The 58,803-nt window shown below is 37.7% G+C and overlaps 1 pseudogene; it reads right to left on the bottom strand.

The window, feature by feature from the left end:
* Nucleotides 1–3,536: 3,536 nt before the first annotated feature.
* LOC121498598 lies at nt 3,537–35,244 on the bottom strand (annotated as a pseudogene).
* Nucleotides 35,245–58,803: the final 23,559 nt, after the last annotated feature.

Below are 58,803 nucleotides of genomic sequence, written 5' to 3'. Positions count from 1 at the left end.
CAGTAAACTACTCAAACAATTATTGGTGTTAAACAACCGTGTCATTATGCTCATGGATTTTATAATCAGAAATTAGAACAAGGCTTAGTGAGGATACTTTTTCTTTTCAACATATGTGTAAAACCTTGTCTAAGAATACTCACTGATTGAAAGTAACTTGAGTGCTAGGGCTGCAGTCATTAGGAGGTGTCTTTGTTCATATATCTGGTGGCCAATGTTGGCTGTTGGTTACGGCCTTGTCTGGGGCTGCCACCTGGGCTTGACATGTAGTCTGGTTTTCAAAATACAGAAGTCTTGGGTAGTTGAACTTCTTACACGGCAGCTTTGGGTTCTCACAGCAAGTGTCCCAGTCGTCAAGATGGAAGCTTTATCACTTTTTATGACCTAGCTTTGGAAATTACGTGTCACTTTCACCATACTCTGTTTGGAGCAATCAGAAGTTCATCCAGATTTGAGAGGGAGGGACTTAGATGTCATTTCTTGATGGGAAATGTTAAGATCACATTGTAGAAGAGCAAGTAGGGTGGGAAGAATTGTTCTGGCAATTTGGAGAGAGTACAGGGAGAGCCCCTGGAATATACTTTCCTGAAATGGAATGTTGTGGACTAGAAAGAGACTAGTTAAACCCTAAGTGACTGAGAGTATATGAATTGGAAAGTTTAAATTTTCCAGTAACTCAGTAGCGTGTTATTCATTGACAAGATTAGATTTGTTTCCTTTTCCACATATTGTAGTATAATTTATTTTGTAATCCCACTATGCTAGCCTAATTGATTTGGGTTTAATTTTGAGATCAGTATATTCTCTACCAATGACATTTTAATAGCTAGCCTGTATCTCCAGTGCTTAATATCAATTTCGACTGTCCATGAACAAATATTTCTCTCTTGATCTATAGTCAGACAGTCTTTAGAGTCCCTCCAAATGATGATTGCCTATTTCTTAAAGTGCTCAAAAGCTCTTCATCTTAAACACTAGTCTATGATGTCTCTTCCAGTTCTGAACAAATTCCTCAGATTATTTTATTTTTTAATTATTTAGATTAAATAGCAGTTTTGTTAGTTTTTATTTTAAGGATTTTATTTATTTATTCATGAGAGATCCAGAGAGAGAGAGAGAGAGGCAGAGACACAGACAGAGGGAGAAGCTCCCAGTGGGTAGCCCGATGCGAGACTTGATCCCAGGACTCTGGGATCACGGTTTTAGCCAGAGGCAGATGCTTAACCACTAAGCCACCCATCCCTTTGTTAGCTTTTAAAAATTATATTTTTCCTTATTCTCATATCCCTTATATTCCCCGGGCCCCCAGTCCTAGGTCAATTTAGTATATACTATCTTGCGTATTTACTAAATTAGACTTTGTAATTGTACCCCAGTTTGTTTAAAAAATATATCCAGTCATGGCAACAGAAAACACACAGAATCATAAACATATTTATCCATATTGGAAAGATATATGGCTATTAGAGAGTGACCAAAATAGGGTATGATGCAAAGAAGTTTTTCCTTGTAAGGTTTTGGGATGGAGGGAGGAGTCAGTACTCAAAAGAGAATGCATCCACAATGCAGATAGGTGCACATTCTCTGAAAATTAGAGATGATTCTTACAACTGAAACCCTAGGAAAGGTGAGAGAGCCAAGAGTGCCCTAGGACAAAGATATTGCCTCCTTGGGCCAGTGTGGAAGGGAAGCAAAGAAGCTGTTTGCTTTCCAGTCATTTTGGTTGAACTGAGAGACATTCCAAAGATGGAGGATTTTGTTTTATTTTTTTCCCTGTTTAAAAAAAATTTTGAAGTATGGATTGACACACAGTGTTACATTAGTTTCAGGTGTGCAGCATAGTGATTGGACAACTCTACACATTAGGCTCTGCTCACCCCAAGTGAGCAGAGCCACAAGTGTACACCACAAGTGTAGCTACCATCTGTCACCACACAACGCTATTATAGTATGGTTGATTATATTCCCTATGCTGTACCTTTCATCTCCATGACTTACTCATTCCATAACTGGAAGTTTGTATCTCCTATTCCACTTTACCCATTTTTCTCATCCCTCCATAACTCTCCCCTATGGCAACCATCAATTTGTTCTTTGTATTTATGGGTCTCTTTCTCCTTTTATTCGTTCATTTGTTTTGTTTTGTTTTTAGATTCCATTTACAAGTGGAATCACGTGGTATTTGTCTTTCTTTGTCTGACTTATTTCTTATTTCACTTGGCATAATACCCTCTGGATCTATTCATGTTGTTGCAAATGGCAAGATTTCATTCATTTTATGGCTGGGTAATATTCCACTGTGTATATATATACCACATGTTTATGCATTAATCTGTGGATGGACATTTGGATCATTTCCATTTCTTGGCTATTGTAAATGCTGCAGTAAACATGGAGTGCATTTATCTTTTAAGGTTAGTGTTTTTGTTTTCTTTGAGTAAATATCCAGTAGTAGAATTACTGGACTATATGGTATTTCTATTTTAATTTCTTTTTTGTTTTGTTTTGTTTTGTTTTGTTTTTTTTTCTCTATTTTAATTTCTTGAAGAGCCTCCATACTGTTTTCACGGTGGCTGCACCAATTTATTTTCCCACCCACAGTGCATGAGGGGTCCTTTTTTCCCACATCCTTGCCAACACTTGTTATTTCTTGTCCTTTTTTGTTCTAGTTGTTCTGACAGGTGTAAAGTGATACCTCATTGTGGTTTTGATTTATACTTCCCTGATGGTTAGTGATGTTGAGCACAAAGATTGGGAATTTTATTTTTTTTTAAATATATTTATTTATTTATTCATGAGAGACACAGAGAGAGACAGAGGCAGAGACATAGGCAGAGGGAGAAGCCCGATGCAGGACTCGATCCAGGACTCGATCCAGGACTCTAGGACTCTAGGATCCCGCCCTGGGCCGGAGGCAGGTGCTAAGCTGCTGAGCCACCCAGGGATCCCCAAAGATTGAGAATTTTAAAAGGCATAAGCAACCTTAGTGCCTATATGTCATTTACTTGATGCTTGCCATTTTTAATTTTAATGTTAATGAATATTTATTCCTATAATCTTGTGGTAAATATAAATATATCCTAAAAAGTTGTGTCGTGTGTGTTTTAGTTGTTGTTACAATTTCTAGAGGAGGGCAGGAGTTCACAGGAGGTTATCTTGACATGCAGCTACAATTTCTTAATATACTTATTATATATATATGGTATCACTTACCATATTATGTTCCATGATGATGTAGTTGAAAGAGCTTTAGACTCTTTTTTTTTCTCAGTTCAAGTTTAATAGAAACAACAAAAGATCAAAAGTGCTACTACTGTACATATCAGTTGGCCTGCCCCATAGCACACCTCAGACCATTCTCTCCAGAGGAAGAAAGGCTGGCCTCCCCAACCCCTGCAGGAAAGGGCTGTCTTGTCCCATACCACATACCACATCTGCAGAGTCTAAAGTCTTGTTATAAGCATGACAATAGTACAAAAAAAGATTCTGTTTTCATGGATGCCCCACTACAGCCTGGCCCTAAAATGGCGAGGCGCTCACTTCCGCTTAGAGAAATATTCTTTGCTCTTCTGGACATTAGGCTTGATAGTATCACTGCCAGGCTTCCAGCCAGCTGGGCACACTTCCCCATGCTTGTCAGTAAACTGGAAGGCCTGAACCAGTTGCAGAGTCTCATCCACAGAGCGACCAACAGGAAGGTCATTTACAGTGATCTGCCGAAGGATACCTTTATCATCAATGATAAAGAGGCCCCTGAACGAGATGTTAAGACTCCATAGTCCTGAGCAATGGTACGCTTGGGGTCTGATACCAAGGGAATGTTCATGGGTCCCAGTCCTCCTTGTTTCTTGGGTGTGTTGATCCAAGCCAGGTGATAGAAATGAGAATCCACAGAAGCACCAATCACTTGACAGTTGAGTTGGACCAAGACTAGAATTTGGTCACAATTTTGCTATTATATAGGAATTCTTTTTCTTTTTTCTGGGTCTTAATGTCTTCATGTTAAATGATGAAAAGGTGTGTTAGATAAAATAATTTCAGAATTTCCTTATAGTGTTTTGAATGTATTGATCTCTCTAATTTTAAGAAAGTGATGAAGAATAATAAAGAATTTATAGTTTAATTTTGCAAAAAATGGTTTTCGTGTATAGCTGCTTTCTACTTGGTCACACACTGACATTTATGAAGGAATTGTATTAGGAGATTGTGAGTATTCCTTTCCTACATAACTTTATATAGATTTTGTAGAATCCTGATGAAATAACTGAAACATGTTTTAATTATAAAGGTGAAAAAAAATCCTGTACAATAACACAGCACGTCAAATAAATTTAGAAATACCATAAACGAATAAATGTGAAATTAAATTATCTTTGAACTTCAGGCAGATGAGCTAAATTTAATTTTATTGTATCATACAAATGCTTCATTTCTATTCATGTGGAAGAATAGAAAGATGAACTAGGGGAATAGTAGAATACTTTGGAGAAAAATAGTCAATTTAAGTACAAATAACTAAGAAAGTATTGATGGGTATGAAAAAGAAAATAAAACATTACCTCATTTTGGTAATTATTATGAAAGGTTATATATTTGTTTTGGGAAAAGACATCTAGATACTTCACCTTTTTTTTCAGATTGAGTGTTTTCTCTTAAATTGTGACAAATATTTTGTGAAATTTGATTACATTTGAGATTTTATTTAATATTAAATTGCATAAACTATTAGCTCAGCATAGTTGAAGCATATTATTTTGGAAACCACTAACACATAATAATCATTTTTATAGGTTGAAGTTTAGGTATGGATTTGTAATATTTTTCTTTTGCATAATAGAATTCCATTAGAGGTAGTTTATATACATTTTTGACCAGAAATTCCCCCCCCCCAAAATCATATGTAAAACTATAATTTATGATAGATTTAACAGTTGATTTGGATGTACTCATGAGCCCTGAGCCCAATTCCCATGTCCATTCAGTTCTTTTCCTTTTTTTCACCCAACAAGGCTCCTTATACACCCTGGAACCCTGAGCATCAGAAGAGCAGTTTGAAAATCAATACCTTATTATAAAGTAATTCTATATTAGTATATAAATGGCAATGCTAACTTTTTACAGCATGACCAATTTTAACATAGATAACATTATAATTGTATAATAGATTAGATAACAGATTTGATAGCATTCTAATATAATACATATATGCCAAATTGTTATTTCCTAACTAATAGATATTACATTCTATGTCTGGAGGAAAGTAGCATATGAAAGAAAGGTAGTTTAATTTAAAATGTTTTTACAGATTGCCTACAACTAGTTAAATGAAGTAGGGAGCTTATATATGAGAAATCAATGGTTATCTTCAAACAAATGAAATAATGTGTTGCTCCCAATTGTCCAAATTGGTTTATTAAAATTCTGGCTAGAATCATGTTTGAGAAAAATACAGCATTACTGATTTATCAAAATAGTAAGAAACATACTTTATTTTGGGTTACTTCTATTGCATTTTCTCACTTTTGAAATATTTAAAATGATTGGAGTGTCAGATCTGAATGTTTCTCTGGATGTTAATGAACTGTTCATATTTACTCAGTTGAGGTTAGCAGTGGCCAGAAATTTCTCCAACACATTTTATGGCATTTACGTAATGTGTTTGTCTTTGTAGAATGTTTGCCACTGAGCATCTTCCTGAGAAGCAGTCAGTAAATTCTTGACTGACAAGAGACAGAACTACTAGGCTAACAGATGTCTTTGTTGGCAGTCTCAGTATAGCAAAAGCAGATGGACTTGTTATTGTTTACATGCTTTCCTATCTTCCTCAGTTTTCTGTCACCCTTAGCCATAAACACGGTAGCATCTCCTTGGAGCATGTAATCTTAGATTCATCTTACCTTTTTCTCATCTCATATTCCAGTCAGCAAATCAAGAAGAGTTATCATGTCCCTAAGCCCATGGAACCATAACCATATTTTTCAAACCAAATTTCCATGCCCTTAAATCGGAACTGGATTATCCTGGTGGAGAGCTGGGAAAAGACCTGTTGGTTCTCAGATTAGCTTGTGCTTTTCTGGAAAGGGAGAAGCAGCACCACCAAATAACTAACAATAATCTTGTCCTTGGTAATGATACCACACTCGACATCCCTAATCTTTGAAAATTTGCAAGGTGGTTTGGTGTTATAGAAATTATCCAAACCCCTGGGAAGTTCTCATTTAGACACTTCTATTTGTAAAACAGTGGTGTAATCACAATGTGCTAGGAAATGCTAGAGAGGAACCAAGCATGGTCTTTCACTTTAATGACTTTATAAATAACTTGAGAGGCAGTATTATAGTGTGGTGAAGAACAGACTCTACAGTCAGACTCCCTGAGTTCACATCCCTCTTCTGTCATTTACAAAAATGTGCTGTCTTGGGCAAGTCACTTTACTATTCTATCCTTCAATTTCTGTATGTCTTAAATAAGGATTATGAAAACCACTACCTCATGTAGTTGTGAGAATTAAATGGGTTCATATGGATAAAATACTTTATGCGAAGCACAAAGTAAACACTTGTAGTGTTTACTATTATTAACTAGTTGGGAGGGCACTTCTTTGTCTCTTCTTGTGTCATTTTTCCATGCTGCATATATTTTGGGCTCATTGAGCTGAAATCCAAAAATAATGCAAAAAATGCCTCCCAGTATTTATTTGCACTGACTGATAGGGTCTTGTGTGTGTGTATTCGTGTGTTGCATTTGAAAGAGAAGGAGCTGAGAATGAAACCAATGGTATCGGTTTTCACTCAGGCCCACAGACTGGGTTTGAATGACCGTGTTTAAAGATGGACAGAACTAGTGCTCTGAAAGAGATCTGGGAGATGCAGCCAAGAGGGATGGTCAGAAGCTGAGATAACTCTCAAGTGAGACTTTGTGAAGAGCAAACAGTTACTTTGAAGTGTTGCAAAATAGCTTCTGAAGGCTGACTTTATTGATTTACCATCACTTACTCCACTTCACTCTAGACTAGTTGCCTAGTTCAAGTAAATCAATACCCTTTTAACACTGGACACTTAAACAAACAAAAGAAACCTATTTAGTAGGTGCATGCCCCAAATAGGAAAATCTAAGATTGAGTATATTTCTAGGACCTGCTGCTGGCTCCAGAGCTGATCCCCAGTAACAGGCTATTTTATCCTTGGGTATCGATTAGTTAGGGTAGCTCCAGTGTGGATGGCTTCCCCTGGATTTCCGTCTTCCCAGGCCTGGGAGAGTTGGAGAAGGGTGCATTCTGATGGATGGATAATACCAACCACAGCAACTGAGTTTGTTAGTGGAACTCAGACCTTTCGAGCTTCTTATTTCCTCCTACTTATTCCCAAGAACTTCTCTCAGGGCAGAATCAGATCTCACTGGTTCTTGCCTCCTAAGCCTGTCACAATAAGCCTCATTGGCTTATTTCTTTCTAGTACCCAGACAGAGAAGAGGGGCCTCACCTATTTTAACAAATCAGAATACAGTAGATGCTCATTATTCATAGTAGTTAGGTAGGTATTCTTGGGAACATTGAATTACTGAATACTGAATCATTGCCCCACATTAGGTGCCTGTGAGCCTCCAGTCACAATATTTTCATCAACCAGTCAGTATATAACCTTGTTTTATTTGTGTTTGTTTTTTAAAACTCTTATTTAATATATATTGTTGATTCATTAACTTTGAATTAACACCCAACAGCACTAAAACTCTTGCCAGAAGGAAGCTTATCCTTCCTATTTTCTTCATAAGACATTGCATAGCCTTCTTGTTCTCAGAAACACTAGACAACAATACTTCAGCTCTAGGCTTGGAGCATTTTCAACATTCATATTACCACTAAAAAAGCACGGAAATGTGGAGAAGGGCACTAAATGTACTGAGAAGGACTCCTGTTTATACTATGAGAAATAAAATAAGAAGGCAGAGTGTTGTCTTGTTTGAGTGCAGCTGGGAATGTACATGGGTGATAAATTTTTCACAACTCTTTGCATGTCCGTGTTTGTGAGTTTCCATGAAAGCACCATGGGTATTGATTTTGGGGTTATAACTAAGTTTTAGTGAGTAGGCAAATTCACAAATATGGAAGTCACAAACGCTAAGGATCAACTGTATCCTCCAGGCTGGGTCATATTGACTGATACCAAGGTATTTTTGATCCACAAAATTTTTTATTCAAAACATGCCTCCCACCTGAATCTTGAACATTAGGATGACTTTTTTTCCTATTTTTACCAAGGACAGAAAAAATATCTGCAGTAATTTCCATACACAGAACAAAACCTGCCTCATTTGGAAAAAAAAAATTAAATCCCAATTCCTAAACTTAAATTGTCTCCTCAAAAACTTAACAAATCTTATCATGTAGTATAACATAACTTTAGGAAAGAGGCTTTTCCCTTTTATCCGGCAGTGCCCTGGCCTAGTTGCCTCTTCAGGCAGTAGCCTTCGCTCCCATCTCAGTCGTCATGCGAGGTGGTAGTAGAGTTGGTCTGGGAGATTTCTCAAGGTGGTTCACAGGCAGGAACCATGGAGACATAAGGAAATTGAGTGGGTGTGTGGGATGACTTGTTTCTGGGCAATTGTGAGGACTCCTTGGGATGTCCCAAAATAACTGGGGACATTCTGGGGGTAATAGTTTTTGGTAATTAGGCTTGCGGAGAGTAATGCCATGATAATTTAAACTTTAAAAGGAAATGTTACCTTGCTTGGTATGCTTGTGAATTTATGATCGCTTGGAGGGGTTCGTGGGTGGCTTGGTTGGTCAAGTTATCCTTGATCTCATCTCAGGTGTTGATCTCAGGGTTGTGAGTTTAAGCCTCACATTGGGCTCCATGCTGGATGTGGAGCCTACTTAAAAAAAAAATACCATGGAAATCCATGTAATAGAACACTGATCATTTATTGAATACCTATTGTATGCCAAACACACTTAAAGATATTTTACATGTTTCTTTTATGTAAAAATGGAATTACTACTTCCATTTTATCAATGAGAAACCATAGGTTAGATAAATTAATAAATAGCTTAAGCTAGAAAGTTGGAAATTTAAAGTTAGATCTGGCTTCAAATTCCATACTCTTTCCAGTTTATTACATTTCCTCAATATTCACATCAAAGGGTGACCAAGCAGAGATTTTATTTTATTTTATTCTTTTTAAATTTTTATTTATTTATGATAGAGAGAGAGAGAGAGAGAGAGGCAGAGACACAGGCAGAGGGAGAAGCAGGCTCCATGCACCGGGAGCCCGACGTGGGATTCGATCCCGGGTCTCCAGGATCGCGCCCTGGGCCAAAGGCAGGCGCCAAACCGCTGCGCCACCCAGGGATCCCAAGCAGAGGTTTTAGAGTGCAAAGGATTTTTAGAAATTTGGTAAGACATGGAAGAAAAGATAAATGTACAATGATAATCTTCTGCAATTCTCTCTATTCCAAGGAAAATATTCTTTCTAGACTGCCACATGACAGTCATTAATATACATCAACCTTTAACAATAGTACACATAGGAGACTGATGTCACAAAAATGATAATATTGATCTTTTGAGAAAACTGGAGCACCTTTTTAATAAAGACTGACATTTAAAGAAAGAGATCTATCTTATAAATTTACTGAATTTATTTTGTGCCTCATTGAGCTTTAGAAAAATAATTCAAATTTTAATTAATCCAATATATGTATAAGGCTTAAAAATCAAGCAATTTAAAAGGTTATGACAAAATATACCACTCTTCTACCCCACTTCTCTCTGCCCTAGATTCGGTCCCTTAGAGGGAAACTGTATGTCCTTCTTTATATCAATCTTCTTTAGCTACTTCTGCTAGTTTTTAATTTACTGATTTTAGATACATACTGGCTTTTGTCACTATAGTTATGAATTTACTTTACTTACATGAATCTTCCTATTCCTCCTGCCTCTCAATGTAGTTTTATCACTCTTTGGTTTTCACAATCAATATTTATAGTATTTTGATGCTGAGCTACATATGCCTTATACCATGATTATGTTTCATGTCCTTTACAATGATTTGTTGACATCTTTATTTGCTGTCTCTATTCTTATGTCTCTTGGTTCCCCTGGAATTGTATCTTTTCATTCATTACTGTGAAATGCCCATGTTATTACCCTTTATATCAACTCTTGGATTGGAAGTGTGACTTACAGACCTTTACTGGAAGCTGTGAGTAAAAATTGGAGCTTTTCTCTGTCCTTAAGAAATGATTGACAGGACATGTTGCTTCTCTCTTTGCAGCAGTCCATTAGGCACCAGTGTACTTTTCTAGACTCTGGAATTTGGCATTCCTGTGGTATCTCATGGCCCATTTAAAGATTGAAAACATTTTTCCTAATCACTTTGAGTTAATTTGTTTCTTATAAAAAACCCAACACATTGCTAACCATGCTGTTTACAATAGGAGAATCCAGCCCATTTCTGTTTAGTGTAAAATCTGTTGTCCTCCTTTTTTTTCCATCTTATTTAAGATGACTGTTTCTTTAATTATACTGTTTCCTTTTTCTGTTTATTTTTGCAGACTTGTTGAAGTTACATTTAATTACCTCCTTTCTTCTTGTTCATTTAGGAATTCTGCGTGTTTTTATACCATAATTTTCATTTTATGTTTCTAATATGTATGTCTTTATTATTATATGAAAGCAGGATACTAATGATCATCTCCTCCATGCTTTATTTTATCACTGCTTTCTCTCCAATACGACGATATATCTAACGTGATTTTACTTTTTCTCTCCCTACAATATCTCTGTTGTGCTGAAAAAGTTTATGACTTTTAAGGCAGCTATTAAGTTTTCTTTTCAAAATATCTTTTAATTATATTACACATTCTCTTTATCCATTTAGATTTAATAATAATGTATTGAAAAGCTCGTGTCTTCCACCCTTTCCCTTCTTTTCATCTTTCTCTGTTTTAACCCATTTGCCTAATTTCTTCAAACATTTTCTTCAGATGTGGCATGTTGGTTATATATTGTCTGAATCCTCGTATATCTTTCACCCTGACAGGTAATTGATATACTAACTTTAGGATTCTCGCTGTTCTAATTTATCAATTGTTTGTAGATAATCTATTGTTTTTTAGCTTCCAGAGTTGTAGAGGAGGCGTCTGGTATTTGTCTGGTTCTTTTGCCTTCTGAAGTAACTTGTTCTTACCATGTGGCAACTTATAAAATTTTCTCTTTAGCCTTGTTTATTAGTTTCCTGTGGTTGCTGTAACAAATTATCCCAAACTATGTGGCTTAAACAACAGAAATTTATTCTGGACAGTTCGGAGGCCAGAAGCCTGAGATATGTATCACTGGGCTGAAATCAAGGTGTCAGCAGTCCCACAGTCCTTCTGGAGGCTCTAGAAGAGGCTTTCATTCCTTGCCTCTTTCAGATCCTAAATATGCTACAAAAATTTGCTCTAAATGTTTAGAGGATCTTCAGAATAGATGAGCAATAGAGAGCATTCAGAATGCATCTTGTTTTCCAGCTTCTGGTGACTGTTAGAATTTCTTGTCTGTGTCTATATCACTCTAATCTCAGTCCCTGTTCACTTCTGTACATAGTATATTATCTGTTTCTCTCTTATAAGGACCCTTACATTGACATTTAGGGACTACCCAAGTAATCCAGGATGATCTCACCATGTCAAGATCCTTAATCACATCTGTAGGAGTCCCCGATGTGGGACTCATTCCTGGGACTCTGGGATCATGCCCCAAGCCAAGGCAGTTGCTCAACCACTGAACCACCCAGGCATCCCATATTTATTTTATTTTAAAGAGAGAGAGAGATGGAGAAGGAGAGAGTAAGCTGGGGGGGGGGGGGGTAGTAGGCAGTGGCATAGAGGGAGAGGGAGAGAATTCCAAGCAGACTCTGTGCTGCGTGTGGAACCTGGTGGTTTGATCCCATGACCCTGAGATCATGACCTAAGCCAAAACCAAGAGTTGGATGTTAAAACCAACTGAGCAACCCAGGTGCCTCTCAAATCTTTCTTTAAATGAGGTGAATTTCCCTTTGTAATTTATATAATTTTTCCTTTGTTACTTTTTTCATCTGAAGTATCATGATTATTAGATATCCTAAATCATCATTCATTTTTCTTTTCCCTCATGATTGTACTGTCTTCATATTTTTTTCTCTCTTTTTTTAGATATATCATCCTCTGGATCTTCAAAGACACTAATTTGGTTTTCCTTCAATTAAATTATTTAATTTCTATTTAAAATATTTTCCAGAAATATTTTTCTTAATATAGTGAAACCACAGATGATATAATTATTGAGTTGCACTTGTCTGATCTAGTAGTTTTAATTTTCTACTTATTTTCTCTTTCCCCCTTTATGTATTGCCATTTATATGATTATATATGTATGTTTGTATTTGTTTTTGCTTTGCTTTAATTGTATTGTTGTTTTGTTATTTTTTATTTCATTGGCGCTTAGGTTAAGCTGCTGGGGTATCTTAGAGATGCCAGACTCTATCATGAGAATTGGGAAGTACACTCTGCTGTCCTGGGCTTGTTAATTCACTTTACTTTTTTTTTTTTTTTTTTTTTTTTAGAGATAGAATTAGAGGGGCAGAGGGAGAGGAGAGCAAATTTTAAGCAGGCTTCATGCTTGGTGTAGAGCCGACTTGGAGCTCACTCTCATGACCCTGAGATCATGACCTGAGTTTAAATTAAGAGTCAGACACCCACCCGACTGAGCCACTCAAGCGCCCTCACATTTATTAATTTTTTATTTTGTACTAAACATTCTTTTTTAAAAAGATTTTATTTATTCATGAGACACACACAGAGAGAGAGAGAGAGAGAGAGAGAGAGAGAGAGGCAGAGACACAGGCAGAGGGAGAAGCAGGCTCCATGCAGGGAGCCCGATGTGGTACTTGATTCCGGGTCTCCAGGATCATGCCCTGGGCTGAAGGTGGTGGTAAACCACTGAGCCACCCAGGCTGCCCTGTAATAAACACTCTAAGATGTTTTTGAAAGTATGAATTTTAAAATTTTTCCTTTAAGAAATATTGGGTTTTTAGCTGGCAGACAGATAATTTGCTAGTGGATCATCTATTTTTCAGAGCCTATTTTTATAGTTTTATCAACTATTTTAAAGTCTAGAGTACACCTTAGCTTGAGTGCCTACTCCAATGATATCACCTTTCTGTGAAGTGTCAGCAGAGTGTCTGAGTTCAGTAAGGTCTCTCCACTTTGGCTGGTCAGAATTTCTATTTTCGTTTTTTTTTTTTAAGTTTTTATTTATTTATGATAGGCACACAGTGAGAGAGAGAGAGGCAGAGACACAGAGGGAGAAGCAGGCTCCATGCACCGGGAGCCTGACGTGGGATTTGATCCCAGATCTCCAGGATCGCGCCCTGGGCCAAAGGCAGGCGATAAACCGCTGCACCACCCAGGGATCCCAGAATTTCTGTTTTCTAAGCAGTTTGCAACCACCAGAATATCCATTTTATTTTACAAATTCCTAGACGTGGGACACCTGGGTGGCTTAGTGGTTGGGTGCCTGCCTTTAGCCTAAGGCATGATCCTGGAGTCCCTGAGTCCTGGGATCGAGTCCCACGTTGGGCTCCCTGCATGGAGCCTGCTTTTCTCTCTGCCTATGTCTCTCTCTCTCTCTCTCTCTCTCGTGCCTCTCATGAATAAATAAATCTTAAAAAAAAAATTCTTAGACGTAGTTCTCTACTGGACTTTTTTGAGTCTTCCTGTATGCATGAACAGTTTAAAAATTTAGCAAAAGTGTTTAGATGCTTCCTATGTAAATTTGTGAGATCTTTTTCAGTGTAGCTTCCTTGTCTACAGTATCCAGTCCCATAAACTTCAGCCACTTCAGCACTTCCAAATTTTGATATCTATCTCCTCAGCTCAGTGATATTGCTGTGCTCTGCTTAACTTTATCCCCTATGTTATAGTCTAAAAATTTTCCTGGGCAGAAATTTATGGATATTATGGGGCTTAGCATATGTGTTTCCTCTTTCTCAGGGATCAGTTAAATGCTGCCTTTTTACTAAGGTTCAAAAACATTGTTTCATATATTTTGTCCAGTTTTACAGTCATTTACTACTGTAAGAAGAGTAGTGTGGGGGATCCCTGGGTGGCTCAGTGGTTTAGTGCCTGCCTTTGGCCCAGGGTGGGATCCTGGAGTCCTGGGATCGAGTTCCGCATCGGGCTCCCCACATGGAGCCTGCTTCTCCCTCCTCCTGTGTCTCTGCCTCTCTCTCTCTGTCTGTCATAAATAAATAAATAAATAAATCTTAAAAAAAAGGAAGAGTAGTGTGGTACCAGCTACTTTATTTTATTTGAAATAAGGAATTCCCCCACTGTGAACCTGATATCCTCACTTGAAAATTTCAAAGACATTTTAAATGCAACATGTCCAAAAAATTCTGTTTTTCCCTCCCTAAATCTCATCCAGTTATACAACTAGAAATGCAGAAGGTATCTTTTATACCTCCTTCTTTCTCAACTCCCACATCCAGTGAATCATCAGGAACCCTAATTATCTCTTGAATTTATGCTTCCTTCCATCTCTGCTGCTTACCTGGTAGACTAAGATACCATACTGAAATAGCCTCTCAACTAATCTATTTAACTCTTGCCTCCCTCTTCCCCAATCTGTCTTCTCATTGTAGATTTATCGATCTTGGGTAAAAGCAAGTCCGATTATGTTTGTTTCCTCCCCCTTCCTGGTTAGGAATCCTTCGGTGGATTCTGTAGGATATGAGTAAAACTCCTTAACGTGGCTTTATAGTCTCTGTATGATCTTTTCCTTACCTACCATTCCAGCTTTGTTGAGGATCTCATTTACCTTCTTTTCTTTTTTTTTTTTTTTAATTTATTTATGATAGTCACAGAGGGAGAGAGAGAGGCAGAGACACAGGCAGAGGGAGAAGCAGGCTCCATGCACCGGGAGCCTGATGTGGGATTCGATCCCGGGTCTCCAGGATCGCGCCCCGGGCCAAAGGCAGGCGCCAAACCGCTGCGCCACCCAGGGATCCCCATTTACCTTATTTTCTTCACTTTATTCTGTGAGGTTTTTTTCATGCTGTTTTCTTTCTAGGAATGATCTTCCTTTCTGCATTTAACCTTTTTTCACCCTTTAGACGTGAGTCCAATTCCTTCTTTTTTAGGGACAACTCCTTGATTTCATTGACTATGTCCAATTCTTCAATTAGTATGCTCAAGTAAATTCTTGTACACCAGCTGAATTTTCACATGTGTATGATTTCTTTGCATTTAATGTCTTTATCTTTTACTAGAATAAATGCCATGAAAACTTTTGTTGATAATTTTATTGCCCATACTTAGAAATAGAGGTGAATTAAAAGAGCAAAAAGAGATGAAATAAAGGTGATTAATACTGGTTGCTCGAATAAGCAAATCTGCTAAGAATGAATTATATAAATATATAATATATATATTGGATATATAATATATATCCATAGATACAGCAATGCCCATAACTGTTATCATTATGAGAATTGTAAGCATAATTTCCATTAGGAATATAAGATTCGTATCTCTATCACTGACACATCTATCACAATACCAATTTCCAAATTGAATGAAAAACTCCTTTTCTGTGAATTCTGCTTGTATCAAGTTGTAAATGAATGCTTAACATTTTATTGCTGTTTCTAAAATCTAAATACTAAAGTCCCAGAGGTATGTGTAAAAAGTGCTTCTAAAATCATGCAAATGTTAAATATACACATAAAATGAATAACCACCAAAATTCTATTCAACATTCTTATGTTGTAATTCTAATGATACTTATTTTAACTTATGCTAGTGTACCAGGTACTGTTCTTACTGTTTTAGTATTGACTTATTTAATTTTCAGAACATTATGAGATATTATTATCATCTGCATGTTATAGATGAAGAAACAGAGGTGTATATATAATATATAATAGTTGTCTAATATTCGATAATGGAATCAGAATTCAACTCAGGCTCTTTGGCTTTGGAGAGTTTAGTATTTGCTCAGATTCTCTTTATGTCACTTCCAAAGTCTAGCTAGTTACTTGAAGGCCATAATACCTTGAGGGTAAAGGTTTGACCCCTTTATATGCCAGAAATTTTTATGCCTAGTCCACACTAGGGATTAAAAATCTGCATCTTCTTTTTCTTTTTCATTTCAGCAAAGAAGCAGGCGAGAAAAGTGAGTATTTATGTGAAATTAGGGATAGGTACCTTGTGAATACTCTCTATGAGGTATTTCTTTCACCTCATACTTCCTCCAAAGAAAAATAGTGTTAATTCTGAAATAGTTGTGGGAAGTTGTGAAATGGCCAGAATTTAAGGATTTCAATGTGACTTATTAGACTGAATGAGAGAAGCCAGAAAATTAGTTATATATACTCAATTTGGTAAATGATCTGTCATAGAATTCGATATAACAAATCCTTTTAAGAAGAGTGTAGATTTTTATAGATTTGGCATGGCATCAGAACTTATGAAATATTTGGAGGTCTCAATTCATCAGTGGCCTCAAAATAGATTCTCTTTAATGAAAGTTAAAAGTTAAAAGGCAAAATTGAAATACAGCTTGCCTTAATGTTTCACAAAATTGCCAGATTGCCAGATGATACTTAATTGGAAGCTCAGAAAATAATGATGAGCAACCTAATCAGGAAAAATCTATTTGGTCTAAATCTCTAGAGGAGGAGGTTGCACAGATAGTAAACAATAAACTGGAGACATTTAAAAATGAGGCTGATAATGAAAACCAAAACCAAACCAGCTCCTCCTCACAAAACAGGCAGAAAAACAACAACAGCAGCAACAACAAAAAACCCAGCTGTTTTAGTTAATATATCAGTACATTATTTTTGAGAAAGTTAGAATTCTTCCAGCTGAGAAGTTGTGAAAAATGAAAAGCAGTTCTGGGTGCTTCCATATAATAGGGCCTGTCTGGATTTTGCAGTAGCTGCTAAAAGTTTTTCGTCAATGTCTGTGGCACATTTGCTGTATTTAAGAATTAGAGTTTGGTATGATTCGGTAATTGCACTAGTGGGTACTTACCCCTAAAATACAAAAACGCTAATTTGAAGGGATATGTGCACTCCTGTGTTATAGCAGCATTATGTAAAGTAGCCAAATTATAGAAACAGCCCAAGTGTCCATTGGTAGATGAATGGATAAAGAAGTGGTATGTATTTATACAATGGGATATTATCCTGCCATAAAAAATGAAATCTTGCCATTTACAATGACATGGATGGAGCTAGAGAGTATAATGCTAAGTAAAATAGGTCAGTCAGAGAAAGGCAGATACTAAATGATTTCACTCATATGTGGAATTTAAGAAACAAAACGAATGAGCAAAGGGAAAAAAGAGGGAGAGAAATCAAGAAACACTCTTAACTATAGAGAACAAACTGATGGTTACCAGAGGGGAGGTCAGTGGGGAAAATGGGTAAAGTAGGTGATGATGATTAGATGATTAGGGAGTACACTTATGATGAGCCCTGGGTGATGTGTGGAATTGTTGAATCACTGTACTACTGTACACCTGAAACTAATATTACACTCAATGTTAATTAACTGGAATTAAAAAAAAAAAGGAATTAGAGCTTGACATACAGTGGGTCCATTTTTTTTTAAAGATTTTAAAATTTTTTTGAGAGAAAGAATCTGAAGCAAATTTTGCCCTAAGCACAGAGATTGAACATGAAGGGTTCAATCCTACGACTATGAGATCATGACCTGAGCCAAAACCAAGAGTCTGATGCTCAACTGACTGAGCCACCAGGTGCTCCAGGTCCAGTTTTGTCAGAACTTGAGGGAGAAGAAGTATGTGGCCAGGGAACTAGAAGTCTTATTCTGGTAATTCAAAATTGCAGTGCTTTTCTTGTATTAGCCATCTTAACCCCTGGGCACTTTTATTAGAAATGCAGGAGAAAGTCCAGCTATCCTTTAGAGCTGTACTGTCCAATAGTAGTGGCTATTTAAATTCAAATTTATTTATTTATTTTAAAGATTTTATTTATCTATTCATGAGAGACACACAGAGAGAGAGGCAGAGACATAGGCAGAGGGAGAAGGAGGCTCCTTGCAGGAGCCCCATGTGGGACTTGATCACAAGACCCCAGGATCATGCCGTGAGCCAAAGGCAAACTCTCAACCACTGAGCCACCCAGACATCCCTAAATTCAAATTTAATTAAAATCAGACATTTAATTCCTCAGTTGCATGAACCACATTTTAATTGCTCAGTAGCATAGGTGGCTAGTGGCTACTGTGTTGGAAAGGACAGACATAGATATTGAACATTTCCATCATTTCAGAAAGTTATACTGTGGAGCAGTGCTTTTGAGTATTACATTTGACCCCTTCCCTTTAGTACTGTTGTTGATCTCCATGGTGCTATTCAATGTGTCTGAAGTCCATAAATTCTATTAGTTTTCTATGTGGACATGTTGTGGTAGAAATAACTTTCACTATTCACTTCTTAAGACTGAATTTCCTAGTCTGTAGAGAGCAAGACTTAATTTACAGGGTTTTTTTGTGAGAATTAATGTAAAATCATATGAGAAAACCTTCTGACACATGGATTTTTCAATAAACACTAATTTGCATTCTCTATAATGTCATAATTGTTTTCCATGACAATAGATCATAATCCTCAGAAAATTAGGAGAGGATTATACGAAAAAAGTATATACACTCTAAACTTAGATAAAGCTTGTTCAGATCTCTATATTACTTTTTCTCTTGTACTCTTTGTCTTTTAATTCATTTCTTGTCCTGCCATAGTACTTTTTAAGGAAGTGTACTCAAGTCCCTGGTCACTATGCCCTTCTCAGGCCCTGGCTTCTGTACTTGTCTATTTACATCAAAATTGGGCAAGGGAGTAACAAGCAATGTCTAAGTGACTTACCTGTGTGCCAAATATATTTTTCCCTGCCTCCATTATATAATAGTGGGTTGACCTCTTCCTAATGGTCAGGTTCCATTACCTCTGTCCAGCCTGGTGACTTCTCTTCTTGCCTGCTGATTCTTTGTCATATAAAACCCAAAGTGCCAGACTGACAATGACAGCTTAAAATTCAATGACACTTTTGTTGTTTCCCCTAAGAGGAGTTTTTTTTCTTTGGGTGTCAGGACTTCTCAACCCAAGGAGCCCCAAATTGTGAGGCAGGAATAAAAAATTACCCAGGTAAGACTGCCTCTTTCATCCCTAAGTTCTCAGATCTATGAATTTACCTCTTGGGAACACAGTGCCATTGTACTTACATAGATGTAGATGTGTGTGTATAGTATATGTACATGCATATTGCTTTCCAGAGAAGAGTGTTCCATTCTTGTAAGATATTGTCTCTGAGCTGGTGCCTTAGCTGTACCATCAGTAGACTTTTCTTTGCTGTATCAGGCTGGCAGGTTTTGAGTGGTGCAGTATGTGAGAAGACCACTGAATCCCAAGTTTATATGCTTATGGCTGTACCTTTGTTGTTCTGATGTGATTTTATGCGAGATTCATGCCAATGGATGCCGTATGTTTTAACCTTTTGGTATGGGCTCAATGGGAAGGAAATGGAAACCTTAAATATGCCTTAATTTATATGTCTATAGTATACAGGCCTTAGCCGACCAAAAAATACATTGCCCCTCCAGGGTAGAAGAGGTTACTTGATGCTAAGTATCTCATTGTTTTCACTGAAATCCTCTTTCATCCTTAGATTTTAATTGCTATTTAATCACTCTTAGCTATGTATGATCTTTTTTCTTTTCTTTTTTTTTAATTATTAAAATTTTTTTTTATTTATTTATGATAGTCACAGAGAGAGAGAGAGAGAGAGAGAGAGAGAGAGAGAGAGCGGCAGAGACATAGGCAGAGGGAGAGGGAGAAGCAGGCTCCATGCACGGGAGCCCGACGTGGGATTCGATCCTGGGTCTCCAGGATCGCGCCCTGGGCCAAAGGCAGGCGCCAAACCGCTGCGCTACCCAGGGATCCCCTGTATGATCTTTTTTCAAAAGTGTCAGTTGTCTCCAGCCATAACCATCCAATTCTGTTCTCATTATAATTGTACTGTTTCTCTAATTCTCAAACTACTGAAGAATTCCGTATACTAGTAAATCCTTCCACTATAGGCCATCCCAGGTCATTATCAGTCAAAGTTTTAATATTTATACTGCTATATTGCTGGAAACTATTTGTATTCCATGTATTCATAGACATGTGTTCCTCATTGCCAGCCATCCAGTAGGTTATTGAATTCCAGAATTTACTATTTTAAGTGGGATTCCCTAGGAGGCCAGCTCTGAGATAGAGACTAGTGTGAAATAAGTTTTTTAGGGAGTCTTCTCAAATTAATACCTGTGGATAGGGTTGCCAAATTTAGAAAGTAAAAATATAGGAAGCCTAGTTAAATTTAAATTTCTGGTAAACAATGACTGATTCTTTATATAAAATTTACTATTTGGAACATAATTGTCTGTAATTTCACATTTACCTGGGGGTCCTGTTTTTTATGTGAAAACCCTATCTTGGAGGAAATGAAGGATGTAGGAGTTTGAAATCCAGAGACAAGTTGGACTGTTTACTATTTGGTAAGCAACCAACGTCTCAGCTGACCCTGTAGGGAAGTGAAACTGGAATGGCTCTTCACCTTATCCCAAGGCTAGATTTCTGCACCCTGGCATTGACTAGTCATGGGGTACAGGCTGTGGTTGGAAAAGAATCATAACCTTGGGGAAGGCAGCCCTCTTTAGCTGAGATTAACTTGCTGAGAGGGCTGTCAGCCAGCAGCACTCCTAGCAGCCAGGGGAATACAGTTCTGAAGGGAGTACCTGGGGGATATATCAGAGCATCTATTTTAATCATCATCATTACAATCAGCATCCTCATTTTTATCTCCTTTCATATAACTGTGCTCTGAATGTTATGTGACAGCTCACACTGAGAATAAGGCTTTCAATGATAGTTCCCTAGTTAGGGTCTTTTCACTGCATAAGGCTCTAAATAGAGGCCCTTACTCTCAGTTTCTGACACCCTTGCTCTTTCTTCCTAAACTGTGGCAGTCCAATCTCAGATCAAGGTCCTGCCATTTCTCTGGAAACCAGGTAGAAACCCTTGGTCAGAACAAGCATTCTTTGTTGATTTGGTTGCTGATTCTATGTTCTTTCCTCCAATACCAGTGTTGGTCAAGACTCTTGGCCAATGCTAAATAATCCTTCTGTTTCCTTGACTTCTTGGCCTCTCCATCTGGGACCTTAATCCATTGTGTTTTTCCCTGTTTCTTGTATTTTTAAGATCTTCAGCTTTCAAGAACTCAAGTCTCATATACTAACAGTATATATATTGTCTTCACCTGTATCTTTCTTACCTTCAATTTAATCAACCCTCTTCTTTCATTCTTTATTTTTTTATAATAAATTTATTTTTTACTGGTGTTCAATTTGCCAACATACAGAATAACACCCAGTGCTCATCCTGTCAAGTGCCCCCCTCAGTGCTCGTCAACCATTCACCCCCACCCCCGCCCTCCTCCCCTTCCACCACCCCTAGTTCGTTTCCCAGAGTTAGGAGTCTTTATGTTCTGTCTCCCTTTCTGATATTTCCCACACATTTCTTCTCCCTTCCTTTCTATTCCCTTTCACTATTATTTATATTCCGCAAATGAATGAAAACATATAATGTTTGTCGTTCTCCTCTCCGATTGACTTACTTCACTCAGCATAATACCCTCCAGTTCCATCCACGTCGAAGCAAATGGTGGGTATTTGTCATTTCTAATGGCTGAGTAATATTCCATTGTATACATAAACCACAGCTACTTTATCCATCCATTCATCTTTCGATGGACACCGAGGCTCTTTCCACAGTTTGGCTATTGTGGACATCGCTGCTAGAAACATCGGGGTGAAGGTGTCCTGGCGTTTCATTGCATCTGTATCTTTGGGGTAAATCCCCAGCAGTGCAATTGCTGGGTCGTAGAGCAGTTCTATTTTTAACTCTTTGAGGAACCTCCACACAGTTTTCCAGAGTGGCTGCACCAGTTCACATTCCCACCAACAGTGTAAGAGGGTTCCCTTTTCTCCACACCCTCTCCAACATTTGTGGTTTCCTGCCTTGTTAATTTTCCCCATTCTCACTGGTGTGAGGTGGTATCTCATTGTGGTTTTGATTTGTATTTCCCTCATGGCAAGTGATGCATTGTCTCATGTGCATGTTGGCCATGTCTATGTCTTCCTCTGTGAGATTTCTCTTCATGTCTTTTGCCCATTTCATGATTGTTTGTTTCTTTGGTGTTGAGTTTAATAAGTTCTTTATAGATCTTGGAAACTAGCCCTTTATCTGATACGTCATTTGCAAATACCTTCTCCCATTCTGTAGGTTGTCTTTTAGTTTTGTTGACTATATCCTTTGCTGTGCAAAAGCTTCTTATCTTGATGAAGTCCCAATAGTTCATTTTTGCTTTTGTTTCTTTTGCCTTCGTGGATGTATCTTGCAAGAAGTTACTGTGGCCAAGTTCAAAAAGGGTGTTGCCTGTGTTCTCCTCTAGGATTTTGATGGAATCTTATCTCACATTTAAATCTTTCATCCATTTTGAGTTTATCTTTGTGTATGGTGAAAGAGAGTGGTCTAGTTTCATTCCTCTGTATGTGGATGTCCAATTTTCCCAGCACCATTTATTGAAGAGACTGTCTTTCTTCCAGTGGATGGTCTTTTCTTCTTTATCGAATATTAGCTGACCATAAAGTTGAGGGTCGACTTCTGAATTCTCTATTCTGTTCCATTGATCTATGTATCTGTTTTTGTGCCAGTACCACACTGTCTTGATGACCACAGCTTTGTAGTACAACCTGAAACCTGGCATTGTGATGCCCCCAGCTATGGTTTTCTTTTTTTAAAATTCCCCTGGCTATTCGGGATCTTTTCTGATTCCACACAATTCTTAAAATAATTTGTTCTAACTCTCTGAAGAAAGTCGATGGTATTTTGATAGGGATTGCATTAAACGTGTAAATTGCCCTGGGTAACATTGATATTTTCACAATATTAATTCTGCCAATCCATGAGCATGGAATATTTTTCCATCTCTTTGCGTCTTCCTCAATTTCTTTCAGAAGTGTTCTATAGCTTTTAGGGTATAGATGCTTTACCTCTTTGGTTAGGTTTATTCCTAGGTATCTTATGCTTTTGGGTGCAATTGTAAATGGGATTGACTCCTTAATTTCTCTTTCTTCATCTCATTGTTAGTGTATAGAAATGCCACTGATTTCTGCGCATTGATTTTGTATCCTGCCACGCTACCAAATTGCTGTATGAGTTCTAGCAATCTTGGGGTGGAGGCTTTTGGGTTTTGTATGTAGAGTATCATGTCATCGGCAAAGAGGGAGAGTTTGACTTCTTTGCCAATTTGAATACCTTTAATGTCTTTTTGTTGCCTGATTGTTGAGGCTAGGACTTTCAGTACTATGTTGAATAGCAGTGGTGAGAGTGGACATCCCTGTCTGGTTCCTGATCTTAGGGGAAAGGCTTCCAGTGCTTCCCCATTGAGAATGATATTTGCTGTGGGCTTTTCGTAGATGGCTTTTAAGATGTCGAGGAAAGTTTCCTCTATCCCTACACTCTGAAGAGTTTTGATCAGGAATGGATGCTGTATTTTGTCAAATGCTTTCTCTGCATCTAATGAGAGGATCATATGGTTCTTGGTTTTTCTCTTGCTGATATGATGAATCACATTGATTGTTTTACGAGTGTTGAACCAGCCTTGTGTCCCGGGGATCAATCCTACTTGGTCATGGTGAATAATTTTCTTAATGTGTTGTTGGATCCTATTGGCTAGTATCTTGTTGAGAATTTTTGCATCCATGTTCATCAGGGATATTGGTCTGTAATTCTCCTTTTTGGTTGGGTCTTTGTCTGGTTTTGGAATTAAGGTGATGCTGGCCTCATAGAACGAATTTGGAAGTACTCCATCTCTTTCTATCTTTCCAAACAGCTTTAGTAGAATAGGTATGATTTCTTCTTTAAACGTTTGATAGAATTCCCCTGAGAAGCCATCTGGCCCTGGACTCTTGTGTCCTGGAAGGTTTTTGATGACTGCATCAATTTCCTCCCTGGTTATTGGCCTGTTCAGGTTTTCTATTTCTTCCTGTTCCAGTTTTGGTAGTTTGTGGCTTTCCAGGAATGCGTCCATTTCTTCTAGATTGCCTAATTTATTGGTGTATAGCTGTTCATAATATGTTTTTAAAATCGTTTGCATTTCTTTGGTGTTGGTAGTGATCTCTCCTTTCTCATTCATGATTTTATTAATTTGAGTCTTCTCTCTTTTCTTTTTAATAAGGCTGGCTAATGGTTTATCTATGTTATTAATTCTTTCAAAGAACCAACTCCTGGTCCTGTTGATCTGTTCCACAGTTCTTCTGGTCTCGCTTTCATTGAGTTCTGCTCGAATCTTAATTAACTCTCTTCTTCTGCTGGGTGTAGGATCTATTTGCTTTTTTTTCTCTAGCTCCTTTATGTGTAAGGTGAGCTTTTGTATTTGAGTTCTTTCCAGTTTTTGAATGGATGCTTGTATTGCGATGTATTTCCCCCTTAGGACTGCTTTTGCTGCATCCCAAAGATTTTGAACGGTTGTATCTTCATTCTCATTAGTTTCCATGAATCTTTTTAATTCTTCCTTAATTTCCTGGTTGACCCTTTCATCTTTTAGCAGGATGGTCCTTAACCTCCACGTGTTTGAAGTCCTTCCAAACTTCTTGTTGTTTTTTAGTTCTAATTTCAAGGCATTATGGTCTGAGAATATACAGGGGACTATCCCAATCTTTGGTATCGGTTCAGACCCGATTTGTGACACAGTATGTGGTCTATTCTGGAGAAAGTTCCATGTGCACTTGAGAAGAATGTGTATTCAGTTGAGTTTGGATGTAAAGTTCTGTAAATATCTGTGAAATCTATCTGGAGAAAGTTCCATGTGCACTTGAGAAGAATGTGTATTCAGTTGCACTTGGATGTAAAATTCTGTAGATATTTGTGAAATCCATCTGGTCCAGTGTATCATTTAACGCTCTCGTTTCTTTGGAGATGTTGTGCTTAGAAGACCTATTGAGGGTAGAAAGAGCTAGGTTGAAGTCACCAAGTATAAGTGTATTATTATCTAAGTATTTCTTCACCTTGGTTATTAATTGATTGATATATTTGGCAGCTCCCACATTCGGGGCATATATATTGAGGATTGTTAAGTCCTCTTGTTGGATAGATCCTTTAAGTATGAGATAGTGTCCCTCTTCATCTCTCACTACAGTCTTCGGGGTAAATTTTAGTTTATCTGATATAAGGATGGCTCCCCCTGCTTTCTTTTGAGGACCATTCGAATGGTAAATGGTCCTCCAACCTTTTATTTTCAGGCTGTAGGTGTCCTTCTGTCTAAAATGAGTCTCCTGTAGACAGCAAATAGATGGGTCCTGCTTTTTTATCCAGTCTGAAACCCTGCGCCTTTTGATGGGGTCATTAAGCTCGTTCACGTTCAGAGTTACTATTGAGAGATATGAGTTTAGTGTCATCATGATATCTATTCAGTCCTTGTTTTTGTGGATTGTTCCACTGAACTTCTTCTTAAAGGGGAATTTTAAGAGTCCCCCTTAAAATTTCTTGCAGAGCTGGTTTGGAGGTCACATATTCTTTCAGTTCCTGCCTGTCTTGGAAGCCCTTTATCTCTCCTTCCATTTTGAATGAGAGCCTTGCTGGATAAAGTATTCTTGGTTGCATGTTCTTCTCATTTAGGACCCTGAGTAGATCCTGCCAGCCCTTTCTGGCCTGCCAGGTCTCTGTGTAGAGTTCTGTTGTTATCCTAATACTCCTCCCCGTAAAAGTCAGGGATCTCTTGTCTCTTGCTGCTTTAAGGATCTTCTCTTTATCTTTGGAATTTGCAAGCTTCACTATTAGATGTCGAGGTGTTGAATGGTTTTTATTGATTTTAGGGGGGTGGAGACCTCTCTATTTCCTCGATCTGAATGCCTGTTTCCCTTCCCAGATTCGGAAAGTTTTCCGCTAGGATTTGTTCAAATACATATTCTGGCCCTCTGTCCCTTTTGGCGCCCTTGGGAACCCCAATTAAACGTAGGTTTTTCTTCCTCAGTCTGTCGTTTATTTCCCTTAATCTGTCTTCATGGTCTTTTAATTATCTGTCTCTTTTTTCCTCAGTTTCCCTCTTTGCCATCAACTTGTCTTCTATGTCACTTGTTCTTCCACCTCGTTAACCCTCGTCATTAGGACTTCTAGTTTGGATTGCATCTCATTCAGGTGATTTTTAATTTCTGCCTGATTGGATCTAAATTCTGCAGTCATGAAGTCTCGAGTCCTTTGTGCTTTTTTCTAGAGCCACCAGTAGCTGCATAATAGTGCTTCTGATTTGGCTTTCTGACATTGAATTGTAATCCAGATTTTGTAACTCTGTGGGAGAGAGGACTGTTTCTGATTCTTTCTTTTGAGGTGAGGTTCCTTCTAGTCATTTTGCTCAGTGCAGAGTGGCCAAAAACAAGTTGTATTTGGAAAAGGAGAAAAATAGAGGAGAGTAGAAGGAAAGAAAAGAGAAAAAGAAAAAAGAAAACAGGAAGAGAAAAAAAGAGAAGAAAAAGAGAAAAAGAAAGAAAGAAATAAAAAAGGGTGGGGGAAGCAAACAAATCAAAAAGCACACACACACACACACACACAAAACACGGGGGAGTATCTTATGATTCCGTGTACTTTAAGTCTCTTGACTTCCCCTGGAACTGGTCCATAGCTGGTCTTCTGGGGGAGGGGCCTGTTGTGCTGTTTCTCAGGTATTAGCACTTGGGGGAGCTGCTCTGCCCCCTGCCTGGTGCAGGGCTCAGTGGGGGTTGTTCACCCCGTGAGGCCCCAGGAGGAACATCCGCAGTGGCGGGGCCAGCTCTGGGACCCTGGAGTCAGCTCCCGCAGTAACTCCGGGTCTCTCCGTCTGCAGGGCCTGGAGGCTCCGGGACGGGGCCGCTGATCTGCTCAGCTCGGGGTAGGAGCGTCCTCGTTGTCCTGGGTCCTCCCGGCCTCTGCCTGTCCCGGGGGAGGCCGGATCCTGGGCTGTGTCCCGGCGCCCTGTGCTCCGGGGCCTGCGCTGTTGAATTCGCGCTCCCGCCCCGCAGCCCCCTCCGCAGAGCCGCCGCCCGAGCCCCTCCGAGCTGCTCCGGGTCCCGCCGTGCGCCCTGCAGCCCTTAGGGAGCTCGGCGCACTCTCCCGGGGCGCAGGTGCCTGTTAGTGTCCCCGGAGCCCGAGGGCATCCCCGCCCTCCTGGGTCCTGCTCCACCTCCCTGCGGGCCCCTTTCCGCGGGGAAGGTTGGTGCAGCTCCTGCTCATCGGGGCCGGGCTCTCCTGTCCTGGGGACACTCGCCCTGGCCTCAGCCGGGCTCCTCGCGGGCCCCTCCCCCTTGGAGGCCTTTTGTGTCTTTATTTCTTTTTCCCCCGTCTTCCTGCCTGATAGAAGCGCGAACTCTTCTCACTGTAGCATTCCAGCTGGTCTCTCTTTAAATCTCAGGCCTAATTCTAGATTTTCAGGATTATTAGGCAATATGGTGGGGACAGGTGACTTGGGGACTCTACTCTTCTGCCGTCTTGCCCCTCCACCCCTCTTCTTCATTCTCTAGAAGAGTAATCTATACTTGCTCTTTATTCTCACTCACTTTCTCTACTTTCTGGCACTTTCAGTTACACTCACCTGAGTGAGTAAAAGGCTACCTGTTTCTTTTTATAGATTTTATTTATTTGAGAGAGAGAAAGAGAATGAGCATGAGCCAAAGGAGAACCAGAGGGGGAAGCAGACCCCCCATAAGCATGGAATTCGATGTGGGTCTTGATCCCAGGAACCTGGGATCATGGCCTGAGCCCAAGACAGATGCTCAACTGGCTGAGCCACCAAGGCGCCCAGCTGTTCATTTCTTCTTAATTGCCTAAGTCAGTGGCCCTTCTTTTGTTTTGCTGGAATACCTATTTGAAATAGTATTTTAATCTCTCCTGGAATTCTTTGCTTCCTGACTTTTCAACTCTGCAGTCTCCTGGTTCTCTTCATTTTTCAAGACTTCTCCATCTCTACTTTATTTCTTTGTCTCTTAAATGTTAGCGTTATTTTCTTCTAGTTGTCTTACGGTTCTATATGTTCTCTCTGACCAATATTATTTCCTCTATAGTTTCAACTAATATTTATATGTTGGTTACTCTTGGTTTTATCTCTTCTACCCAAGGACTTTCCCCTGAGTCTTAAATTTATATATTCAGCTCTCTAGTGGTTATCGCCATTTGGATGTTCCAAGTATGCATCAAAGGCAGTATGAATAAAACTAAAATCACCATAAACTAGGTCCCTGTCCCCAGGTAAGTTTGTGGTACTCACACACTTCAATTTTGAGTTCTTGAGTTATCTTTGACTTCTTCCTCTTCCTATGTTCAAGAAACCATCTCATCTTGATAGTTTTACCTCTCAGATGTTTTGGGAGCTTCTCCCTTTCATCAGCCTAATTGTTCTCATGTTTTTCTTCCACATAATTGCTAGAATTATCTATAAATCTAATCATGTCAGTGTTCTCATTAAAATCTTTTATCAGCTTTTCAAGAACTGTAATCTAAAATGTAAGATAAAACTTTCACTCTGGACTGGATTTACCTCCCTTCCCTAAAAAATTAGAAAACTGGACAAAATATGCGTTTTGACAATTTTTGGACATTGGTCCATCTGTTGGCACAATACTGAAGTACGGGAAACAAAATAAGTCTACTCCCTTTCCACCTTTCTGCCATCCAGCACTTCTGGACTACAATATAGGAAGAGGTGTCTAAAACAGAGCACTATGGTTTCATTGAGTTGGGTAGACAGTATTTGGTGTCTGGGGATCTTTAGGCCTCTAGAATTTGTGGAGCAGAATAACAGAGAGATAGAAGCTGCATGGAAAAAGAATGTCAGAAATCTGTATAGAAATCCCCTTGAGTTTGTTCCTAAATCCTAAGCTGTACAGTGTATGAAGAAACACCCTGAGGCCAGGCAAAGAACCACAGGGAAGCTATAAGTTGAACGTTTCCAAAATTCACATAGGGCTGAGAGACATTTTTGATCAGCTATAAATGAAGAGCTATTCTTTAACAGTGGAACCTCCAGGGAGACTTCAAAGCAGGTCATGCCGAGTGCAGTTAAATTGTCAGTCTTTCTCAACCAGGAGTCCAATCGAAAGAATTTGAATAACTGTTTTCTTATTTCTCTCAAGAGTAGTATAATACCGTTTAAATGCATTAGAGACAAGTTAATTCATTATGGACAATGTTGTGTTAGACACTAGAGTTTAATTCTCTTGTGGAATTCTTATTGGGAAAGCTTACACTCAGTCTTTAAAGCTTAAATACAAACTTCAAAGGATCAAGTAAGTTGCCAGGCCAAAATCTCGTCTCCAACAATATACAGTATCCATCACCCAATCAAAATTTACTAAACTTATGAAGAAATTGCACCCATAGCCAGTAGAAAAGTTAGTCAATAGAAACAAACATAAAAATGATAGAAATGATCAATTAGCAAATGACATTATATAAATGATAAATTATATTAATATATTCCTTATGAATATTATAAATATACTCAAGGATTTATTTTTTAATTTCTTAAAAGATTTTATTTATTTATTCATAGAGACACACACACAGAGAGAGAGAGAGAGAGAGAGAGGGGCAGAGACACAGGCAGAGGGAGAAGCGGGCTCCATGCAGGGAGCCTGACGTGGGACTTGATCCCGGTCTCCAGGATCCCCAGGATCATGCCCCAGGCTGCAGGTGGTGCTAAAGCACTGTGCCACTGGGGCTGCCCTACTCAACGATTTAAAAGAAAACATAATTATATGGGAAGGAGAATAGAAGTTATAAAATTCAGAAAGTGGAACTTTTAGAGGTGAAAAATACAGTATCTGAAAAAAAATTCGCTGAATGGGCTTAATAGCATGTGAGACATTGCAGAAGAGATTGGTGAACTTGAATACCTAGATATAGAAATTATAGAGTGAATCCCACAAAGGGAAAAAAAAACTAAAAAATACAATCTCAATGACCTTTGGGTTAATATCAAGCAGTCTATGAAATGTATAATTCCAGAAGAGAGGAGCAGAACACAAATTACTTAAAGTCCAATGCATTCATTCACATGTTTCACTGTGCATTTGATGATCTGTTTTTTGCCTGTCTTTCAAGTTTCAAATCTGAACCATTTCCTGACACTTGGTTTTCTCTTCAGTTCACTGAATGACTCACAATTTATCAGACATAACATGCTATTTCTTATCCCTGTGTCTTTGTTCATTATTGTGTCTTTGCCTTGAATGCTCTTAATGCTTACCCTTGATCCATCTATGGAATTCTTCTATTTAAAGTCTTACCTCATGAGTCATCTTCAGGAAGCCTTTCTTGACACTGTCCCTTCACTTTCCAGCCAACTGAGGATAGTTGTACTCATAAGTGCTCCCAAAATACTTCTGCATATCTCTACTGTTTTAAACCATTGTATTACAGAGATGTTTTTTGTTTGTTCTATTGGAGGGAATAAATCTAATATATATATATATATATATATAAATTTTTTAATAATTTATTTTTTATTGGTGTTCAATTTGCCAACATACAGAATAATATCCAGTGCTCATCCTGTCAAGTGCCCCCCTCAGTGCCCGTCACCCATTCACCCCCACCCCCCGCCCTCCTCCCCTTCCATCACCCCTAGTTCATTTCCCAGAGTTAGGAGGCTTTATGTTCTGTCTCCCTTTCTGATATTTCCCACCCATTTCTTCTCTCTCTCTCCCTCTCTCTCTCTCTCTCTCTCTCTCTATATATATATATATATATATATATATATATATATATCATTCTGTATCTCTCATGAGTAAATAAAATCTTTTAAAAAAGATTTGTTTTTAGTTCGTTCTATTGGAAGGAATAAATCTAACATATATATATATATATATATATATATATATATATATATATATATATATCTCGTTCTGTATCTCTCATGAGTAAATAAAATAAAATCTTTAAAAAAATAAATATATAAAAGATTTTATTTATTCATGAGAGACACAGAGAGAGAGAGAGGCAGAAACCCAGGCAGAGGGAGAAGCAGGCTCCCCACAAGGAGCCTGATGCAGGACTTGATCCTGGATGCCAGGATCACGCCCCTGAGCCAAAGGTAGACGCTCAACCACTGAGCCACCCAGGCATCCCCTAATTTATATTTCTGTCCTCAGCACTTAGGAGAAGGATGGCACAAGATTTCTTGAGGCATGAGTAAGTGATCACTTCATTGATCTGACTCTGGGTCTGCATTTGATACTTTCGTACAGATATCATTAATAATAATTTAGTTTCCCATAAATCTCATTTAGTATGGCTTCTTTATTTGAAAATCAAAATTAAAAAAAAGAAAATCAAAATATATTATTTTATAGTTAATGAGTCTAAGTTTAAAGTCTGAATATAATATTTTGGTGACTTATTTGATATCTGTATTTACACATATTTTGTATTCATTCTTCACTTCTTCATAAAGTTTAAGTCTAGGATTCCAGATGAGGAATCATGGAATTGATAATTCAATGCCATCAAGTTTTAATGTGTCCAAAGAGCTATTTAGGGGGTTTATTAAAATATACCTTGCTTCACTTCCAGAGATTCTGATTCAGAATAATCTGGATAACAGTTCAGAGATCATCATTTAAAAAATAATCCCACGGGCACCTGGGTGGCTGTCAGTTAGGCATCTGACTTCAGCTTAGGTCACAATTTCAAAGTCCTGGGATTGAGCTCCACCTCAGGGTGTAGGGGTGGGTCCCTGCTCAGCAGGCAGTCTGCTCATCCCTCTGCCCTTTCCCCTGTTCGTGCTCTTCCCCTCTCCTCTCAAATAAATAAAATCTTTAAAAAAAATAATCCTGAGAGATTCTGTTGTACACGATGATGTCTAGAATTGCAAGAAGACATTGACACCTTAAGGTGGATGGAGAAATGCAGCTTAACGGATCTTACAGTTGCACTTTAGGTAAAGAAAAAGTGAGGCTTGAAAGAGTAACATATAGAAAAATCTCTTTTGAAATAAAGACTCCATATCAACTATGTTAATTTTAAAATTCTGAATAAACTTTATGGTTGAGCCGTTAATGGGGACTGAGTATGATGAACATTTTCATAGAGATAGGAAGAAAACAATAAAGCGGGCAGAATAATCCTTTTCGTTATATTTTTAAAATCTGTTCTCTAAAAAAGAAAACATTGTGGGTTTTTTTTTCCTTGCAAATCTCTGTATCAGTCTTTTCTTTAGATTGGATACATTGGATATTTAAAATATTTCTTTTTTCCTTCCATAATACACATTCATGCATAGAAATTCATTAAAACTTAAATTAAATTAAATTAAATTCATTTAAACTTCATTAAAACACACTCATTAAAAATAAAATAAAATATACTCATTAAATGTTAACCACTTTCAAAAAAGATCTTAAGGTATGTTCACTCTTAGCTCTGACTTTCCCATGTTTTGTTAATTGTCATTTATGACTAATTCCTGTATCAGTCTTGAGTTTTGGAAGACATTTCCAGAAGAGATTAAGGTACCTTTAAATTCCATTTAGTACTGATCCAACAGATTGTTAATCTCCCTTTTCCTTATTTTCCTTTCTAGGACCTGCAATTACCCTTTTTCATTGATACCTATCTTTTAGGTATCAGCTCTAATAAAATCTATCTGCAACTCTATTTATGTGTGAATCTTTGTTTTGAGCTGTGTAACAGACTGCTTAAGCATATTGGCTTTGGAATCAAACTGTCGAGGTTTAAATCACTATCCTACCACTTGCTGGATATGGGCAAGTTAGGCATCCTTTCTAAGTCTCAGTTTCCTTATCTACAAAATAAGGATCATAATAGCAGGATTCTTTGAGGCTTAAATGAGATGATGTAGGTGAAGTATCTGACACAGTAACTACTTAGTACGTGTCATTCATTGTTGACATTATTATTGCCTGTGCTTTTCAGGGTTTCTGGGATTTCTGCTTTCTGTTTCTTGTTGGAGTTGAAATTGTGCTATACTAATGGTGGTTTAGGAGAAGTAAAACTATCTATTTTGATCACTGTGCGTTACTCCTCCTCTTTTAACATAACACTCCAGCTGAGTGTAATGATCCCTTCTTGCTGCTTCCTTCTAGTAATTTTAAGAATGCCTGGCTCCTTAAGTCTTTGAGAAAACCTACCCATAGAGATTGACTGTTTTATTTCCCAGTTACAGCATAAGCAGTACAAATTACTTGGTGCTATAATCATGCAGTCACTAATTTAACAGATTCTACTTGAATCATAATTGTTAGTAAATACATTTTGGAGCAAAAATATTCATTGGATCACATACCATAAGATATTGAGCAGCCCCTAGGTGGCTGTGAGAAGAGTAGATTCTTCCTGAAATGAAGTTATAGATACACAGAGTACAGACAGAAAACATGCTTATTTTTCAAGGTTGTGGTTAGAAAGAAAGTACTGGTAGGATGCAAATGGAAGTCAGCATGTGATGAACACATCAACGGATGTGTTCATAATTTACCTAGAGGATTGAAGTTGAGAAGACTGCAAGACAGTTGGTGTTTTCAAGACTGAAGCTTATTGAATAAATGTGAGTTTTTAAATTACATCTTCCCTACAAAGTAAGGTCCAAGATTTCTAAAACTATATGAAAATAGCCCGGGATTTTGGGTGGCATAGGGTGATATTGCAAGTGGAGACAAAGGCCTGTGAATTCTAAGACTTTATCTTTGAAGGAGAAATATTCTTTATTATCTTAATTGGTGATAACCAAACTTTAATGGAAGCATTATGAATAGCTCCAGAATTCTGTTGGAGACTATTCTGGCCAATAATTTTCATTGCTTATATTTCTCATTATTGGAATATAGTTAAACATTCTCATGCTTTTAGGAATTTTATTGAAGTATTTGATTTATTGGTGGCCTGGATCTTTTCAGTAGTCACTTACTACCATAAATGCTCAGCAGTATTTGATTCTTTACATTTCTCTTAGCTTACACAGGAGCATTGCCCGCAGAATTTTTGGAAGTTAAATTATTCTTGTATTAATTCTTACTTTATTGCTAATGATATTACATATAGAATAATTTTACATGAATTACAGCCATTGTCTACCTCTTTAGGAAATTTATTCTTGGCTTTTGTACTTTTTTTGCTCATGTCAATGGCAATATATTCAGGGTATTCATTTGTTATTCAAGGTTGCGTGCTATTATCTATGAAATATTCTTTCTGTTTTATTTTTTTATTTAAAATTATTTTGTTTTTATCCAAACACAAAAGGCATGCTAAAAATTCAAATATAGAAGGACTTATAATGGAAAACTTCATCTTTTACACTGTCAGAGGTGATAATTTTCAACTGTTGTTGTAAGATCTTTTGTTGGCTAATTCCATACATCTAAATGATAATCTATTTCTTGAACTATCAATTTTGGAAATATCAACTTTATTGCTTCTATTATGAAAGATAAGCATATTATTCAATACCTTTCTGCCCTTATTAATTGATAATAGTATTATTAATATACAATATATGTAAACATAATTGTATCAAATTCAGGAAGTAACTCTTGATTTTGCATTAATGTAAGACATGATTATTAACATGCTTGCCATTTCTTTTCACATTATGCCATCTATAAATTTTACATTATTAATATTGATAATATTTATGTTTGTTTTTTTACAAACATAATTGGGTCTCATTCTTAATGCATACATTTATTTAATATAAATATTTTATGCTTTATATCTATATTTACATAAGTATTTCATGCATTGTATATATTTAAATAAATATTTAAGGATTTTTTAGATTTAATCTAAATACACTTTATTACTTCAGCGTTGTTTGCTTCAGAGCCATGTGTTGTGCTAGCATTCTCTTCCTGAAGATCCTTAACAGGCTTCATTGTTAGAAGAAAACAATAGAATTAAGGAGAAATGGATTATCTTTTCTAACTCCTCATTAATTACTGAAAATCATGCCACATTGTAATTTGCTACATATGTGAACTCTGAGTTTTTAATAAAATACATTTTTGTGTTGTTTCTCATGGAGTTCTTTATGATGAATTCTTGGAGCTCATGGACCTCTTTTCTAACCTGGACCAGCTATTTTCTCTACTTGTTGCACAGCTGTCATCGTGGAACTTTATTCTATTTGAACTCTGCAAGAGCTTACTGTTTTTTTCGTATCCCAAGCCTTCTTTATATTTTCCATTCTTGTTTAAGTATGCATATTCAAACTCACTAGAAAGAATGGTGAATTAGTGATTTCATTCCTTGAGTATCTGGAAGTATCTTTAATTTGGACTCACATTTTTTTTTTAAAGATTTTATTTATTCATGAGAGAGAGGGACAGGGGAAGAGACATAGGCAGAGGGAGAAGCAGGCTCTATGCAGGAAGCTTGATGTAGGACTTGATCCTGGGACTCTGGGATCACACCCTGAGCCAAAGGCAGATGCTCCACCACTGAGGCACCCAGGTGTCCCTGACTCACATTTGATTTATAACTTGCCATGCATTGAAATGACAGTATGTTATAATTTCCTGTTGAAATTTGAAAACATTGTTCCATTGTCACTTAGCATCTTGTTGAAGAAAAGAAACCTGAGGTCAGATGATTTTTTTGGTTTGATGCTTTAGAAATTTTAATTTAATTAATTACATTTTCATATGATTTGTGTGGTAATAATTTTATTTTATAGTTTTTCTGTTATATCCATTTAGTTTACATAGATTTTGAAGGTATAGATGTGTCTTTTAACAAAGATTTAAAAATAATTTGGTTGGCACTGAATTAGTTCCTATGGAAAATATTAAGTTGTGTAAAATATACTTAACCTAGAGATCTTGGAGATTTTTGTGATTATGGTTGTTTTATATTGTATTCATATTACTTAAATTTACTTGTAATTTCTTTCAGAATTTTTAGGATTTTCAGAATTTTTGTGATTATCCTATTTGTAGCTTTTTTTTTTTTTTTTACTTTAAAGGAAAATATCAATTTTGGTATTTGGAATGTGGGAGGTGATAAGAAAACGGATGATAATATTTAGAAATAGTGTTTTACAAGGTATCTGTAAAATATATCTGTATCACTAAAGCAACATGTCATATATCATTTAAAAAGGGTATACATTGGACCCAAGTAGACAGTGGGTTCAAGTAACAACCTTTTATTTATTGCCTCTGCAGATTTTGAAAAGTTAGTTATTATTTCTAAACTCCAGTTTCCTCATCCACTAAGCAGAACAAATTATTCCTACCCATGGAAGTATGAGGCTGTATGAGATACAGTATTTATAAGGCCTTGTTTATTTTTGGCACCAATGTAATGCAAACACTTTAATATACTTTCTTTTTATATATACTATTTTTTAACAGCTCCTTACAGTAAATATTATTATTAAGCAATCAGAATTGTTGGCATTTGTTTATACAAATTATTTCCTATTGTCTTTTTAATGTCTGTAAGATATGTCATGACAACCCTTAGTTCAATGCTGATATTAGTAATTTGCACTCTTTCTGCATCACTATAGTCAGGGATTTATCAATTTTGTTGATCTTTTCAAAGAAACAGTTTTTAGCTTTTTACATTTTCTAAATCATCAGTTTTGGTTATTGATTTATTTTTTTATTTAAAAAATATTTTTTTGAGAGAGAGAAATCATGGATGTGCAAAGTCGGGGAGGGATAGAGGGAGAAAGAATCCTTAAGCAGACTCCTTCCGTAATGTAGAGCCCAATGCAGGGCTTGATCCCAGGACCCTGAGATCAGGATCTGAGCCACACTGGAGTCGGCCACTTACTCAATTGAGCCACCCAGGCACTCCCCCGCCACCCTTTTTTAATTTTTGCTCTTATTTTTACTATTTTATTACTTCTATTACTCTAGTTTTATTTTGGTAGTTTTTTCAGGTGGAAGGTTTAGCCATTGGATTAAAACTGGTTTTATTTTCCGATATTTGCAGTTAAAGCTGTAGATTTGCTAGGTGGCAAGATGGCGGAAGAGTAGGGTCCCCGAGTCACCTGAACCCACCAAATTACCTAGATAACATTCAAACCAACCTGAAAATCTACGAATTCGGCCTGAGATTTAAAGAGAGACCAGCTGGAACGCTCCAGTGAGAAGAGTTCGCGCTTCTATCAAGGCAGGAAGACGGGGAAAAAGAAATAAAGACACAAAAGGCCTCCGAGGGGGAGGGGCCCCGAGGAGCCGGGCTGAGGCCGGGGCGAGTGTCCCCAGGACAGGAGAGCCCCGTCCCGGAGGAGCAGGAGCTGCACCAACCTTCCCCGCGGAAAGGGGCTCCCCGGGAATTGGAGCAGGATCCCCAGAAAGGCGGGGATGCCCTCGGGCTCCCTGGGACAGTAACAGAGGAACTGCGCCCCGGAGATGCGCCGAGCTCCCTAAGGGCTGCAGCGCTCGGCGGGACCCGGAGCAGCTCGGAGGGGCTCGGGCGGCGGCTCCGCGGAGGGGGCTGCGGGGCTCCGGGAGCAGCTCGGAGGGGCTCGGGCGGCGGCTCCGCGGAGGGGGCTGCGGGGCTCCGGGAGCAGCTCGGAGGGGCTCGGGCGGCGGCTCCGCGGAGGGGGCTGCGGGGCTCCGGGAGCAGCTCGGAGGGGCTCGGGCGGCGGCTCCGCGGAGGGGGCTGCGGGGCGGGAGCGCGAATCCAACAGCGCAGGCCCCGGAGCACAGGGCGCTGGGACACAGCCCAGGATCCGGCCTCCCCCGGGGCAGGCAGAGGCCGGGAGGGCCCAGGACAGCAAGGACGCTCCTGCCTGGAGCTGAGCAGATCAGCGGCCCCGCCCGGGAGCCCCCAGGCCCTGCAGATGGAGAGCCCCGGAGCTATTGCGGGAGCTGACTCCGGGGTCCCAGAGCTGCCCCCGCCACTGTGGCTTCCTCCCGGGGCCTCACGGGGTGAACAACCCCCACCGAGCCCTGCACCAGGCAGGGGCAGAGCAGCTCCCCCAAGTGCTAACACCTGAGAAACAGCACAACAGGCCCCTCCCCCAGAAGACCAGCGACACGGACCAGTTCCAAGGGAAGTCAAGGGACTTAAAGTACACGGAATCAGAAGATACTCCCCGTGTTTTGTGTGTGTGTGTGTGTGTGTGCTTTTTGATTTGTTTGCTTCCCCCACCCTTTTTTATTTCTTTCTTTCTTTTTCTCTTTTTCTTCTCTTTTTTTTCTTCCTGTTTTCTTTTTTCTTTTTCTCTTTTCTTTCCTTCTTTCTCTCCTCTATTTTCCTCCTTTTCCCAAAACAACTTGTTTTTGGGCGCTCTGCACTGAGCAAAATGACTAGAAGGAAAACGTCACCTCAAAAGAAAGAATCAGAAACAGTCCTCTCTCCCACAGAGTTACAAAATCTGGATTACAATTCAATGTCAGAAAGCCAATTCAGAAGCACTATTATACAGCTACTGGTGGATCTAGAAAAAAGCATAAAGGACTCAAGAGACTTCATGACTGCAGAATTTAGAGCTAATCAGGCAGAAATTAAAAATCAATTGAATGAGATGCAATCCAAACTAGAAGTCCTAATGACGAGGGTTAACGAGGTTGAAGAACGAGTGACATAGAAGACAAGTTGATGGCAAAGAGGGAAACTGAGGAAAAAAGAGACAGATAATTAAAAGACCATGAAGACAGATTAAGGGAAATAAACGACAGCCTGAGGAAGAAAAACCTACGTTTAATTGGGGTTCCCGAGGGCGCCAAAAGGGCCAGAGGGCCAGAATATGTATTTGAATAAATCCTAGCTGAAAACTTTCCTAATCTGGGAAGGGAAACAGGCATTCAGATCGAGGAAATAGAGAGGTCTCCACCCCCCTAAAATCAATAAAAACCATTCAACACCTCGACATCTAATAGTGAAGCTTGCAAATTCCAAAGATAAAGAGAAGATCCTTAAAGCAGCAAGAGACAAGAGATCCCTGACTTTTACGGGGAGGAGTATTAGGGTAACACCAGACCTCTCCACAGAGACCTGGCAGGCCAGAAAGGGCTGGCAGGATCTATTCAGGGTCCTAAATGAGAAGAACATGCAACCAAGAATACTTTATCCAGCAAGGCTCTCATTCAAAATGGAAGGAGAGATAAAGGGCTTCCAAGACAGGCAGGAACTGAAAGAATATGTGACCTCCAAACCAGCTCTGCAAGAAATTTTAAGGGGGACTCTTAAAATTCCCCTTTAAGAAGAAGTTCAGTGGAACAATCCACAAAAACAAGGACGGAATAGATACCATGATGACACTAAACTCATATCTCTCAATAGTAACTCTGAACGTGAAGGGGCTTAATGACCCCATCAAAAGGTGCAGGGTTTCAGACTGGATAAAAAAGCAGGACCCATCTATTTGCTGTCTACAGGAGACTCATTTTAGACAGAAGGACACCTACAGCCTGAAAATAAAAGGTTGGAGGACCATTTACCATTCGAATGGTCCTCAAAAGAAAGCAGGGGGAGCCATCCTTATGTCAGATAAACTAAAATTTACCCCGAAGACTGTAGTGAGAGATGAAGAGGGACACTATCTCATACTTAAAGGATCTATCCAACAAGAGGACTTAACAATCCTCAATATATATGCCCTGAATGTGGAGCTGCCAAATATTTAAACCAATTAAGAACCAAAGTGAAGAAATACTTAGATAATAATACACTTATACTTGGTGACTTCAACCTAGCTCTTTCTACCCTCGATAGGTCTTCTAAGCACAACATCTCCAAAGAAACGAGAGCGTTAAATGATACACTGGACCAGATGGATTTCACAAATATCTACAGAACTTTACATCCAAGTGCAACTGAATACACATTCTTCTCAAGTGCACATGGAACTTTCTCCAGAATAGACCACATAGTGTGTCACAAATCGGGTCTGAACCGATACGAAAAGATTGGTATAGTCCTCCGTATATTCTCAGACCATAATGCCTTGAAATTAGAACTAAATCACAGCAAGAAGTTTGGAAGGACCTCAAACACGTGGAGGTTAAGGACCATCCTGCTAAAAGATGAAAAGGTCAACCAGGAAATTAAGGAAGAATTAAAAAGATTCATGGATACTAATGAGAATGAAGATAGAACCATTCAAAATCTTTGGGATGCAGCAAAAGCAGTCCTAATGGGGAAATACATCGCAATACAAGCATCCATTCAAAAACTGGAAAGAACTCTAATACAAAAGCTCACCTTACACATAAAGGAGCTAGAGGAAAAAAAGCAAATGGACCGCACACCCAGCAGAAGAAGAGAGTTAATTAAAATTCGAGCAGAGCTCAATGAAAGCAAGACCAAAAGAACTGTGGAACAGATCAACAGAATCAGGAGTTGGTTCTTTGAAAGAATGAATAAGATAGATAAACCATTAGCCAGCCTTATTAAAAAGAAGAGAGAGAAGACTCAAATTAATAAAATCATGAATGAGAAAGGAGAGATCACTACCAACACCAAAGAAATGCAAACGATTTTAAAAACATATTATGAACAGCTATACACCAATAAATTAGGCAATCTAGAAGAAATGGATGCATTCCTGGAAAGCCACAAACTACCAAAACTGGAACAGGAAGAAATAGAAAACCTGAACAGGCCAATAACCAGGGAGGAAATTGATGCAGTCATCAAAAACCTCCCAGGACACAAGAGTCCAGGGCCAGATGGCTTCCCAGGGGAATTCTATCAAACGTTTAAAGAAGAAATCATACCTATTCTACTAAAGCTGTTTGGAAAGATAGAAAGAGATGGAGTACTTCCAAATTCGTTCTATGAGGCCAGCATCACCTTAATTCCAAAACCAGACAAAGACCCCACCAAAAAGGAAAATTACAGACCAATATCCCTGATGAACATGGATGCAAAAATTCTCAACAAGATAGTAGCCAATAGGATCCAACAGTACATTAAGAAAATTATTCACCATGACCAAGTAGGATTGATCCCCAGGACACAAGGCTGCTTCAACACTCGTAAAACAATCAATGTTATTCATCATATCAGCAAGAGAAAAACCACGAACCATATGATCCTCTCATTAGATGCAGAGAAAGCATTTGACAAAATACAGCATCCATTCCTGATCAAAACTCTTCAGAGTGTAGGGATAGAGGGAACTTTCCTCGACATCTTAAAAGCCATCTACGAAAAGCCCACAGCAAATATCATTCTCAATGGGGAAGCACTGGGAGCCTTTCCCCTAAGATCAGGAACCAGACAGGGATGTTCACTCTCACCACTGCTGCTATTCAGCATAGTATTGGAAGTCCTAGCCTCAGCAATCATACAAGAAAAAGACATTAAAGGCATTCAAATTGGCAAAGAAGAAGTCAAACTCTCCCTCCCTGTTTGCTGATGACATGATACTCTACATAGAAAACCCAAAAGCCTCCACCCCAAGATTGCTAGAACTCATACAGCAATTTGGTAGGGTGGCAGGATACAAAATCAATGCCCAGAAATCAGTGGCATTTCTATACACTAACAATGAGACTGAAGAAAGAGAAATTAAGGAGTCAATCCCATTTACAATTGCACCCAAAAGCATAAGATACCTAGGAATAAACCTAACCAAAGAGGTAAAGCATCTATACCCTAAAAGCTATAGAACACTTCTGAAAGAAATTGAGGAAGACACAAAAAGATGGAAAAATATTCCATGCTCATGGATTGGCAGAATTAATGTTGTGAAAATGTCAATGTTACCCAGCCAATTTGCACGTTTAATGCAATCCCTATCAAAATACCATGGACTTTCTTCAGAGAGTTAGAACAAATTATTTTAAGATTTGTGTGGAATCAGAAAAGACCTCGAATATCCAGGGGAATTTTTAAAAAAGAAAACCATAGCTGGGGGCATCACAATGCCAGATTTCAGGTTGTACTACCAAGCTGTTGTCATCAAGACAGTGTGGTACTGGCACAAAAACAGAGAAATAGGTCAATGGAACAGAATAGAGAACCCAGAAGTGGACCCTGAACTTTATGGTCAACTAATATTCGATAAAGGAGGAAAGACTGTCCATTGGAAGAAAGACAGTCTCTTCAATAAATGGTGTTGGGAAAATTGGACATCCACATGCAGAAGAATGAAACTAGACCACTCTCTTTCACCATACACAAAGATAAACTCCAAATGGATGAAAGATCTAAATGTGAGACAAGATTCCACCAAAATCCTAGAGGAGAACACAGGCAACACCCTTTTGAACTCGGCCACAGTAACTTTTTGCAAGATACATCCACAAAGGCAAAAGAAACAAAAGCAAGAATGAACCATTGGGACTTCATCAAGATAAGAAGCTTTTGCACAGCAAAGGATACAGTCAACAAAACTAAAAGACAACCTACAGAATGGGAGAAGATATTTGCAAATGACATATCAGATAAAGGGCTAGTTTCCAAGATCTATAAAGAACTTATTAAACTCAACACCAAAGAAACAAACAATCCAATCATGAAATGGGCAAAAGACATGAAGAGAAATCTCACAGAGGAAGACATAGTCATGGCCAACATGCACATGAGACAATGCTCTGCATCACTTGCCATGAGGGAAATACAAATCAAAACCACAATGAGATACCACCTCACACCAGTGAGAATGGGGAAAATGAACAAGGCAGGAAACCACAAATGTTGGAGAGGGTGTGGAGAAAAGGGAACCCTCTTACACTGTTGGTGGGAATGTGAACTGGTGCAGCCACTCTGGAAAACTGTGTGGAGGTTCCTCAAAGAGTTAAGAATCGACCTGCCCTACGACCCAGCAATTGCACTGTTGGGGGTTTACCCCAAAGATTCAGATGCAGTGAAACGCCGGGACACCTGCACCCTGATGTTTCTAGCAGCAATGGCCACAATAGCCAAACTGTGGAAGGCGCCTCGGTGTCCATGGAAAGATGAATGGATAAAGAAGCTGTGGTTTATGTATACAATGGAATATTACTCAGCCATTAGAAATGACAAATACCCACCATTTGCTTCGACGTGGATGGAACTGGAGGGTATTATGCTGCGTGAAGTAAGTCAATCGGAGAAGGACAAACAGTGTACGTTCTCATTCATTTGGGGAATATAAATAATAGTGAAAGGCAATATAAGGGAAGGGAGAAGAAATGTGTGGGAAATATCAGAAAGGGAGACAGTACATAAAGACTCCTAACTCTGGGAAATGAACTAGGGGTGGTCGAAGGGGAGGAGGGCGGGGGTGGGGGTGAATGGTTGACGGGCACTGAGGGGGACACTTGACGGGAGGAGCACTGGGTGTTATTCTGTGTGTTGGTAAATTGAACACCAAGAAAAAAATTAATCTATTAAGAAAAAAGCTGTAGATTTCTCTGTATGCATGGTTTCATTCGTATCTTATATATTTTATGTTTTATTTTCATTATTTAGATTATACTTTGAGTTCTATCTTATCTAATATTAATGTAACTTAACAGGGCCTTTTAGACTCACTGTTAAGCTGATATTGTATTTTCCATCTATTTACTTTCAACCTATCTGTTTTTTTATTTCTAAAGTACATCTCTGCAAGAGCCAGCATGTAGTTGGGATTTGCTTTTATTTTTTTTTTCAAGTTTTTATTTAATTCTATTAAGTTAACATGAAGTGTAACATTAGTTTCAAGTGTACAAATTAGTGATTCATCAATTCCATATGACACCCAGTGCTCATTATAAATGCCCTCCTTAATCCCCATCACCTCCTCTCTGATAACCATCAGTTTGTTCTCTGTGCTTAAGAGTCTGTTTCATGGTTTGCTTCTCTCTCTCTTCTTTTCACTATGCTTATTTGTTTTGTTTCTTAAATCCAATTTGACCATTTAATTCTGTTGTTGGCATTTGTAGTCTATTAACATTTCATGTAATTATTGATACTGTTGGATTTATTCTATCAATTTATTATGTGTTTTTCTTTGCCACCTCTGCTTCTGGTTCCTCTAGTCCTCCTTTCCTGCCATCTTTTGATTAATGGATTATCTTTATTTTTTAAATTTTTATTTGTTTATTTTAAAAAAGATTTGACTTATTTATTTATTTATTCATTCATTCATTCATTCATGACAGACACACAGAGAGAGGCAGAGAGAGAGACAGAGGGGAAGCAGGCTCCTCTCAGAGAGCCTCATGTGGGACTTGATCACCAGACTGGGATCACACCCTGAGCTGAAGGCAGACTCAACCACTGAGCCACCCACGCATCCCTGTAATAGTTTTTTAAATTTCAATTTTAATTTAGTTATTGTCATTTTAACCATACTTTTCTGCATTACTGTTCAAATGCTTGTTCTAAGAATTACAATATACATTCTTAAGTTCACACTGTACTTAAAATTAATGTTTTACTACTTCACATAAAATGTAAGATTAAGGTGGAATTTCAAACAGAAAAATATGTCTTTAAGAATCTTAAGAGCATGCCATGCAAATTATTGCCTCTAAAGAATAGGACTTTTAAGGGCATGATCATACAATAGCCTCATGGGCAGATCAAGGTGGGGCAGGAATTATTTGGCTAGTTTTGTGGATACAGTTTTCATGTAACAGAGTCAACCCCCAATATTTTGAAGGTAATTGTGCTGCTGGAAACGTGAACAACCTGGACCAAAAGGGATGAAGTTAGCTAAAAATGAACAAAATAAAAAGAGGCTTTTTAAACTCTAAATGTATTGGGTAGGAAGCACACTGAGATACATATTATCTGCTTCATAATTTTGTTTAAGTTAATTCTAAATAGAGCAATAGTAGGTTTGCTTAGAATTAATTTTTGGGAATGTCTCATATTTCTCTTGACTAACTGTACAATATTAAGGCACATTGTAAATCCTAATACTTTTATTACAGTTTAAAGTAGGCCACACAGAATAAGACATTGATTAATTCATTTGTGGAGACAACTATTTCAATTTCCTTAATAAGTGTTTCTGCTAGATCTTTACTAACAACATCTATAAATAAATAATGATGGACATGCTGGCTGTGATTATGGACATTATAGCTTGCATTTTAAAAGTTTCAGAAATGTCTATTAACATTTACTAATTTTGGTTGTTTAGAATTCTACTTTTCTAGAGCCTGCTAATGAGACACTTAATGAACAACAAAGCTGTCATATATCTTCTTGTGAAGATTAGAAATACCCATTAATTCACTAAAATTAAAAAAGGCAATAGTTACATATGGAATGCTAATTATAAAACAGATACTTTATTTCAACGAAAATGTTCACAGCCTCTTTGGGATACATCTGAAACATTTACTAAAACCACTTCTTGTCTCTTGGTGGCGACAACCAAACTGTTTAAGCTCAGATAATTTTCCAGAAACTCTTCTTAGAGTGCTCAGTAATATCATTTGGACATAGATCAGGGCATGCATAGATGCTGAAGCCCTACTCAAAGCTGCATAACAAATAAGAAACTTCATGAAAGTGACTTTTTGCCATTTACATTGTTGCAAAATGGGAATTATCTATATATAATGATAAAGTGAAAACTAGTGTAATTTTAAAGTTATATCTGTGCACTGTCTCCTTGCATACATGATATACTAAAGACCTGAGGCAAAATGTATGAGTAATTAAGTATTTTTGACTTGGAAAGATATATCCCCAAGAAGTTTGAATTATAGAATGTTGCCTCAAGGGTTGTGGTTATTGAATAATAGAGTGTGTAGGATGTGTTTGAATATGTGTCTGTGTTTGCATCATGTGTACCAAATCCTGAAGGTATTTTGTAAAGGGCATTTACTTATCTGGGATTTGGCCTCCCCATCAGAATCTTGACTCTGTCAATATATCCAATCCAAGAGTCTGTATCAGAGTCTCTCAGCCTCAGCATTTGAGTTCTAGGCTGCCCTGTGCACTATGGGATGTTTGCAGCATCCCTGATTTCTACTTACTAGATGCCTTTGGAGTGACAACCAAAAATTTCCTAGATATTGCCAAATGTCCTATGGCAGGCCAAGGAAGGTGTCAAAATCAGAGGTTGAGAACCAGTGGTCTATATATAACCTGCTGTTATGATCTGCATTTACTGGAAGGGACAGTTAAGCACCAAAAGAGACCACTGTGCTTTCACTGGTATCTAAGAAGTTACTTAGAATCTAGGGGATGGAATAGAATAACTCTATTTCCACCAAATTCTCTTTCAGTTTATGTATAGTCAGCCTCAGTGGGTGGCTACAAAATACTATTTTATCATTCTATTGTAGTCAAAGTTAAGATCCCTTTCCTGGTTCCATGCTAAAAGGACTATGTTGGATTCTTTCTTCAGGTTGGAGAACCTATAAAACAAACACAACTTGATCTTTTTAATATCAATTGCCCTTCCTTTCACTACTTGTATGTAATTTTGTGTGGAATTAACAATTTCTCATTAGAGATGAAGATAGATAAAACTGAAGCAACTGAATGAGTTAATAAATCCTATCATTCCACACAAATAATAATTAATATAGGCCTTCCTTATTTTTACTAGCTGGATCAGGAGTCAGTGGAATTTTTCTGTAAAGACCCAGATAGTAAATATTTTTGGATTTATAGGCCATATGGTCTCTTTCACAACTTGTCAATGCTGCTGTTGTAGCACAAAAGCATCCACTTACAATATGCAAACAAATGGATATGGCTGTGTACCAATAAATTTTATTTACCCAACAGGTTGTAGCTGGATTTGGCGAATGGGCCATAGTTTGCCAACCCCTGCCCTAGAAACCAGGTTTAGCTTTCATTTTTCTTTGAGTTCTTCCTTTACCCCATATCCCTCCTCTCCCCCAGTGATAATCACTATTCAGATTTCTATTTGTAACTTTTATTTAGTTATAAATAAATGTGGATCATTTGCTTTTTTAAAATAAAGTTTTATGACCAATGTATGTAAAATAAATATGTTATTTAATTTTCCTTGGACTCGAGCTTTATAAAATTGTACTCTTATAAGGGTTATTGTGAAGACATAGTAAATTATTAAAGCATTTTTAAGAGTTGCTAGATGATACAAATTATTCTGTAGTAATTGGCTCTTTACCTCTTCACATTTGGTTTCCTTTTGCTATCCACTTCAGCTCAGGTTTAATCCATTAAGAAATATTGAGTAACTTTTAAGTAAGCATATTAGAAGGAACAATAATCACAATGGGATGGGATTATTTTTTTCTAGCATAAACCAAGTTCATCTCAAAACTATCAATTGTACAAAAAGTTCAACCATAATTAGGTAGATATGCAAGGTTACATTTTCTTGTCATGCTCTGATTTTATCCCAGTCATAATTTATTAGGTTTTCTTTAACCATTTCAGTTCAGTGTAATGATCAATGGTCTGAAGCATCAATTTAAAGAATGATATATTACTACAGTAACTGGCAAGAATCAAGAATAAATCCATGGCTATTAGCTTACTGAAATTCAATTCACTCATTAGATACCCTCATATAAAAACAGCAAAAGAAAGGAAAAATCTGAAGGATTGGATTCCAACTCCTTTTTTTTTAAGCTCTAGAAGTTATTCAGCTTTTCCTCCTTTATCTCTTCCTTGTCCCAAGCAGAAAGTGCCTCTATTTAGCACTTAATCAAACTCATGAGTAGCCACTGAGCCCATTGAAATTGATGTTGGGGATACTGAATATTCAGGAATAATGTAAAGTCAAACACAAGAACATAAATCTACCCAATACATTTATTATCAAAATATAAAGTATAATTTCTATTTAGTTATAACTAGCTGCAAGAGGCCATACTACTGATGGCCAAATGTTAGGCATTACAAAAGTGAAAACTTATAAATCAAATGTAATTGATGTGGAAAATATGGGACCACAGTGGAGTGCTAACATTCTCTGAATGACAACTTTAAATAACTTCTGTAAATTGGCCTCTTGCCATAGGGTTAATAACAGCTCCATAACTATGGATGGGTAATTTTACAGCCTTTCTACATTCTGTCTGCAGCATTTAATGTGATTTCTGTTTTAGGGCTCTGATCTCCTGGCTGTGAATAAGTAATGTGAATGCATAAATAGATTTTAACAAAAGTATAAAATAGTATGTGGCAAATTGGAAGATTCATTGGGGAAGGGTTGAGGGGGGGTCATACAGATTCTTAATGATTCTAAAAACAGTTTTCATTCAGCTAATTCACCCCCTAACTTACTTGTTTTCCAAAGAACTCAGTGTGGAATCATTCATTTCTCAAGAATTGTTTTTCTAAAATATTAGTCTTAAAAGAAGAAAGAGAGATAATTTACCTCCTAGTTGTAACTCTGAATATTTTCAGACTAACTCAACGACAAAAGAGATTTAGCTAGTGTTCTTTAGGAACAGTTTGCTTTTTTGCTTTATTCCTTTTTCATCATTCTTTTCAGCCAGTACAGAGTCAAATATATAACTGTTTGTAATGTTACTTTAGGACTTGTTGAAAAGCATTCTTTGACCGTAAAAATTCCTTCTTTATAGTTTAACTATGATCTTTGGCATTTTGTAGTTAGAAATTCTTTCTTTTAGTTTTGGACATCTAAAACTAGCGTTCTGGGAGTGAAAACAAATACTCATTTACTATGTATTCATTGTGTTCCAATTTTTGTAGAGGGAGAAACTGAGGCTCCAAGAGGTAAGTAGTTGTTCAGTTAGAGAACAAATAAGCTCCAATAAACTAAGGCTCCAATTCAGGTCTCTGACTCCAGTGTTTATTCTTTTTTTTTTTTTTTTTTTTTTAGAGAGGGAAAATATGCAAGGGGGCAGGGGGATGAGGGGTTGAAAAGAGATGGGGAGAGGGTGAGAGAGAATTCCAAGCAGGCTCCATGCAGAACCCAGTGCAGGGCTTGATTCCATGACCCTGGGATCATGACCTAAGCCAAAGTCAAGAGTAAAACACTTAATCTACTGAGCCACCCAAGCACCCCACCAGTGTTTGTCTTCTTAAATGCTACTTATGATGTTAGAGAGAAGGGAATTTAAAAAATAAAGACACTAGGTACTGATGGAAGCATTACAGGTGGTGAAGGTCAAGAAGGGAGAAAATGAGGATGCTGGAAGATCCTGGCCTTTTCATTGTTTTTGGTTTTTGGTTTTCCTTATTTTTGGTGAAGTTGAACGAAGAGCCCTCATGGTATGATGTGTCAGCTCTTGTAGGTAATATAGGATTTTTTAAACTGTAAATTTTAACTTATTAGTAGATCAGGAAGTCAATTTCGTGGATTATGAGCAGTATTTGGTGGGGCCAGGGAGGGGGGTTGGCACAACTCTTAGGAGCTTTTATTAAACATATCATAACCCCTTATTACGGGAGTTGAACAATGTTAAAGTCCAAACCAGAAAAAGAGAATTTCCCAAAGTGTTTACTCATAAGTATGTGGTAATATATGTATGACAATGGATAGTGGGGAAATCGCTTCAACATCCACCCCACTCCTCCCCCATTATGTAGTAGCATGTGGTTTGGGGGATTATCATAGCTCCAGGGGCAGAAACTCATTAATTTGAGCTATTCATTTTAACTTTCCCTTGCATTCCCATCATAATTGTTTCAGCCTTCCAGGCCTAAGTCAAGCAGCCCATAAGATTCCGTAGAGGAAGAGTTATGTGGCTAGCATGTTAATAAAATAAAATAGAAAAGAGTAGAAAATATTAAAGTGTGTCATGGGTATTCTCAGCACAATAGGGCACATTACATCTAATGCTGTGGCTACCTGCAATTTGTGTATGAGACAGAAAACAAGTGGAAAGATGTTATGAATGCAATACGTTGGCTAGAAAGAGCTTTCATCTTTTGCTCACTGGTGCCTTATTTGAATTTGTGGCTAATAATAATAATAATAGCTAATTAATGCCTTTAAGACCCTTACTCTATACCACAGACTTTTCTAATAACTTTGTATACATTTATTTATTAAAGATTTATTTATTAGAGAGAGCACAGGGAGGGACAGGGCAAGAGGGACAGGGAAAGGGAGAGAATCCCAAGCAAACTCCCAAATGAGTGTGTAGCCCAACATGGGGCTCGATCTCAGGTCCCTGAGATCATGATCTGAGCTGAAACCAAGAGTCAGCAGCTCAACTGACTGAGCCACCCATGCACTCCTGCCTTTATTTTTAATCACCACAGCAACTTTATGATTTGAGGACTCTTCTCAGTGTCATTTTATAGATGAAGGGATGAGGAGTAGAGAGTTAAGTAGCATGTCCAAGATCCACAGCAAGTATGAAGAGGAGCCTAGGTTCAGTGCCAAGCTGTTTGGCTCTACTATCAATACTTAGGATGGTGATGTTATCCTGGCCGTCAAACTATTGAGACATCAATATTGAATTAGTTTTACATTGGTACAATTTACATTTAAGTGTGAAACAAAATGCAGGAGATACTGACTCACAGTTGGCAAAGTGTTGAGATTTTCAGCTGGGTTTCAGTGTGTGTGTGTTTTAAAAGAACATTATGGAATAAAACATTATTAGAGTTTGGGACGACATGACATTTTAATTGAAGTAACATGACTACCTTTAAGTAAATGGTTTTTATCATTAGAAGGAGAAGGTTGATGTGAAAAAAATAGTCTTGTTCATGTTTAGCTGTAGTGGCACCACGAATCCTCAAGGGACAATATGAACCTACATCTTGCACAACCACCCTAATTTGAGCCTTGGGTTTTCTTTCCTCGTTACATAAGTAGTCCCCCCTTACCTATGTGCTGAGCCTTGGCACCTGCTGTACAATACTCAAGCACCACCCCTACCACCATGGACATCCAGCATTTTGTTGGAACACTTGGAAAAGAAGCACCCTCTGGGACACAGAACAGCCCTGACTGTTGTTTTACACTTCCCATCCCCTGTCAGGTTTATGGCCCCAGTGAAAACTGGAAAAAAACATAAAAGACAAACTTAAGGGTGTGCAATCCAAAATTCAGGCTGCGGCTGAGTCAGCTAACTCAATAAAATTCAGCTGAATTTCTTTTAAAAAAAAAATATGGGTATGGAACTGTAAATAGTCAACATTGGGAAAATGTTAGCTAGTGAAAGGGTTTGGTTAGAAAAGCAGAATTGGTATGAGTGCTACAGAATAAAGGATTTGTTGCAGGGATTAGGTCTTCTAAAATTATGTGACCTAATGGAAATATCTATGCAAGAACTTTTTGTGTTTGTGTGTGTAAGGACTCGAGTCTGGTGTTGGTCCTGGTGTTGTCAGAGGTCAGCCAGGCTAGCTTTGGGGAAGGAGAATAGGATATGAAGTAAGTCAGAGCAAGGACATACTGGAAACTAGCCTTTCTCTTATCACCTGCATCCCTGGTGAAATGATATGGGTGTCCTTCAAGAGCAGCTGGCATAGAGCTATACACATACCCGGTCCAACTTGGAGAAAAGCAGAAGGAAGAAATCCAGTGGCAGCTGGAGATGCTGCGGTCCTGGCTTCTGTCTTCTACCTATAAGGCAGGTCAACAATAAGGTGAATGAGCTGCTGTGTTGCCTGGTAAGAGAGTTGGTATCTTTAAATAAATATTTTTGGTATTCTTAGTAAACTAAATTTGAAACTAAAAGGTATAGTCCACAAATCAGATATATCTACAATAACAAGAGAAGTCATGGTTATAGTGAGATTTACAAGTAATCACCAAGGCTACTTTGTTCTCAGCATCGTTGTAACTTTTTTTCTTAAATTTTATTTATTTATTTCAGAGAGAGAGATAGAACAAGTGAGCAAGTGGGGGAAGGGACAAAGGGAGTCTGATGCAGGGCTTGATCCGATGAGCCAGGAGATCACAACCTGACTCAAAACCAAGAGTCTGCTGCTTGAAACTAAGTTGAGTGTTCAACTGACTGAGCCATCCAGGTGCCCCAGTATTGTTGTAACTTTTAATGACAAATTGAAAAAAAGAAAAATTAGAGTTACTACATTTCACTTCTCTATCCTGGGCATTTAATTATTACCAAAGAGATATTTGAAAGATTAAGAGAAACATCGAGGTAAAACATGTATTTGATTTTTATAGTTCTGAACAAATAATTGAGTTAAACTTGATTCCTGAACTAAAAATGAATTGTTGTAGCATTGTTCTCCAGATACACTGAAGAATGGTCATAAGACTTTAATTTTACCATAAATTTTGATGAACTTTGAAGAATTTTTTGATACATAGAATGTATTGCTGTTATTCACAATAACTTGTGTAAATTAGGATTTTCAACCATGACTTCATTAAAAACAGCAAAAAAATAGACTCTGTACTGAATCAGATCATGTATTCCTGTTTATGTATGTTCCACCTTTGATTGAACTAAAAAACAGGAAAGCAAAGCCATGATATTCAGTAAAATCATTCCAAATGTTTTTATATTGAATATTATTTCCTATGTTCTGTTTAAATATTAAGACAATTATATTAGATGTTAACTTTGCCATATTTTTATTTTATCACCTATAGTTGGGTATATGGGAGGTTTTTTGTGAGCTTTTATTTAATATGTTTGTGTGTATGTGGGTATTCATGTATATGTCTTTAAAAGCAAATTGTGTTTCTTTTACTAGAGGGCAAGAAATAAATTAGCAAAAGGCACATAAAGTATTATTTAAAAAATCTATGGGTGGAGAAAGAATGAGGGAAGAGAAAAGAGTCATAAAAATGTATGATGAGCTTGTTGTGGCTAAATTAAGATTTGTACAGGGATGGATACAGTAGTGGAACTGTGAAGAAGGAGCAATGTCCGTAACTGAGGTCAGAAGTTGTATCATGAGGATGTCTCATAAGTCTTCCAGTGCTTCAAGTCAGCTTGACTCCATGTCTGGAACATAGCCAGGTCTCCTGTGGCGTTGGCCACGTTCTGTCTGTTAAACAGAAGGCTTTTTCTGTGGGAAGTGGGAAGAGACTTACCATTCTGGCTATGCTGTTTTTTTTTTTTTTTAAGGCTGATAAAATGAACAGAAAGGAGGAACGTAGTATTTTCAGTGTGCTCTGCCCTACAGGGTGTAAGGAGGTCAAGAAGACCCAGAAGATCACTATAACACATTTCTTTGCAGCAATAGTTGCTTCTTACCCCCAAGAGCTTATTTACCTAATGTAAATGGAAAGGGTATTGGCTCTGGAGTCAGGATTAGGAATGGAGTTCTTGTTCCATCTCTATCCATGTGATCTCTAACTCTTTCAGTCATAGATTAGTAAAGGTTAAGGCTAAGGCAATTTTAAGAGATCTAGAGATGGGGATTAAATAAAGTGAGAGATAAGAGAAGAAGAGAGACACCGAGAGAGAGAGAGAGAGAGAGAGAGAGAGACCGAGAGAGAGAGAGAGAGAGAGAGACACCTAAAGTTCAGGACTCAAATAACATAACATATGTTTCTGTCATGTAACAATCCAGGCATGTGATATAGATAGGGAGGCAGCTCTGCTCCAGAAGATCCTCCAGGGCCAACCTCTTTCTATTTTGTTGCTCCATCATCCTCTAGGGTACTGTCTTCCTCCAGAGATTGAATCCTGTACCACAACATTTACCTTGCAGCCTACAGAAGTACAAAGGGAATAAGTGGAAGGAAATGGACTTTAATGAGGTTGTTCAGTTCAATATCGTTCCCACCTGGTAGATAGAACTTACTTAACAGTTTGACAGTTTCAAAAAAAGTGACAGCATCTTGAAAGGATGGAATGACTAGAGTAATCATTGGAAGTGACAAAGGGAAATAAAAGGGATACCTAACTCCCTTCTAGCTCCTGAGATGTGGGATTCTGAGAGAAAAAAAAAAAACTGTTCTTCTAGGACTTAAAAAGAAACTATTGTTAGAGAATAGCCAAGTTTCTCTTATATCAAAGAAGTAAAATAAAATCAAGAAAAAGACTGAAGATATAGGATGCATATATTGAAAGTTCGTATTGTCAGATGGCCTTTTTGAAAAATTAGACTAATTTACTCACTTATCAGAAGAATTAAGGGTCTGTTTCCTCACACTTTCATTCACCATGCGTATTTTTATCATTTTGTTCCAATTTGATAGATGAAACATCCTAAACATAAAATTAATGAAATTAATTTCTCTTTTATTTTTTTTTTTTAATTTTTATTTATTTATGATAGTCACAGAGAGAGAGAGAGAGAGAGAGAGAGAGAGAGAGACGCAGAGACACAGGCAGAGGGAGAAGCAGGCTCCATGCACCGGGAGCCCGATGTGGGACTCGATCCCGGGTCTCCAGGATCGCGCCCTGGGCCAAAGGCAGGCGCCAAACCGCTGCGCCACCCAGGGATCCCTAATTTCTCTTTTAAATGGCTGTAGACATTCTACTTTTTAAATATGCAAGTCAAATGATAATTTTTGTAATATTTAAACAAAGTAAAATTATTGAATTTGCTTATCATTCTCCCCATTGTGGTTTTAAAGTTAAGGTGTCTATCACTTTATTTTTATACTTTTATTAAATTATAAACTCCTTAATGAGAGCATGTGTCTTATTAAGCCATATGAGTTACTTTATTGAAATCTTTAATAAAGAATATTATTCAGCCCGAAGATCCAACATTTATGTTAAATGAAAAAATAAGCGAATATCTGAGGTTTAACTTGGACAAAAATTGTTGGAGACAAACAGATACTTAGTGATATGCACTGAATAGTTTGCTCTATTGAACTGGAATTTTTTTTAAGGTTTATCACATTAATCTCTGCTCTACTGTTTCCAGAGACATCACACTAAAAAACACTAAAGAAATCCTAATTATGTCTTTATAGTTACAATATACAATTGATACAAATTATTTGATTTTATAACCTTTTTTACTGAAATAAGATCAATTTTTGTTTTATTGAGCCCACTGTTACTTTATATGGCAATAATATTCATTTTTGACAAAGCACTTTATTTAAACCTGAAACTTGATACACAAAAGATCCAGATCCTCCTCCCCCCGCCACCACACCCACCCACTGTATTTTTCAGGTTAGTGATTTGAGAATCAGCTTAGAGAGTAAATCAAGACTGGAATTCATGAGGCATAGTAGGAGAAATAAAGATCAGTGCTTGCTTTACTTGGCAACCGTTGGGAAGGCTTATACTTCTCATCAGTGGTCTTCACTCTGAAATGGTTTATGTATCTAATGAAACGGAACCTTGTCTGTCTATCTATCTATCTATCTATCTATCTATCTATCTATCTATCATCTAATTCTCTTTAAAATTATTTTTACCTGACATTTCACTGCAACATCCCAAGATTTTTCTTGTTTGCCTTTTTTTTCCCCTTAAAAGTCTTTATTATGGTGTTGTCTCTTGGTTTTGCCTTGATATGTCATTTAAGTTTCAATATGTATTCTTGAGGTTGAGTAAAATAGAAAATGTAGTATGAGAAAGATAAAAAATACACCTCTTCCAAAAGGCCACAATAAATTGTCTTTATTGATACTTCAACTAGATGCTGTGGTATAACTTAAGCAGCCTGTGGTTTCAGAAACATGTTTCTGCTTCTTGACATAGCATTGCTCTTTCTTTGGTACTCATAGGAATGTTTTCAAGTACTAAAAGGATTTGAAAATCATTCAGTTTCTCCCAAATTATTTCTCTTCACATCATGTGCTATGAAAAAAGTTGTATATATTTACAAATAAGATGTATCCACATGTGCCAATACCCTGCACCATCAACTTTGTCACTAATTCATTGTTTTTTTTTTTTTTACTAATTCATTGTTTAACAAATAATGACTGACATGTACTATGTGCGAGATAATATGGAAATGCTAATATGTAAATATTGGCTTGTGCAGCATACTGGCATCTAGTTGAGGAGATAGTACAACATAGTGCTGTTAAGTGTTATGAAGGAGATGAGTTTGGAATGCTGTGGAACACTTGGGTAAATATCTGGTGTCTATAGGATGAGTGGCTTTAAAAGAGCATTGTGGAAGGGAACACAAATTTGAGTCTTGAAATTACAAGAAGTTGATCAGGAGAATGGGATGGAGCTGGGGATGATGGGTTTTGGACGGAAAAGAAAGCATTCGAGCAAAGAACTAGATGTGGGAAGAAAGCAGGTTGCTTTTACAAAAGGAATTTGGCAAGGTTAGATCATGGGTTGAAGGCTGGAAGTGAGGAAAGATGATTTGTAAGAGATAGTGAGAACTAAATCATGAAAGGTCTTATTTGTTATGCTGAGGAGTGTGGCACTTTAAGTCAAAAAAATAGGGGAGTGACATGAACAATTTACATTTTATTAAGATGGCTTTGTAATAGAAGAATTTATAAAGACGAAGATCAATACTTTTAATTATTTGAACATAAAAGGGCTGCAGGTCCAAAATAAAAAAGACTAAAATTAAGAGGCAAGCTAAACTGGGGCAGCCATTTTTAATAAATGTGACAAAGGTTAATCGGTTTAGTATTTAAAGAGTTCATTCAAATTGGGGACAACAACACTAGGAAGTTCCTCATAGATAACAGAGAGTGACATTAATAGATAATTAGGAAATAAAATAGGCTAACAAACTTATTAGCATGCAAATGAAAACAACAGGGAAGGTCTCATTTTTTGCTTGTCAAATTAGGAAAATTTTCAAGAAAGAATTATAGTAAGACTATGCAATTCTGACAAAGCTATGGAATAAAGAATTTTCATGCATTGCTGAGGGGGAATATAATCTTTATGGATATAATTGTATATTGAGCTTGTAAATCACTAACATTCAGTGACCTAGGGATCCCTCAGCTTGACATTTTAGCTAAGGAAATAATCTGAACTATAGAAAGAAATTGTCTTCTTTGCTTTTTTTTTTTTGATGGAATACTTAATTTGAAATACTGGTACATATAAGCACAAAATGAGTGTTATTATTATTGGCACAAATATTGGACATAAAACACATTCAAAAGTCACTTCCGGTAGCAGCAATTTCTTATACTGTGGTAAAGAGAATAACGAAGGTTTAAATTTAATTTGCCACATTATATTAAAACAGGTCTCAGGGAAGAATTTGACAATCATGATAAAAAATAGCCATTGGGAGCAATTTTTGTATCTAGAAATATCCTTTTACATGATCATAAGTAATCCATTAATGAACAGTGACAAAACTGAGTAGAAACCTAAAAAAAAACTAAAAAAAAACCAATCTCACTTTTAAGAAGAGAACCGAAGAATGGTATGTAGACTCTCAAATAAGTATGTACTGTTATCTGAAATTATTTCAAAATGGAAGAATTAAGGTAAGACTTGAGGCAATTTTTCTTATGGTCAGGAGGTTGTAACCTAGCTGGAAGCAGGGGAGTAGAAAGCGAAATTATAACTGAGTGGTGGAAAATGGCTTAAATCGTACTTTTGGAAACTGCAGGTAGTCCAAGATTTGGGATAAGTTATTTTTTTTTTTCTATTTGAAATTACTTTCTCAGGCTTAGAATTGCATAATGAACCAGACTAACTCAAATCACCCAGCAAATAGAGATTGACATTTGGTAAAATATACACAGTTGCAAGTTTCAATGTTCCAGACTAATTTTTCTTTTGAAATGCATTTGTCCTAAAGAACTGTGATGTGCACAGCATGTTATATTCAATAAAGTGGAAGAGAGAAATTGACCTATTAGATTGGCTCTCGCCTATGCACTTACTAGGAAAGAACACACCTGCCTCATTTGTTAGAACATGATTGCTGCCACCATGGAGTTATTTTGAACTCGAGATGCACCCAGGGTAGAGTGGGAGGGATTTGGGGGGTAGAAATTGTCTTCTGAGTCCCTTCCATCCCTGCCCTTGTTCTCTTCCTCTCCTTTCTCTCTCTCTCTCTCTCTCTCTCTCTCTCTCCTTCCTTCCCTTACTCCTTTCTTTCCTTCAACATTTCAACTTAGATTCCTGGATTCGCTGACCTGATCAAAGTTAGTTTTTGCTTAGGAAGAGCCTAAGGACATTTATGGATACCCCTTAGGATGTATGAAATATGTCTTGATGCCATGATATCATTATTCTTGTGAAGTGAGCCTAAGCTTTACTGTGAAATGCACCTGATTGATTCCCAATTCTACTGCTTAGTAGCTATAAGTCACTGAATTTTACTGAGCCTCGGATTTCTTGCTTATACATTGGATTCCATAGGACCCAGTTTGCAAGGTTGTGGTAAAGCCTTTGGCATATGGTAATTGTTTGATCTAGGATGCCAAATATTATTATACCCTCTGCCAAGCAAACATATCTTGAATTTCATGTGAGAGGATTTGATGCATAGATTGAAGAATGATTAGCAGCCTTTCTTGTCACCATGCTATATGGCTCAGATAACAGTCACAGAAACTCAGGCCTAAGGTATAAACATAATTTCTGAAATTTATACCTCTAGATATATAATATTCTTTTATCTCCCATTAAAGGAAGCATATCAAAATACAAGAAAATTATAGTTGCGGTGTTCTAGAAATAATCTTGAGTATGAACCAATTAATTTTTAAAGGATAAATAACGTTTGCACATTGTTATTAAAATTATTTAAGACAACCACTTAAGATCTAAGACAACTTAAGACTTGTTGAAGGAAACATAATGATTGAGAAGTGCATGGCTTGAGGGTGTCTTCAGATCCCTGCAGGCTGCATTATTCCAGAAAAATTTATATTGAGTGCTTCTGATAGAAAAGGAAAACAGCCAAACTTTTGAAATGTAGATGTTTTGAGGAATAACTTACGGCAGGAATGAAGCTTTTATAGGTTAAAGAAAATGTGTAATAAGATGATGGGATGGTAAGACTA

The sequence above is a fragment of the Vulpes lagopus genome, chromosome 9 (genome assembly GCF_018345385.1).
Source record: "Vulpes lagopus strain Blue_001 chromosome 9, ASM1834538v1, whole genome shotgun sequence".
NCBI lineage: Eukaryota > Metazoa > Chordata > Mammalia > Carnivora > Canidae > Vulpes > Vulpes lagopus.
The sequence above is the reverse complement of the archived record's forward strand: the minus strand, read 5'-3'. Positions and strand labels throughout refer to the sequence as shown.